The 72,089-nt window shown below is 39.7% G+C and overlaps 1 protein-coding gene across 1 annotated transcript; it reads left to right on the forward strand.

The window, feature by feature from the left end:
- Nucleotides 1–37,138: 37,138 nt before the first annotated feature.
- On the forward strand, nucleotides 37,139–53,110 carry LOC143552009 (uncharacterized). The gene is made up of 2 exons (XM_077042319.1): nucleotides 37,139–37,622; nucleotides 52,977–53,110. The coding sequence occupies exons 1-2, from the start codon at nucleotides 37,139–37,141 to the stop codon at nucleotides 53,108–53,110; spliced, it is 618 nt and encodes a 205-aa protein (XP_076898434.1).
- Nucleotides 53,111–72,089: the final 18,979 nt, after the last annotated feature.

Below are 72,089 nucleotides of genomic sequence, written 5' to 3' on the forward strand. Positions count from 1 at the left end.
GACTTCAGGTGAGTTTCTAGCCCCACTTCCTTGTTATGTTTTCAGGGTTGTGTGCTTACTTGATGTGATAGTTAATACGATTTCCTTAAGTGGTAAGTGTATGCCTTGTATGATTTATGTATGATGATTGCTTGACAGTGCGTGAACGATCTTCGGATATTGCAAGTACCGTTAGATGGTAGTTAAGGATATGATTGATATGTATGATGTAAGATATGATGTATGTATGAATATATATGATGTATGACATGTTGATGGTACATGAACGCTCTTCGGAGATTGCACGTATTGTCAAGGAAAGTATGCAAGAGCAGGTATGGTACGGTTGCATGAAACAAAGGGACCAGGCCCTAATAATATCTGTGATGGTAGGGACCAGACCCTAATAATATCTGTGATGTTAGGGACCAGACCCTAATAATATTTGTGATGTTGGGGACCAGACCCTTATAATATTTGTGAAGTTAGGGACCAGACCCTTATAATATATGTGAGGTTATAGGGCGGAAGGCTCTTTAAATAGGATGGATAGTTATATATGAAGAGTAAGTATGATTAATGTACACCCCTTGGGGCACGGGTGCAAGTATGAGAACAGATTGTATGTTGTATGATTAACTAGAACTCACTCAGCGTAGCTGACTTTTAGTATGCACGCAGGTGAGTAGATTGAGGCAGCTTGCATAAGAGGGAGCACATGGCATGAACTTGAAGAAGCTGGCATCTCAAGAAATGTTATGTTATTCTAAAGACAATGTTTTATGTTTTAAATAATTTGAATGCCCGTTAAGACAACAAAGTATGGTTTTGTAATATGATGGTTTGAATGTTTTAATATTCCGCGAATGTTTTTATTAACTCTGATATTATAAACTGTGTTCATGAGTAAATCCAACATCCAAATGTGAGGCACCGGTAACGGGGTCTTACAAAGTGGGGCATGGATATTGTGGGTAAACTACCTAAGGCACCAGGAGGAAAAGTATACATGCTTGCGATGACTGATTACTTTTCAAAATGGATAGAAGGAGAAGCTTTTGTTCAAGTACGCGAAAAAGAGGTGATATCTTTCATTAAAAGAAATATTATTACTAGATTTGGTATCCCTTCAGAAATTATTTGTGACAATGGTTCCCAGTTTATCGGGAAAAGAACCACCAACTTTTATGACATTTGGGGCATAAAGATGATTACTTCAACTCCAGTGGATCCTCAAGCTTATGGCCAGGCAGAATCAAGCAACAAAATAATCATCAATAACTTGATGAAGAAATCAGGATCCAAGAAAGGAAAGTGGGCCGAAGAGCTACCTTATGTTCTTTGGGTTGATAGAACAACACCCAGGAATGCAACAGGCCAAACATCCTTCTCATTGGTGTTTGGGTCAGAAGCAGTAATCCCTACAGAGATGGTGGTTCCTACAGCCAGAACCAGCATCCGTGATCCTGAGGTCAATAAAGAAATCCCCTTCGGGCATGGGTGCAAGTATAAGAACAGATTGTATTTTGTATGATTAACTAGAACTCACTCAGCGTAGCTGAGTTTTAGTATGCACGCAGGTGACTAGATTGAGGCAGCTTGCATAAGAGGAATCACATGGCATGAACTTGAAGAAGCTAGCATCTCAAGAAATGTTATGTAATTCTAAAGACAATGTTTTATGTTTTAAATAATTTGAATGCCCGTTAAGACAACAAAGTATGGTTTTGTAATATGATGGTTTGAATGCTTTAATATTCCGCGAATGTTTTTATTAACTATGATATTATAAACTGTGTTCATGAGTAAATCCAATATGTGAGGCACCGGTAACAGGGCCTTACAAGTTGGTATCAGAGCAAAGTTCTAGATATTTAAGCATCCTACATGCTTAGACTCGAACAGATAATGGGATTAAAGTAAGAAAAGAAAAAAGATGCCAGTTCAAGAATGTCATGTGTAAATCAAGCAGCATGCTCAGTAAAGGTAAAGTATATGTTAATTGCTAGAGAAAGGATATGTTGGTAATAGAGATAGGGTTTATTGATTGCTTGATTGTTTAACTGCTTAAGATTATATTAGCAAAAATGGAATCATAAGAGGAAGTGTATAGGACACGGAAAGTAACGTGATCAGCTAATTGCAACTGGCCACTGTTATTACCTGTTAGCCTTGCTATCCTTGTACTAAATAGTTCCTTGAGTGATGATGTTTGTGTTTTCCCTTTTAGAATACGATGAGTGGAGCTGGAGAGATTGCAGGAGCTAGAGGCCGCACTGGACGTCGTGCAGGCCACGTCGTGTCCGACAACTTTCGGTTGAAACAGCTTCCAACACCGGAGACGAGAGAAGCACAGCTGGAGGAAACCCGAACAAAAATGAAAGGGTTCAACTGGATCCCGCAATCCAAGCAGCTATTGTTCAAGCTGAGCCACTGCTGTGAAGAATATGACTCTTGGAGGGTCTGTTGGAAGCCGTGAAGGAACTGCTAAAGGGGCAGGAGGTGATGGTAGGAGAGACGAATAAGAAGAGAGGGAGGCCCCGAGTGGGGTTAATTTTGTGAAAGCCGATGGCGGGAAAAGAGGCCGAGGTGGGTGCAACTATAAGTCCTTCAAGGGTTGTGACCCGCCGAAGCTGTCCAGTTTGGGAGACGCAATCGCTACTCTTCAATGGATAACCGCCATGGATAAGATTATCCGAATTAGCGAGTGTTGTCCCAACCAAGCTGTGGGTTATGCCACTCAATCAGTCGGTGATGAGGCTATGTATTGGTGGGAAAGTGTGGAGCAGAGGAAGACTCGAGACGAGGTTAAGGCCAGGAAGTGGGAGGATCTGAAGGAGTTAGTGATGAAGAGATTCTGTGCTGATGCAGAGGTAGAAAAGGTTGAGATGAAGTTCTTAAGTCTGAAGGCGGGTAAGATGACACACCGGGAATACCTCACTAAATTCAACCGTCGGTCAAGGTTGGTGCCGGATATGGTAGACACTGAGGCCAAGCGGATCAAATGTTACCTTAGGGGACTGCCACAGAACATTCGCGTCTTGGTCAAGGCGGGTAGACCAGGTACTTTTGATTCTGCTGTGGGGCTTGCAGAAACGGTTTATGAGGACTTGGCAAATGAGGTGGTTATGGAAGAGAAGAAATAGAAGAAGTGGGTCGCTCCTTCCAAACGAACTGGTACTCAGTTATGGAAGCCCAAGAACAAGCAACCAAGAGTTTGGGAAAGGAAGTCGTGTAAGACCTGCGGAAAGATGCATGGTGGTGAGTGTAAGTGGGGTAAGAGTTCTGATGTGTGTAATAAGTGTGGAAAGGCTCATGGTGGGGAATGCAGGATGGGGTCGAATGCATGTTATAAGGGCGGGAAGGTAGGGCACTATGCTAATGAATGTGATGCAAAACCCGCATGCTACAAATGTGGTAAGATGGGTCATATGGCGAGGGAGTGTACTGATGGTGGAGCTGGAGGTAGTGGAAAGAAAGATGCTGATCAGGCTAGGCCAAGAACTATAGCCTACATGCTGAGCCAAGAACAAGCCAAGCAGATTCCGGATGTCGTCACTGGTACGTTTTTAGTAAACGGTATTACCGCTTCAGTATTATTTGATTCGGGTGCGAATAGAGTTTTGTAGCTACACCATTTAGTAAACTACCTAAAATGAAATGTTGCCGAGTGTCTGAAACTTTTATAGTAGTAACCGCTAGTGACACTTCGGTTAAAATAATGAAAATGGTTAGGGACTGTAAGATAGAGTTGGAGGGACATGAGTTCCCTGTTACCTTGTACGTTATAACCTTAGGAGAGTTCGATGTAGTTTTGGGCATGGATTGGTTATCTGAGTTTGAAGCTCAGATAGTATGTAAGTGTATGATAATAAGGTTAAAGTCTTTGGATGGTAGTGAGGTGACGGTTTATGGTGGTAAGGAAAGTTCGGGGCTTAATGTCATTTCGATGATAAAAGCCGAGGGTTTGTAAAGGCGAGGGTGCGGTGCCTACCTGGCGTATGTTGTCAAAGTTACGGTCGAGACAAAAGAAATGAAAGATGTTCCTATCGTGTGCGACTACCCAGAAGTATTCCCAGAGGATCTTCCGGGGTTGCCACCGGAGTGAGAGATAGAATTCCAGATAGATTTAGTACCAGGAGCCCACCCGTCGCGAAAGCTCCTTACCATTTAGCGCCGTCCGAGATGAAAGAACTGATGTCCCAACTGCAAGAACTCCTCGACAAAAGTTTCATAAGACCAAGTGTTTCCCCGTGGGGCGCACCGATGTTGTTCGTAAAGAAGAAGGATGGAAGCATGAGAATGTGCATAGATTATCGCGAGCTGAATAAGCTGACGATGAAGAATAGGTATCCTTTGCCAAGGATTGATGATCTGTTTGACCAACTGCAAGGTTCAAGTTGGTTCTCACGGATAGATCTCTGATCAGGCTATCATCAGCTGAAAGTGAAAGAGGCAGACATCCCTAAAACAGCGTTTCGGATACGGTATGGACACTACGAGTTCCTCGTGATGTCATTCGGTCTAACGAATGCTCCCACATCATTTATGGACATGATGAATAGGGTATGTCGACCTATGTTGGATAAATCGGTAATCGTCTTTATTGATGGCATATTGATTTATTCAAAGAATGAGACTGATCATGCCGATCATTTAAGGGAGGTATTGGAGACTCTGAAGAAGGAGAAGTTGTATGCTAAATTTTCGAAGTGCGCGTTCTGGTTGCAAGAAGTGCAATTCCTAGGACACGTGATTAATCCGGAAGGGATTATGGTAGACCCCGCAAAGATTGAAGCGATAACAAATCGGAAGACTCCGCAGAATCCGACTGATATACGAAGCTTCTTAGGGTTAGCTGGCTACTATAGGAGATTCATCGAAGGTTTCTCCAAGATAGCCGCACCGTTGACCGGTATGACCCAAAAGTCGGTAGTATTCAGTTGGGGAAAGTTCCAAGAAGAAGCATTTGAAGAGTTAAAAAAGGCTCACACAAGCACCAATCCTTGCTCTGCCCGATGGTGACGAGGATTTAGTTGTTTGTGCTGATGCCTCGCATCAAGGATTAGGTTGCGTGTTGATGCAACGAGGAAAAGTGATAGCCTATGCATCTAGACAGTTGAAAGTCCATGAGAGTACTTATCCGACGCATGATTTGGAACTAGCGGCAGTTGTACATGCTCTCAAGATTTGGAGACACTACTTGTATGGTACTAAGTGTACTATCTACACCGACCATAAGAGCTTGAAGTACTTATTTGAGCAGAAAGAACTGAATATGACGCATAGAAGGTGGTTAGAGCTGATAAAAGATTACGATTGTGATATAAAATATTACCCCGGTAAAGCTAATGTGGTCGCTGATGCGCTAAGTCGTAAGAATGAGGAGGTCATTGCAACAGTGAAGTCCTACCATCTGATTATGAACTCAAGCCTTTTTGAAGAAATCGTCAAGGTGCAGACAGAAGTACTAGCTGATGAAGGGTTAGTGAAAAAGGAAAGAATTTACGGCCAGTAAGATGAGTTGACGGAAAACACTCATGGCGTTAAGACTAGATTTGATTGCATGTGGATCCCATGCCGTGGAGATCTTAGAGGTCTAATCTTAGATGAAGCTCATAAGTCAAGATACTCGATTCATCCAGGATCCAACAATACCAAGACCTGAAAAGAGACTACTGGTGGCCAGGAATGAAGAATGATGTGGTGGATTAAGTTAGTAAGTGCTTAACCTGTTTACAAGTCAAAGCCGAACATCAGAAGCCTTATGGGAAAATACAACCGCTTGAGATACCTGAGTGGAAATGGGAACACATCACCATGGATTTCATAACTAAGCTACCTCGTACAGCTAAGCATCATGATACCATTTGGGTGATAGTGGACCGTTTGACCAAAAGTGCTCACTTTCTGCCCATACGAGAAGCCATCTCGTCCGAAACATTAGCAAGTTTGTTCATCAAAGAGGTTGTAGCTAAGCATGGAGTGCCACTGTCAATCGTGTCCGATAGAGACACTCGATTCACTTCGAGGTTCTGGAAGAAATTCCATGAAGCTATGGGAACAAGATTGAATATCAGTACGGCGTATCATCCTCAAACTGATGGGCAGTCTGAAAGGACGATCCAGACCCTTGAGGATATGCTACGAGCTTGTGTTTTAGACTTTGGAGGAAGTTGGGATGATCATCTTCACCTAGCAGAGTTCTCCTACAAAAATAGCTACCATTCAAGTATTGGTATGCCGCAGTTTGAGATGCTTTACGGTAGATGATGTAGAACCCCGGTATGTTGGGGAGAAATTGGTCAGAAGGAGATGGGAAGTCTAGAGGTTGTGCAAGAAACCTCATCAAAGTTTGATCAGATCCAAGCAAGAATGAAAGCTGCTCAAGACAGATAGAAGTCGTATGCTGATAAGCGGCGATGACCGATTGAGTTTGACGTTGGTGACAATGTGATGCTCAAGGTCTCTCCTTGGAAAGAGATTATCCGTTTTAGGAAAAGAGGGAAGTTGAGTCCGAGGTACATCGGACCGTTTAAAATCTTAGATCGTGTGGGTGAAGTAGCTTATAAGCTGGATTTACCTGATGAGTTAGAGGGAATTCATTCAACCTTTCATGTTTCTCATCTGAGGAAGTGTCTAGCTGATGACACGTCTCACGTGCCATTAATGGACATCGAGGTTGATGAACAGCTTAACTATATCGAGCAATCGATAGAGATTGTTGATCACAAGGAGAAGCAGCTTCGCCACAAGGTTATACCTTTGGTAAAAGTAATATGGAAGCATCGCAAGGGATCATATGCTACTTGGGAAGATGAGGATGAGATGCGCAAGTTCTACCCTAGTCTGTTTAAGTAATAGTTAGGTTTCGGGGACGAAACCTCTTTAAGGAGGGAAGACTTGTAACGTCCTAAATATTATAATATTAAATAAAGAAAGATTTCGTTAAGTTGTCTAGCGTTAAATAATATTAGCTAGTGTTTAATAAAAGATCATGGACTTGGACTAATTATGATGGATTAAAGGGAATGGGCCTTAGGTCCACGGGCTTTAAGGGATACAAATATCCCCTTAAACCATCCTAAAACCCTAACTATCATTTCCATATTTCATAAATCTCTACACACTCAAAACACACACACATCCTACACCAATATATACGGCCGAGAGGGATAGGCGAGATCCGAGCCAAACGAACATCGATTCTTGATAGATCCTCATAGTGCAAGATAGATACAAGACCTAAAGTTCGTAACCAAGCTAAACCTTAACCGTAAAACACGTAAAGGTATGTTCTTGACTTTAAAGTTCACGTTTTTATGAACGGTTAGCCTTGAAATCCGAACCTAGGAGAGATCGGGTATAAAAGAGTATTAAAGTAGCGAACTTGATGCTAGGACGAACCTAATAAACCCATAAACATGTACGGTTCGTTTTAGATAAATCGTAGATCTTGTATTGAACTTTTTTGAAATTAAAGGTCCAAACTTTATATGTTTTCGGGCCAATTCATATCCAAAAAGACCATGGGAATGAGCACGGGTTTGCCTAATACTATATTCAAGAATTTCGATGAAAGAAAGATGATTATGGGGGGTTAAGGTAGACCAGCGGCTGCTGCAGGGCAACTTCGCCTGCAGCTAAGCTCGATGCAGAACTTCGCTACATGCAAGTTCGCTGGTGGCCAACTTCGCTACATGCTAAGTTCGCTGGTGGCTAACTTCGCTTGTAAGTACGCTTACAATTAAGTTCACCTCACATAAGTTCGCTTATATATAACTCCGCTTGTATATAAGTTCACTGATGTTAAGTTCGCTCGAAATAAGTTCGCCACTGACATGTTCGCTTAACAAATCAGATAGCGAATCAGACTTAATTCGTTATGAGGAATGAGTTAACGAATTAGAAAATAAATTAAAATCCTAGTGGATAATGTGTTAAGGCAGCTTAACCCCAGCCAGGGGCTCTACCCCTTGGACCCCGCTAGGGGCTGCCGCCCCTAGAACCCCCCTGCCAGGGGCGCTGCCCCCGGACCCCCGTTCGCTGAGGGTTATGATTAGACTAGAAACGCAAGATGAGTAGTGATAGTTAATTGATGCATGTAATTATTATACAGTTAGCCGTGCCCAACTGAAGAAAGGAATAACTATTAACGGTGAACGTAACCGACTTCAGGTGAGTTTCTAGCCCCACTTCCTTGTTATGTTTTCGGGGCTGTGTGCATACTCGACGTGATAGTTAATACACTTACCTTAAGTGGTAAGTGTACGCCTTGTATGATTTATGTATGATTATTGCTTGACGGTGCGTGAACGATCTTCGGATATTGCATGTACCGTTAGGTGGTAGTTAAGGATATGATTGATATGTATGATGTAAGATATGATGTATGTATGAATATATATGATGTATGCATAATGTATGTATGATATGTTGATGGTACATGAACGCTCTTCGGAGATTGCACGTATTGTCAAGGAAAGTATGCAAGAGCAGGTATGGTACGGTTGCATGAAACAAAGGGACCAGGCCCTAATAATATCTGTGCTGGTATGGACCAGACCCTAATAATATATGTGATGGTAGAGACCAGACCCTAATAATATATGTGATGTTGGGGACCAGACCCTTATAATATCTGTGATGTTAGGGACCAGAACCTTATAATATATGTGAGGTTATAGGGCGGAAGGCTCTTTAAATAGGATGGATAGTTATATATGAAGAGTAAATATGATTAATGTACACCCCTTGGGGCACGGGTGCAAGTATGAGAACAGATTGTATGTTGTATGATTAACTAGAACTCACTCAGCGTAGCTGACTTTTAGTATGCACGCAGGTGAGTAGATTGAGGCAGCTTGCATAAGAGGGAGCACATGGCATGAACTTGAAGAAGCTGGCATCTCAAGAAATGTTATGTTATTCTAAAGACAATGTTTTATGTTTTAAATAATTTGAATGCCCGTTAAGACAAAAAGTATGGTTTTGTAATATGATGGTTTGAATGTTTTAATATTCCGCGAATGTTTTTATTAACTCTGATATTATAAACTGTGTTCATGAGTAAATCCAACATCCAAATGTGAGGCACCGGTAACGGGGCCTTACAAAGTGGGACATGGATATTGTGGGTAAACTACCTAAGGCACCAGGAGGAAAAGTATTCATGCTTGCAATGACTGATTACTTTTCAAAATGGGTAGAAGCAGAAGCTTTTGTTCAAGTACGTGAAAAAGAGGTGATATCTTTCATTAAAAGAAATATTATTACTAGATTTGGTATCCCTTCAGAAATTATTTGTGACAATGGTTCCCAGTTTATCGGGAAAAGAACCACCAACTTTTGTGACAGTTGGGGCATAAAGATGATTACTTCAACTCCAGTGGATCCTCAAGCTAATGGCCAGGCAGAATCAACCAACAAGATAATCATCAACAACTTGATGAAGAAATCAGGATCCAAGAAAGGAAAGTGGGCCGAAGAGCTACCTTATGTTCTTTGGGCTGATAGAACAACACCCAGGAATGCAACAGGCCAAACACCCTTCTCATTGGTGTTTGGGTCAATAGCAGTAATCCCTACAGAGATGGTGGTTCCTACAGCCAGAACGAGCATCCGTGATCCTGAGGTCAATAAAGAAATCCTTCTCGATGACTTGGATACTGTTGAAGAACTCAGGGACCTAGCCAAGATCAGAATGGCGGCATATCAACATAACGTAGCTGGGGCATACAACAAAAGCATAAGGATCAGAAGATTTCAAGAAGGAGATCTGGTCTTGAGGAAAGCCTTCCAAAATACAACCAACCCAGTCGATGGAAAGTCAGTTCCTAATATGGAAGGTCCCTATTTGATTGAATCAGAAGTTGGGAAAGGGGCATATCATTTGCTCACTATGGAAGGCAACAGCTTACCAAGAGCATGGAACGCTATCTGTTAGGACTGATATTTTCTCTGCTGAGGATATATTATGCTTGAACATATGTCTGGATCAGTTATCCTCCCGAAGAGCTCCAGAACCATGTCAAAGATCAAGGATCCTCAGAGGTTAGTATTATTAACAATTGTTTCGTGTGTGTAGGTTAATGTCCAACAGAAGTAACGACTATGTGACTTGGTCCACCTTAAATATCGCAACTTGGAAGCTACCAGCACGTGGTCAATGGACGTTGGAAGACTAGTGGGATAGTGTCGAATAGATAGGACATATTGTTGTATTTATTTTCTATATATCGAGATAAGATCGATTAGATAACTCACTGTATTTCACACACACTCAGAGCTGAACCCACTATTCTCTCTGCACACAATAGCGATTCTTGTAACATCGATCTAATCTCCACAACCTTTGTAACCCATTTTTTGATATTAATAAACCGGTGATCGACGAGTTGTCATCACCCGGGGTTTTTTTCTTTTGATCCGAACAAGGTCAAAAGGTTTTTCCTCGCAACAAATCACTGTGTTTACTCCATTTTTGTTCATATAATTGTTATTGTCATCGTAGCACTAGACCTCACATTAACATATTTGGACACGTTATCCTTAGTTGATTTTTATCCAAAACAATTTGGCGCCCACCGTGGGGCAATTGGTGCTATAATCCATATTATTCATATCATTTTCAAGCTTTTCATACCCATATCCCTATCAATGGCCTCTCAATCAACCTCTGCTTCATCAACCATGCCGTCTACGGTTCCTCTCTCATCAAGGACTTTGCCGCCGATGCCGCTGCTGGAAGCAAGACACAGCTGCCAGTCTTCCAGAGCTCAAGAACCACTGTTGCCACGCCGGTGATTAATACTAACAATGATGTTTCATCTATGTTTTCGCAGGTTAAAGCATACATGGAGCAGCAAAGCAAGAGCAACCAGAGGATCCTTCGTGAGATAGAAGATCTCAAGAAGAATAAGAGGCCAGCGGAGGATCACACTCCCCTGATACCCAGGATGCTGGATTTCACCAGTCCAGGATCCATGGCTCAGTTTACTCAAGGATAATCTATCCTACAACAGGGGTCCATGGGTCCACAGACTCAAGGATCCTCACTATTTCAGCCATGATCATCTATCCTTCAACAAGGATCCACGGGTCAGCAAAATCAAGGATCCTCACTCTTCCAACAAAGATCATCTATCCTTCAACCGGTGTCCATGGGTCAACTAGCTCAAGGATCCTCAACTTTCCCACAAGGATCGTCCATCCTTCAACCAGGATACTTTGGGTTATATCACAAAGGATCCTACAATTCCCAACATCAAGGATCCTTCTATCAGAGTCAAGGATCCTCTGGAGTCCAACAACAACGATCCTCCGAAGTCCATGAAGGAGATATAATCCCCTTGCAGACCATAGCTTCTGGAGGACCAACTCCTATCGCAGACTCCTCTTATACCAACTACTCATCCGGGATGCCAACCTTCACCCAGCAAAGTGGTAACTTGTATGATCCTATATCCTTCAACGCTAACCGTGGTCCCATGCAGGATGTAGGCATCACCCAAATTATGTCCAGGGAGCTACAGAAGCTCAAGGATATGATATCAAGTGTTCCCGGGGTGATACGACCAATCCCCGAGATACCTGAGGCAAGCCACAAGTTATCCAGATTTGCTCTACCTATCTGTGATGCTGAAATCCCGAAGCGATTTCAAACCCCCCAACATGAAGACATACGACGGAACCATTGATCCTGAAGAACATGAGGCACAATACAGAGAAAGGATTGAGATCAACCCTATCCCTGAGAGACTCAAGGAAGCTTGCTTGTGCAAAGGCTTCGGATCCACACTCACAGGATCAGCATTAAAATGGCTGCTAAGTCTTCCTCCCTTTTCAGTTACTTCTTTTTCACATTTAGTTAACTTGTTCAACAGCCAATCCTGTAGTAGGAAATTTGAGAAGTTAACTAGTGGTTTATACCGAGTTATCCAACCTAGTGATGAATCCCTTAGGGATTTTGTTACGAGGTTCGGCAGGGAAGCTTTAGAAATCCCTAATCTTGACATGGCTACTGTGTTGAAGCAATCAAGATGGGACTTCATAGGGGCTCCCACTTTTATGATGATCTTGTGATGACTCCTTGCAGGTCTCTAGATGAAGTAAGAAACAGGGCACTCAGATTCATACGGTTGGAAGATGACAAGAGGATCCAGGATCGTCTGGGGAATCAAAAAAAACAAGAATCCTCTGACAAGAAGCAAGGATTCTCGTTCAAGAACAACAACTCGAAGCCCTACTCCAAATTCAACAATCAAAACGTTCGAGTTGTTGAACAAGAGGATGATGATGAGGACTACCCCAGCATTTCGGAATATTGTTTCTCTATGGATACCCATGGCTTAATTTGTGCCATGAAGGATCTAGGAGAAAAAGCAAGGTGGCCCCGAAAAATGAAAAGACAACCACCTTCAAAGACAAGTCTAAATGGTGTGCTTTCCACGAAGATTTTGGCCATATGAAATACGAATGCATTGGCTTAATGAGGGAAATCTCATACCTCCTGAGCAAGGGCCACTTCAAAGAGCTCTTGGGAAGGAAGAAATCCAAGATCCAGGATCCTGAAGATCTTCCACAGAAAGCAACACCACCACCACCAGATGCTCACGTGATCAACTTCGTCTCCAGAGACTACGACATATTTCAAACTTCTTATCCTAAAGAAGAATTCAAGTTGGATGGTGAAAGAAGACCACTAATCCCTACTACTCGAATAACGGATAAGAAAATCTTCTTCGATTCAAGTATCCGGGATCCTCACCGGGATGACCTAGATGTGCGAATGGTTAATTTCATCTTTGGAGGATTAGACATATGTGGAACTTCCTTCTCCGTAGCAAAAAGGCTCGCCAAAGAGATCAAGCTGGATAACGGAGACCGACCAATAGTATCCACCACCTTGACAACAGACAAAAGGATCATCTTTGATGAGGAAGATAAATCAAGCATCCAGGATCCTCATCATGACGGTTTGATTGTTACTTTATTTATTGCTAACCATTATGTACGCTAGATCCTTGTCGATGGTGGAAGCACGGTCAACATCATCCAACATGATGTCCTTCAGAAGATGAACATCCCAGACTCAGAAATTACCCCGAGGAAGTCGGTGTTAGTCGGCTTCAGTGGGGAAACCAAGAAGACATTGGGGGACATCAAACTCCCAATATACATTGAAGGGTTGAACTCTTACCAAAAGTTTTGTGTTATAGATAACCTTTCTTGTTGCAATGTTATTTTAGGTCGGCCTTGGTTACATTGAATGAAGGCGGTGGCTTCTACTTACCACCAATGCATTAAACTTCCAACTCCTTGGGGAGTAGTGAGGATAGACGGTGACCGGGTGGAGGCCAAGAATTATTACTCTTCATCAATGAAGCCGACAGCCAAGCAAACTATAGCATAGCAACCACAGCAACATCCTAGGGACGTGCTGGAAGCTCGGGAGAAGGACCTAAAGGAAATATCCTTGGACCCCGAGGATCCAGATGTGAAAGTGTTCCTAGGATCCAGTATCCCCAGCGGAATTGAGGAGGATATGATATCCATCCTAAAACGAAGAAAATCCACGTTTTCCTTCAAACATTCAGACATGACAGGTATTTCAAAGGAGGTAATCACTCATAAGCTCGGCCTTGATTTATCTATTAAACCCGTCCATCAGAAGTGAAGGAAATTCGCTCCTGAGAGGAACAAGATCATACAAGAAGAAGTTGAAAAACTTCTTAAGGCCAGTATGATCAGAGAGGTTAAGTATCCTTGATGGTTGGCTAATGTGGTTGTTGTTTCTAAAAAGAATGGAAAGTGGAGGGTGTGTGTCGATTTTACCGATTTAAACAAGGCAAGCCCCAAGGATCCTTTCCCGTTACCACATATAGATTCCATGGTGGATGCGACGACAGGACATGAAATGCTTACCTTCATGGATGCTTCCTCTGGATTTCAACAAATTCAGATGGAACCATCTGATCAAGAGGAATACCGCATTCATGACTCCTACCGGCATATATTGTTATATTGCTATGCCATTTGGACTAAGAAATGCAGGGGCAACATATCAAAGACTGGTCAACATGATGTTCAAGGATCGGTTGGGCAAAACCATGGAAGTCTATATAGACGACATGGTGGTGAAATCAAAAAAGGCTGAGGATTATCTCAGGGATCTTGAAGAAGCTTTCAATATCCTTGACCAGTATAACATGAAACTGAACCCGTAAAAATGCCACTTTGGTGTTAAGGCTGGAAAGTTTCTAGGATACATGGTGACTAAAAGAGGAATTGAAGCAAGCCCAGAGCAGATTGAATCCATCATCAACCTGAAGTCGCCTGCAAATGCCAAAGATGTCCAAAGGCTCACGGGAAGAATAGCCGCTCTCAACAGGTTCATCTCAAGGTCCTCCGAGAAGTGCAAAGATTTCTACGAAATTCTTAGAAAGAATAAGAAGTTTGACTAGATGGAAAAGCATGAGGCTACGCTCAAAGACTTGATGGATTACTTGTCCTCAGCTCCAGCTCTGATGAAGCCTGTGGATGGAGAATCCTTATATCTCTACCTAGCTGTTTCAGGTAATGCAGTAAGTGCCGTCCTCGCTAAGGATCATGAAGGTGAACAAAATCCAGTTTATTATGTAAGTAAGAGTCTTTTAGATGCGAAAGCTAGGTATTCTCATTTAGAAAAATTAATTTTTGCACTTATTATGGCTTCTACTAAATTAAGACATTACTTTGAGACTCATACTATTATCTTGAGAACTAATTATCATGTTAAAAATGTTCTTAGAAAGCCAGAATTATCAGGTAGAATGGCCAAGTGGGCTGTGAAACTAAGTGCATATGACATTCAGTATGAGCCTAGAACAGCTATCAAATCGCAGGCACAAGCAGACTTTGTGGCTGATTTCATCAGTGACATGCAAAAGGAAGCTGATTTAGAAGTACAGCAACTAGAAGAAACCAAGGATCCTTGGATCCTCTTCACAATTGGAGCATCCAAATTAAGAGGAACATGATTGGGCATACTACTGAAATCGACACAGGGGGACATAATACCCCAGTCCATTGCATGTGCATTTCAAGCCACCAACAATGAGGCAGAGTATGAAGCACTCATCGCATGTTTACTTTTAGCCAAAAGCATGAGGATCAGTTATCTTCAAGTTTATATGGATTCTTTACTTACAACTAACCACTTTAACGGCTCTTATACCGTAAAAGGTGAGAATATGATCAAATATTTAGAAATAGTGAAGGAATTAGCAAAATCTTTCGAATTGTTTAGTATGGTACATGTACCAAGGGAAGAAAATGTTGGGGCAGATGCCTTAGCAAATTTAGCCTCATCCTTGAGAATTCTAGAAGATATGAAGATCCCAATCATCCATATACTCTCGCCAGCATTAGGAGAACAAGAAGTTGGGGAGATAACAACTGACAAACAAATCGTACTTTGGGATCCATTATCTTCAGCTAGCCAAGGATCCTAGATCCTCCCAATTAAGAAGTACATTCAAACAGGGGAAATCCCAGCTCTGGAGAATACCAAATTCTTCAAACTCAAGGTATCACAATATATTTTGTTGATGATATGCTATACAGAAAATCTCTTGCAGGTCCATACTTGAGATGCATCTAGGATCCTGAAATCCAAGAGGTGCTCAAAGACTTTCACGAAGGTGATTGTGGTAATCACACTGGAGGTAGAGCTTTGTTTTCAAGAATTCTGAGAACAGGATATTTCTGGCCAACAATGAAGAGAGACGCCATAGAGTATTCAAAGAAATGTGATGCTTGTCAAAGGCATGCAAACATCCTACATCAACCAGCAGAACCTATGTATCCTATATCCTCATCATGGCCATTTATGAAGTGGGGCATGGATATTGTGGGTAAACTACCTAAGGCACCAGGAGGAAAAGTATTCATGCTTGCAATGACTGATTACTTTTCAAAATGGATAGAAGCGGAAGATTTTGTTCAAGTACGCGAAAAAGAGGTGATATCTTTCATTAAAAGAAATATTATTACTAGATTTGGTATCCCTTCAGAAATTATTTATGACAATGGTTCCCAGCTTATCGGGAAAAGAACCACCAACTTTTGTGACAGTTGGGGCATCAAGATGATTACTTCAAATCCAGTGGATCCTTAAGTTAATGGCCAGGAAGAATCAAGCAACAAGATAATCATCAACAACTTGAAGAAGAAACTAGGATCCAAGAAAGGAAAGTGGGCCGAAGAGCTACCTTACTTTCTTTGGGCTGATAGGACAACACCCAAGAATGCAACAGGCCAAACATCCTTCTCATTGGTGTTTGGATCAGAAGCAGTAATCCCTATAGAGATGGTGGTTCCTACAGCCAGAACGAGCATCCATGATCCTGAGGTCAATAAATAAATCCTTCTCGATGACTTGGATATTGTTGAAGAACTCAGAGACCTGGAAAAGATCAGAACGACAGCTTATCAACAAAGGATAGTTGGAGCATACATAAGAACATCAGAATTAGAAGTTTTCAAGAGGGAGATTTAGTTTTGAGGAAAGCCTTTCAAAACACCACCAATCTAGCTGATGGGAAGTTAGCACCCAAATGGGAAGGTCCTTATATGATCGAGTCGGAGGCCGGAAAGGGGGGCATATCATTTTCTCACTATGGAAGGCAACATGTTACCAAGAGCATGGAATGCTATCCACCTCAAGAAGTACTTTCTCTGATCAGGATCAAGTATCCTTTGAGGATTGAGTATCCTTAAAGGATCAAGGATCCCCAAAATTGGTAATATCTATCTAATCATTTATCCTTTTAAATTTCTTATTACTCATCTGAGGATAACATATTCTTAACACTTGTGTTTTCCAAGTTTTAAGTAACAATGCAGGATGATTAATAAGATATTCAATAGCTAAGAGGTTGGCCACCTCTCCTTTATATTTGAGATACTTTACTATTTTCCTTGGCCTAGCCCACGATTGGATATGACCCCCGATGGTCATATCCCTTAAGGTTTAAAGGTTTTCACCTTTCTTATAAATTAGAGTTTCTACACTCTCGCCTGGAGCGCACGCTATCCAATGTATAGTCTGGGGCAGCGGGACCAGTACACGCTTAGTGGCTGACAATTTCGTTGTCTTCGGCTATATGGAGGATCCTATGATTTATGGTAGACGTACCATACCACCGATTTAACGTTTTCATGTTATCTTACGTTTGGGCTAAATCCCGGTTTGGTCAAGTCCCCAGTTAACATCCGTATTTGGGCTTGTCCCCAGTTTTGGGCTTGTCCCCAGTTTCACGGTCTTGTCCCCAGTTCACGGGCTTGTCCCCAGTTGCACGGGCTTGTCCCCAGTTTCATGGGCTTGTCCCTAGTTTATTATTTGGGCATGTCCCCAGCTTAACGGGTTTAATCCCATTTGACATTATGAGTTGTTGGCAACATATTTTTTAAGTTCTTTGTGAAGATCAAAACTTATGGACTCAAAATCCTTAAATTTCTTCTACAAGGCTCGCCGAAGGTTCAATAGTTACGGTAACTTAGGTCTATTTAGACCTTGTGGTATGATTTCTAGTTTTAAATTCATTTTGGTTTGGCTAGGATCCTTATATATCGTTTTGTTTAAAGAATTAACATCTTTGAATTATTTCTATTAGGATATTCTATCCTAAAAATTTTAATTATTTTTCTAAGGATATTATATCCAGAATTTCTATAATCACTTTTTCTTAAGGATATTCTATCCTAAAATTTTACTTAGAATTATTCTTTAAAATTCCTAATAAGTATAAGATTATATCAAGTAAATTTTCAAAATAACAAGTAACAAAGCAAACAGTCAAAAGATTTAGATTATCATTAATATAAGTCACGTGGACTTATCCAAAATCCTTAACCCGGTTTTCACCATACTAAAGATGGACCATCCACCCGGGTTAAGTAAAGGTTACTAATTGTTATTAAGATGCAGGAAAATAAAAGTCAGAGGCACTAAAGGTTTCATCCCCACAAACAGAGGATCCATCCACCTTCAGTACCCTTAAAAACTGTCTTGAGGATCACAGATCCTTAAACCCTACTTACTATTGTTTATTACAAACCAGATTATCCTTAAAACATCAACATAAAAAACAAAAACTGGGCTCGGGCCTTGTCTTCTTTATTTTTTCATCGCCCACTTATGTTGCGTCTTCATCCTCTGCAGCACCTTCTCCTTCACCAGCTTCAGCCACCTCCTTGACACCACTAGTCCCAGCCTCATTTTCCTCAGCCATCTCCCCATCATCTTCGCCACCAAGAGCCTCTAGGGCAGACTTCCACTTGTTCACGTCCCTGGTCGCCTTATCGAAAGCAGGTTCACTGGTCTCCTTTGCTGTCTTGATCCGTGCTTGGAACACCGACCTAGCGGCCCACATCTTGGCCTCATCTGTAGCCTGCTTCACCGCTTCTTGGTGCTGGGTCTCCGCTAAGGATAGTTGATCCTCCAACTGTTTTTTTTCTTTGGAAAGTTGGATCATGGCTTTGTCCTTGGCAACCACGGCTTTTCGTAGTCCTGACAGCTTCTCACTCATCTGACTGACAACCTTTTCGAAATGCTCTTTGAAAGCATTCATAGCCTACAACCGACGAGAAGAATAAGTTACGAGGATATTGGATCCTTAAAATCGATGTTACAGGATACATGATACTTATATTAAGGACCATGTCATAGTGAGTTTCGGGATCAGAGGACCTCTTCCTCTTGGATGCGGCAGACTTGGCTCTGGTCGTTGCAGTTTTAGGTTCGGAACTGGTTGCTGCCTTCAAGGCTTCTTTCTTGATGTCTGGAGAGGTGACCATACAATCGATGTCTTCTAAGGAAAACTTGCTAGCTGACTTCTGAGACTTCTTAGCGCCTACAAAGGTTAAGTAAACAAATAAATATTTCTTCTAATTCTATTTACCTTAAAATTATTATAATAAACTTAATTGACATGATGGAACCCGAGGAGATATCACAGAAAGCTTCAACAAAGCGGGCTTGAAAGGTTCTAACCTTGGTATCTAGTGCAAGGAACCGTTTTGTTTTTTCTTCTGTACCAGGTAACTTACCCAAAGAAGCAAAGTTGTACACTGCAAATAAAAAGAAGATTCATAATTAAAATTAAAGCATCAAGGATCCTGCTATTTTCTAAGGATCCAGGATCCTACCCTTTCTAACCCACTTTAAAGGAAGGTCAATTCCCCCAGGTATGGAGTCACGTCTTACAAATAAAAATTGGTTCCTCCAGAAGAGATCGTTTAAAGTCACTTTCTAGATCGGATGGGGTTGGCGAGGCATGGATTTCAAGATGAAGCGGGCATGACCGTGGGTAGTAAGGGTGTACAGATGTGAAAGTTCTGGGAGACCGAAGTCGATCTTTTGTTCCTCGATGATTCTTTCTGTAGTACTGAGAAATCGCCACACCATAGGCATCACCTGAATATAGGATATGCCCGTGGAATCGAAAAAGCTTTGGGTAAAGGCAGGGAATGGATAGAGATAACCAATCAATAAAGGACAAGCGGGCATACAAACCCAGGTCTGAGAGTAAATATCGCATCGGATTCCGGCATCATATGGACGGAACACTGTTCTCGAATGAAACAATGTTCGGAGTTCATTTATTTCGGGATCTGTTAGCTTGCAGATTTCGATAGAAGGGTTTGCTATCAAGTATTGTGGTTGCATCTCAGATAACCCAGATTCATCGGACGCTTGGTCGGAGTAACGCGAAGGGGAAGAAGTAGAAGAAACAGTAGACATTATTCAAAGACAAAGAAAATAAGAAAAGAAAGAGATGGATACCTGATGCGTCGCTTGGATATGTGATTATAAGCAAGATATAGGGCGGCATATATAGGCGTTTATGATTATCTCAGGGGCTTAATGGTAAATATGTCTGGCAAACCGTCCTATCATCCAGTTTTCGCAGAAGTTTGAAATTCAAAATGACAGCTGTGTTCCACTATCACCCGCCATTTTGGGGGCAATTGTTAGGACTGATATTTTCTCTAATGAGGATATATTATCCTTGAAGATATGTCTAGATCAGTTATCCTCCCGAAGATCTCCAGAACCATGTCGAAGATCAAGAATCCTCAGAGGTTAGTATTATTAACAATTGTTTCATGGGTGTTGGTTAATGTCCTACAAAAGTAACGGCTATGTGACTTGGTCCACCTTAAATATCGGGACTTGGAAGCTACCAGCACGTGGTCAATGTACGTTGGAAGACTAGTGGGATAGTGGCGAATAGATAGGACATATTGTTGTATTTATTTACTATATATCGAGATAAGATCGATTAGATAACTCACTGTATTTCACACACACTCAGAGCTGAACTCACTATTCTCTCTAAACACATTAGCGATTCTTGTAACATCGATCTAATCTCCACAACCTTTGTTACCCATTTTTTTATATTAATAAACCGGTGATCGACGAGTTGTCATCACACGGGGTTTTTTTCTTTTGATCCGAACAAGGTCAGAAGGTTTTTACTCGCAACAAATCACTGTGTTTACTCCATTTTTGTTCATATAATTGTTATTGTCATCGTAGCACTAGACCTCACATTAACATATTTTGATACATTATCCTTAGTTGATTTTTATCCAAAACACTATCCACCTCAAGAAATACTTTTTCTGATAAGGATCAAGTATCCTCTGAGGATCAAGTATCCTTAAAAGATCAAGGATCCTAAAATCGGTAATATATATCTAATCACTTATTCATTTTAGATTTTTACTTATTTAAGGATTCCAAGTTTTAAGTCATAATGCAGGATATTAATAAGGTATTCATTAATCAAGAGGTTGGCTACCTCTCCTTTACTTTTAAGGTACTAAACTATTTCCTTTGGCCTAGCTCACGATTAGGTATGACCCTTGATGGTCATATCCTCCAATGTTTAAAGGTTTTCACCTTTCTTACGAACTAGAATTTCTACACTCTCGCTTGTAGCGCACGCTATCCAACGTATAGTCTGGGGCAGTGGGACCAGTACATGCTTAGTGGCTAAGAATTTCGTTGTGTTCGGCTATAAGGATGATCCTACGATTTATGGTAGACGTACCATACCACCGGTTTATAACATTTTCATGTTATCTTATGTTTGGGCTATATCTGCGTTTGGGCGAGTCCCCAGTTAACATCCATATATTGGGCCAGTCCACAGTTTGGGCTTGTCTCTAGTTTTTGGGCTTGTCCCCAGGTTTTGGGCTTGTCCCAAGTTTGGGCTTGTCACCAGTTTGGGCTTGTCCCCAGTTCACGGGCTTGTCCCCAGTTGCACGGGCTTGTCCCCAGTTCATGGGCTTGTCCCCAGTTTATTATTTGGGCTTGTCCCCAGCTTAACGGGTTTAACCACAATTAATAATATAAGTTCTTTGCAACAGATGTTTCAAGTCCGTTAACAAGAATCAAGACTTATGGATTTAAGATCCTTAGCTTATTTCTACAAGGATCACCAAAGGTTCAATAACTATTGTAACTTAGGTCTACTTAGACCTCATGGTATGATTTCTATTTTCCCATTTACATTTGTTTAACTAAGACCCTTATAAATATTTATGGTTTGAAGATTTCAGATCTTTGAATTTTTTCTAAGGATATTCTATCCTAAAATTTTTTTCTTTTAATTACTTTTCTTAAGGATATTCTATCCTGAAATGTTTGCTCAAGATTGTTTCTTAAACTTTCAATAAAACTAAGATTATATAAAATAAGCTTTCAAAAGAATAAATAACAAAGCAAATAGTCAAAAGATTTAGATTATTATTAATATAAGTCACCTGGACTTATCCAATATTCTTAACCCGGATTTCACCATACAAAAGATGGACCATCCATCCGGGTTAAGGCAAGTTGTTACTAACTATTAAACTAAGTGCAGGAAAATAAAAGTCAGAGGCACCAAAGGCTTCATCCCCACAAACAGAGGATCAATCCACCTTCGGTACCCCTCAAGATTTTCTTGAGGATCATTGATCCTTAAACCCTAATTACTATTGTTTGTTACAACCAATTATCCATAAAAACATCAACATAAAAAAAAATGGGCTCCGACCTTGTCTTTAATATCCTTCATTGCCCATTCAAGCCGCATTCTCGCCTTCTGCTGCATCAACTTCTTCCTCAGTCTCCACAGCATCCTTAGCCCCGCTAGTTCCAGCCTCGTTTCCCACTGTCATCTCCACATCTTCATCACCACCAAGAGCCGCCAGAGCAGTCTTCCACTTCTTCACGTCCCAGGTCACCTTATCAAAAGCAGGATCACCGGCTTCCATCTCCATCTTGATCCTTGCCTGCAGCACTGACCTGGCCGCCCACATCTTTGCCTCTTCTGTGGCCTGCTTCACCTCTTCTTGGTGTTGGGCTCTACTAAGGATAGTTGATCCTCCAACTGCTTTTTGTCCTTTGAAAACTGGATTAAGGTTTTATCCTTGGTAACCACAGCACTCCCCATCCCGGACAGCTTCTCACTCATTTGGTTCACAATCCTTTCATAGTGGTCTTTGCAAGCGTTCACAGCCTGCAACCAACAGTTAAGTGAGGATTAGAAGGATGTTGGATCCTTAAATTCAAAACAACAGGATATAGGATGCTTACAGTGTGGATCACATCAAAGTGGGTTTCGGGCTCGGAAGGTCTCTTTCTCTTGGAAGCAGCTGACTTGGCTCTGGTAGATGCGGTTTTTGGCTCGGAAGTAGTTGCTGCCTTCAGTACCTCCTTCTTGATATCTTGAGGAGTAATCACGCTGTCGATATCCTCCAAGGAGAATTTGCTGGAAGATTTCTGAGATTTTTTAGCACCTGCAGGGATAAATTGACAAATAAGTACTCTATCTAATGCCATTTATTTCAAATTATTATATTAATCTTACTTGACATGTTGGAGTCTAAGGAGATCTCGCAAAAAGCTTCAAAAATCGGGCTTGAAAAGTCCTAACCTCGGAATCCAAGGCAAGGAATCGTTTTGTTTTTTCTTCTGTTCCAGGTAGCTTGGCCAGGGAAGCAAAATTCTCAACTGCAAATCAAAAAAAAAGAAAAAGGATTTAGAGTTAGATCGGTCATCACGGATCATGTCTTGTTAAGGATCCAGGATCCTACCCTTTCTGATCCATTTCAAAGGTAAATCAGCCCCACCAGGCATGGAGTTGCGATTTATAAAGAAAAACTTATTCCTCCAAAAGGAATCGTTTAAAGTCACTTTTGAAATTGGATGGGGTTTTCGAGGCTTGGACTTCAGTATGAACCGGCTTGGACCGTGAGTGGTTAGGGTATACAAGTGAGACAATTCCAGGATGCCAAAGTCAACCTCCTCTTCTTTAATAATTCTCTCAATGGTACCTAGAACCCTCCAAATCATGGGCATAGCTTGGATATAAGATATGCCCTTGGTTTCGAAGAAACTCTGTGTGAAAGGGGGAAAAGGATAAGTGTAGCCAATGAGAAAGGGACAAGCTGGAAAACACACCCACGTTCAAGAATAAATGTCACATTGAACGCCAGAGTAATACGGTCGGAAAATGGTTTCCGGCGGAAACAATGGTCGAAACTCATCTATCTCGGGGTCAGTGAACTTGCATCTCTATAAAAGGATTGGCTATGAGGTTTTGGGATTGCATCTCCGTCAAACCGGAGTCGTTGAAGGACTGGTCGGAAGGCTTAGAGGGAGGAGATGAAGAAGAAGCGACAGACATGTTATCGGAAAAATTAAAAGAATAAAGAGAGAAGGAAGGATACCTGATAAGCTGCTTGGATATGTGGTTATAAAAGGATTATATGGATCACATATATAGGCGGTTATGATTAATATCTCGGGTTAGATAATAAATATCTCTGGCGACTGTCATATCATCTACTTTTTGCAGGATTCAAATTTCAAAATGCCAGGTGTAAAGCATAAACACCCGCCATTTTGGGGGAAATTATTAGAGAAGATAATTTTGATATTGAGGATATGTTATTCTTGACGACAGATCTGGATCAGTTATCCTTCTGAAGGGTTTCGGGGCTGTCATAGGATCAAGGATCCTCAGAACTTAGTATTATTAACAATTGTCTCTTGTGTGTAGGTTGTTACTTAATAATACAACGGCTCTAAGACTCAGTCCACCGCCTAATTTGCTACTTGGAATTCTCGAGCACGTGGTCAAATGCATAAAGGAAGAGAGTGGAGAAGATGGCGATTAATAGGGAATATTTTTAGTTAGTATTTTCTTTATAATATCGAGAGAATGATCAATTTTATATCACTTGTATTCTCACACACTAGAGAAGAACTCATAATTCTCTCTACACACTAGCATTCATTGTAACATTGATCGTAATCTCCAAAACACTTGTAACCTTTTTGTGATTAATAAATTGGTGATTGACGAGTTTCATTACTCGGGGTTTTTTCCTTTGATCTAAACAAGATCAAGGGGTTTTTCCTCACAATAAATCACGGTGTTCATCTCAATTTCGTGCATGCAATCGTTATGTCATCATAGGACTAGACCTCACAATTAAAGATTTGGATACATTATCCTTAGCAGATTTTTTTCCAAAACAGGAAATATGCAAGTTCACGGACCCTGATATCGATAACCTCCACTCGTCGTTTCCTTCTAGCGCGGTTTTCCGGCCGTTCGATTCCTCTGTCCAGAGTGATTCTTGTTCCAAATCCTAGGTTTGTTTCCCGGCACAACCTTTCTTGATCGGTTATTCATACCCTTTTCCGTCATTCACCTAGAGCTTTTTTACCTTAACTGGCATTAGCTATTTCCAAGCGATGTCGATGCTTTTCCAAGCGATGTCGATGCTTTGGAGAGTGTTGCACACCATAGAGAGAATCATTGTAGTGGAGGACATCGAGTTTGGTTTATCGGACCTAGCATACCTCTATACTTTAGTTACCCATGGATCTACCGTTTCATATTGAAATCAAAGCCACATCAGCAAACTCCCATCCATAAAGCAACCCAAAATGGTTCTTTTTGGAAAAATCAGTTCTTTTGTGTAAAAAGGGACTTCATTTCTGGTGGGTTTAATCTACCCATAAAATGGATTAGGCAGGGTAGGATCACAGATCCTCTGATAAGCCGGAAAGTATAACTTATCATTCTTCAACTGACTTTATTTTTGCTTTTCAGTTGATATATTTGCTTTGCTGGCTGATCTTCTTGGAGTAGAGGAAAGAGTGAAGAAATTCCTTGCATTGGATCCTGAAATTAGGACATTTCAAGACAAAGCTACTACAGCCATTCAAGAATCGATTTCAAAGTCATTAAGCAATCTGTCAAGTAAAAGTTAATAATAATTTATATTTATGAAAAATAAGAGAAAACTTATCTTTTATATTGTATTTCGTTGGTTCTCATAAGTCTAGCAAATCAGCTTCCCATTTCTCTTTGGAAGACATCGGCTGCCTATTGTTAAGAAGGAAGTTCCAAAGAACACTCTAGTCCATGAGCCACGTCCGGTAACAACCCGTGCCAAGTCCGAAGCTTCAAAGAGAAACAAGACTGCTGAGCTGGAAGATCCTTTTGAAGCTGGAAAGTATCTCATCACCACTGTAAGGATTCTTTATCCTCTTTGTTTGCAACTGTGGATCCCATATCTTATTGAACTTATTTTTTTGTAATATGTTGGCTATGGATTCTGCCAAAAGCTATCATGACAAGATCGTCAAAGGTTATGTATCCTGTCAATGAGAGTCATGGCCGCTGACAATGACAAAACCATCTCCAAGCTGACCAAGGAGAAGAAGCAGTCAGAGGATCATGTATCCTCGTTTGAAACTCAGTGCAAGAGGAGGTGACCCGTGCTACCAACGAATTAAAATTTTGGGTCGCCAAGTCTGTTCTTCGAGCTAGAATCAAGATCATGACTGAGGCCAATGATCCTTCCTTTGACAAGTCAGCATGGGATTTGGAGAAATGTAAACAGGCTCTGGCAGCAATGGGCAGTGGTAAGGATGAAGCTGGTGAGAGCATGGAGACTGCAGCTGGTGGACATGAAGCTGAGATGGCTGAAGCAGGGAAGAATGCATAGGGAGAAGCTGTTAATGTGGGCAATGAAGGATAAAGAAGACAAGGCCTGAGCCCACTTTTTTATTTGTTTATGTTTTGATGGATATTTGATGGTTTGTACTAAGACAATAGCTAATTAGGGTAAAGGATATGTGATCCTTAAAACAATTATGGGGGGTAGCAAAGGAGGATGGATCCACTTTTTTCGGGGATGAAGCCTTTGATGCCCCTTCCTTTATCTTTCCTGCACTTTATGAACTGTTAGTAACACTTGCTTAACCTCGGTGGATGGTCCATCTTTTGTATGGTGAAATATGGGTTAAGATTTTTGGTAAGTCCAGGTGACCTTTAACAAATTATATCTTTTGAGTATTTGTTTATTGTTTATCATTATGAAAAAAATAGTTGTTATAGTTTAGATTCATAAAAAGTTTTAAGAAATGTTTCAAGGGTAAGTTATCATTGTAAATACATATTAAGGATCCTAGATCCTTTTAAGAACTTATAAAGATTTAATCTGAATAAATGTAACTTGATGAGTAAAGTTCATACCGTGAGGTCTGATAAGACCTAAGTTACAATAAGTGTGAATGATTACATAATCCTTATAGTTAGACTTAGGATAACTGATGCAAAAAGCTTATCATATTAACTGAGATTAAACCAAGAAACTGGGGACAAGCCCAAATAAACTAGGGACAAGCCCAAGAAACCGGGGACGAGTGCAAATAAACAGGGGATAAGCCCAACAAACTGGGGACAAGCCCAAATAAACTGGGGACAAGCCCAATAAACTGGGGACAAGCCCAAATAAACTGCGGAAAAGACCAGATTTATGGATGTTAAACCTGGGACTCGCCCGAACCGGGATTTAGCCCAAACGTGAGTGCCGTGAAAACGCCAAAACCTTAGCTAACATGAAAATGTTAAAAACCATGTGTATGGCACGACTACCATTAATTCGTAGGATCCCCCATATAGCCTAAAGCAATGAAATTTGTCAGCTACTAAGTGTGCACTGGTCCCATTGCCCCGAATTAAACTTTGATAGCGTGCGCTACAGGTGAGAGTGTAGAAAATCTAATTCATAAGAAAGGTGAAAACCTTTAAACCTTAGAAGGTGTGATCATCACAGGGTTACACCTTAAACGTGGGATTAGACCAGAGAGATGTTGATGTACCTTAAACGTGAGGGAGAGGTGGCTAACCTCTTAATCATTGAATCTCTTACTGACATCTGCATTGTCACTTAAAGCTTGGAAAAGATAAATGTTAAGAATATAGTTTCCTTTGGTTAGTAATATAAATCTGAAATGAATAAATGATAAGATGAGATTTTACCAACGTTAGGATCCTTGATCCAGATTATATGAAGTATTTCTTAAGATGGATGGCATTCCAGGCTCTTGGTAGTCGGTCTCCTTCCATAGTAAGTAGATGGTATGCCCCCTTTCCTGCTTCTGATTCAATCAAGTAGGGCCCTTCCCATATAGGTGCAATCTTTCCATCTTCGGGATTAGTTGTATTTTGGAAAGCTTTCCTTAAGACCAAATCTCCTTCTTGAAATCTTCGAATCCTGATGTTGTTGTATGCCCCAGGTATCCAATGTTGGTATGCAGCCATTCTGATCTTTGCTTGGTCTTTGAGCTCGTCAACAGTATCTAGATCATGGATAAGACTTTCATCGTTGGCCTAAGGATCACGGATGCTTGTTCTAGCAGTAGGAACCACCATCTCTGTATGAATCACTGCTTCTGCTCCCAACACCAATGAAAAGGGTGTTTGACATGTTGTATTTTGGGTGTTAATCTATCACCCCAATTAAGAACATAAGGAAGTTCCTCAGCCCACTTGCCTTTCTTGGATCCTAGCTTCTTGTTCAAGTTGTTGATGATAATTGTTTTGCTTGACTCTGCTTGACCATTGGCTTGAGGATGAACTGGTGTAGAAGTAATCAACTTGATGCCCATCGATCCATTATTGCAAACAATTGCAGATGGGATACTAAATCTAGTTATAATATTTCTTTTAATGAAGGATATAACTTCCTTTTCACGAGCATGAACGAATGCTTCTGCTTCAATCCATTTTGAGAAGTAGTCTGTCATAGCAAGCATGAAGACCTTTCCACCGGGTGCTTTTGGTAGCTTGCCTACAATATCCTTTCCTCATTTCATGAAAGGTCATGTAGAGGATATATGATACATAGGTTCTGCTAGCTGATGAAGAATGTTGCCATGTATTTGACAAGCATCACACTTCCTTGAGTACTCCATAGCATCCTTCTTAATTGTTGGCCAGAAGTAACGTGTCTTGAGTATCCTGGAGAATAGAGCTCTGCCCCCTGTATGGTTGCCGCAATCACTTTCGTGGAAGTCCTGAAGTACCTCTTGTATTTCTAGATCCTCAATGCATCTCAAGTAGGGACATGCAAGAGATTTTTGATATACAGTATCTTATAATATAATGAACTGTGATACCTTTGTTTTGATTGCTTTAGGATTTTCCCCTATAGGGATTTCTCTCTCATGGAGGAATTTCTTGATTGGAAGGATCTAAGATCATACATTTGGGAAGGATAAAGGATCCTTAAGTTCTTCTGCGCAATCCAATGTCACCTCCATAGCTTCATGTTCCCCAATTGCCGGAGACAATATGTGAATGATAGGTATCTTTATATCGTCCGGGATCTTCAAGGATGATGCTAAGTTTGCTTAGTCATCCGCCCCAGCATTTTCTTCTCTCGGTGCTTGCATAATGCTAAACAACTCGAAGGATTTCGCTGATTCCTTCACAATTTCTAAATACTTGATCATATTCTCACCTTTCATGGTATAAGAACTGCTAAAGTGGTTAGTTATAAGTTAAGAATCTATATAAACTTAAAGATACATGATCCTCATTTGTTTGGCTAAAAATAAACCTACAATAAGTGCTTCGTAATCTGCCTCATTGTTGGTAGCTTGGAATTCACATGTTATGGACTGGGGTATTATGTCCCCCAGTGGCGATTTCAGTAGTATACCCAATCTTGTTCCTCTTATATTGGATGTTCCATATGTGAAGAGGACCCAAGGATCCTTGGTTTCTTCTAGTTGCTAAACCTCTAGATCAGCTTCCTTTTGCTTGTAACTACTGAAATCAGCCACAAAGTCTGCAAGCGCTTGTGACTTAATGGATGTTCTAGGCTCATACTGAATATCATATGCGCTCAATTTCACAGCCCACTTGGCCATCCTATTTGACAATTTTGCTTTGCTAAGCACATTCTTAACAGGATAGTTAGTCCTTAAAATAATAGTATGTGTTTCAAAATAATGTCTCAAGTAAGTTAAGGCCATAATTAAAGCAAGAATTAATTTTTTAAAGGTGAGAATACCTGACCTCAGCGTCTAAGAGGCTTTTACTTACATAATATACCGGATGATGTTGACCTTCATGGTCCTTGGCTAAGACAGCACTGACCGCATTACCTGAAACGGCTAATTATAAGGACAACGGTTCACCATCTATCGGTTTCATCAAGGCTGGTGCTGAGGATAGATAATCCCTAAGAGCATTCAGTGCATCTTCATGCTTTTGAGTTCATTCAAACTTCTTTTTCTTCCTCAAGATATCATAAAAGTCTTTGCACTTCTCTGAAGATATGGAAATGAATCTGTTCAGGGGAACTATCATTCCTGTCAGTCTTTGGACGTCTTTGGCATTCACAGGAGACTTTAAATTGACGATGGCTTCAATTTGCTCAGGACTTGATTTTATTCCCCTCTTAGTCACCATATATCCTTGGAATTCCCCAGCCTTGATACCAAAATGACACTTTGATGGGTTTAGCTTCATATTATACTGATCCAGGATGTTGAATGCTTTTTCAAGATCTTTAAGATGATCCTCAACTTTCTTTAACTTCACTACCATGTCATCTATGTAGACTTCCATGGTCTTTCCTAGAGGATCCTTGAACATCATGTTGACCAATATTTGGTATGTTGCCCCTTCATTTCTTACTCTGAACGGCATAGCAATATAACAATATATGTTGGTAGGAGTCATGAATGTTGTATCCTCTTGATCAGATGGTTCCATATGAATTTTTTGAAATCCAGAAGAATCATCCATAAAAGTGAGCATTTCATGTCCTTCCATAGCATCCACCATGGAGTCAATGAGAGGTAAGGGGAAAGGATCCTTGGGACATGCCTTGTTTGAGTCAGTAAAATCGGCACATACCCTCCACTTTTCATTTTTCTTAGAAACTACCACGACGTTGGCTAACCATCTTGGATACTTTACCTCTCTTATCATACCTGCTTTGAGAAGTTTTTTGACTTCTTCTTGGATAATGATATTTCTTCCAGGCGCAAATTTCCTACGTTTATGGTGGTCAGGCCTAATAGAATTATCTATCCATAATTTATGTCTAATAATATATTTAGATATACCTATCATATTAGAGTGTTTGAAGGCAAAGGTGGACTTCCTTTATTTGAGGAAGGATACCAAATCCTATTCAATGTTGCTGAGGATATTGGATCCTATATACCCCTTTACATCTGTATCCTCGAGGTCCAAGGATACTTCTTTTAAATCTTTTTCCCGGGCCTCCAGCACCTGTCTTGAATTATGCTTTGATTGCTATGTGATGTTCTGTTTCGTAGCTGGCTTCATAGAGGAAGTATAGTAGTTCCTTGCCTTTGCTTGGTCACTGTTAATCTTCACTACTCCCCATGGGGTTGGAAGCTTGATACATTGATGGTAGGTGGAGGCTACTGCTTTCATCTCATGTATCTAGGGCCTTCCAAGAATCACATTACAACACGAAAAGTTACCTGTAACACAAAACTTTTGGAAAGAATTCACACCCTCAATGTAAATAGGAAGATTAATGTCCCTCAATGTGTTTTTGGTTTCTCCACTAAAACTAACGAGAACAGACGATCTTGGTGTGATTTCTGTTTCAGGGATGTTCATTTTCTTGAGTACATTGGTCTGAATAATGTTCACTGAACTCCCACCATCTACGAGGATCCTACGAACGTAGTGGTTAGCAACAAATAGAGTTATGATCAAACCGTCATGATGAGGATCTTGAAGGTGCATGTGATCCTCTTCGCCAAAGGTTATGATCCTTTGATTGGTTAAAGTTGTTGTCCTGATGGTTCTTTCACCATTCTCCAATTTCGTTTCATTGGCATGTCGTTCTTCCGAGGAGAATGAGGTTCCACAGATGTACGAACCCCCGGAGATAAAATTGAAAATCTGTGCATCGGGTGGTGGTGGAGCTACACTCTGTGGTATTTCTTCAGGATCTTGGATCTTTGATTTCTTTCTTCCCGTCAGCTTCTTGAAGTGACCCTTGCCTAGAAGATACCCAATTTCTCTTTTTAGACTAATACAATCATCGGTCATGTGGCCGAAGTCTTGGTGGAATGCACACCATTTGGACTTATCCGTAAGGATATTGACTTCTCATTCTTCCGAGGCCACCTTGATTTTTCTCCAAGATCTCTCATGGAACATATTAAGCCATGAGTATCAACGGAAAAGAAATACTCGGATATTCTTCATCAACGTCATCTTCTTCGACCACATGGAAGTTTTGGTTGTTAAACTTTGAATATGGCTTGGAATTGTTATTCATGTAGGAGGATCCTTGTTTCTTATCGGGTGACTCTTGTTTTGTTGAATTACCCAACCTTTCCTGGATCCTTTTATCATCCTCTAGTCTGATGAATCTCAACGCTCTATTCCTGACTTCATCTAATGTCCTGCATGGGGTCATTACAAGATCGTCATAAAATGGGGAGCCCTTTTGTAATCCCATCTTGAATGCCTCAACAGTCATAGCCATGTCATGATTTAGAATCTCCAAGGCCTCCCTTCCAAACTTGGTGACAAAATCCCTTGATTATTCACCACGAAGTTGGACAACATGATATAAACCACTAGTTAATTTCTCAAATATTCTACTACAAGAAAATTGGCTATTAAACAAATTAACTATGTGTGAAAATGAAGTAGCAGAGTATGAAGGAAGACTTAGCAGCCATTTGAGAGTGGATCCAGTTAATGTGGATCCAAAACCTTTGCACAAGCATGCTTCTTTAAGTCTTTCCGGAATAGGATTGACTTTCATTCTTTCCCTGTATTGAGCCACATGCTCCTTTGGATCGGTTGAGCCATCGTAAACCTTCATGCTGGGGGTTTGAAAGTGCTTCGGGATTTCAGCATCATATATCGATGGAGCAAACTTTGATAGCTTATGACTTCCTTCCGGAATTTCTGGAATGGGTCAAACCACCCCTGGACACTGGATATCATATCCTTCAGTATCTGTAGTTCCTTGGCCATGGCTTGATTGATACCTGTATCCTTCGTAGAACCAAGGTTAGTGTCTAAAGATATATGATTATAAAGGTTACCTCTTTGTTGATTAAATGTTGGTATCCTAGAAGAGTATCCAGGATAAGAAGCATCAGCTATGATAGTTGGTCCACCCGAAGCAATGGTTTTCGTAGGGATGAAGTTTCCCTCATGAACTACCGACGACCTTTGATGTTGAAATCCCGAGGATCCTTGATTCTGCACGAAGGATCCTTCAGGCTGAGAATTGAAGGATCCTTGATGAAACAACCCATAGGATCCTAGTTAAAGGATGTATGATCCTTGCATGAAGATCAAGGATCCTTGAGTGTGCTGACCGATGGATCCCGGTTGAAGGATGGATGATCCTTGATGAAAGATTGAGTATCCTTGAGTGTGCTGACCCATGGATCCTGGTTGAAGGATGGATGATCCTTGATGAAAGATCGAGGATCCTTGAGTGTGCTGACTCATGGATCCTAGTTGAAGGATGGATGATCTTTGCTGAAGGATCGAGGATCCTTGAGTGTGCTGACCCATGGATCCTAGTTGAAGGATAGAGGATCCTGGTTGGAAGAAAGATGATCCTTGTTGAAGCATGGAGTATCCCTGAGCAATTTGAATCATGGATCCTGGAGTGGTGAAATCCAGTACCCTAGGCATCAAGGGAGTCTGATCCTCCACTGGCCTTTTCGTCTTCTTGAGATCTTCAATTTCACGTAGGATCCTCTAGTTGGTTTTGTTCTGCTGCTCCATGTATGCCTTGACCTGTGAAAACATAGCAGACACATCATTGTTAGAAGTTACCACATAAGTGGTAGCAGAGGACTTAGAGCCTTGGAAGACTGGGGTTTGCATCTTGCTCCCAGCAACGTTGGTCCTATGTACTCCCGCGGGTGGAGGAGGCATCGGCAATGAGGCTTTTGATGAGAGAGAGAAAATGATGAAGTCGTGGTAGTTGAAGCAGAATTTTGTTGATAAGCCATTGGTAACGGTATATGTTAAAAAGGGTTGAAAATTGATGAGAAATTTTCTGGATTAAAGCACCACTTGCCCCACAGTGGGCGCCAAATTGTTTTAGTCAAAAATCGTTTTAAGGGTTATGTAAACAAATCGGTTTAGTGAGGTAGAGTGCTTGTATAATAACAAGGATTATGTAGAAAAAATAGATATGGACATACAGATTTGTTATGAGGAAAAGCCCTTGAGTGACTAAGGATCGCCGGCATAAAAACCCCGGGTGATGACAAATGTCTATCGCCACTATATTAACCAAGAAATAGTGTTACAATGGTGGAGCTTAAGATCGGCGAATACAATAAAGCTAAGTGTAAGTGATAGCAGCTGGAATAATCTCTGTGAATTGTGGTGTATAAGTTGTGTGTGACCTAGGCCGATCATATCTCAGTTAATATACAAAATATAACAAACTACTTTTCCTAGAAATCCGCCATTATCTCCATGATACGTTGCACCTCTTTGACCACGTGCTAAACTCCATGGACTTGCGAATAAATAGGTAGACTTAGTCCCTTAGCCGTTATACCTGTTAAATACAACACCATTCAAAAAGATACAAGTGTTAGTGAATGATTAGTACTAAGGATCCTTGATCCTGCATAACCTGGAACATATCTTAAGGATAACTGATCCAAAAGTCACATAAGAATAACGTGTCCTCAGCACAAAATCTGTGCCCAAATAGTGTCATAACTGCGTCGTGACCACGTCGCGTAGGGCGAAAGATTACTTAAACATTCGTCGCGTAGCGCGAAGAACACCAAAATTTTCTGGATAATTATAGGTCACCACGTAGTACGGCGTTTCTTATCTCCACCCATCACGTAGTGCGATGGTTTAAAATTTTTGTTTTTCATCAAATGTACTAAGGCGGCTTGCGGCAATTCGAGCAAAGTGAAAAGTGCGTCATCAAAGTTCCACATTGCGTGCATCGCAGTTCGCCTGGGTCCATCTGCGTCAGGGGCTTTGTACCCTTGCTAAGACCATCGAGTGTGTCTTGTCATACAAGAATATTATCATGTGAGCTATTTTCCTTATAATAAGCTCAAAAGTTTTGTAATCTAACGATGTGGGACAAAAACCTACTTTATTATTTCTATCAAGATGGAATGATTCATTTTCTTCCTCCACCAATGTAGGATTAAAACTCTCGTGTGCTACTCTTTTTGACTAGTTTATTTATTTATCTGTAAGTTGTTATAGTGGTGCTAAGCGGTGGCGGGAAAACATGTTTGACCTAGGGCATCGAGGACACAAAAGGAGGATATATAGAAGTCTTTTGTAATTTTAATAATGATAATATAATAAAATAAATAAATAGACTAAAAGACTAAAATACCCCCAATTTTACAATGAAAATTAACGGAGTTAACGATTTGGATGTAACTGGCAAGAAGTAGGAGACCTCGATGCTCCAGTTGCGAAAAGAAACTTTTCGAAGAAAATTCGAATATTTGACAAAACCTCGAGGACGATTTTGACACTTTACTCTTTTTTAAAATGTGGAACTAATTTATCTTTTTACAAACGTTTATAAGAGCATTCTTATCATTTCCTCTATCTCCACATCCAAAATTACGTTAGAAATTATTACATTTTCTCTCTTATTATTAATAAAATAATATTTTTATACATTTATTATTACCTTTCATCTTTTCTTTACTCACCACTTTCAAAATATATTAAAAATTTTATAAGATGCTAGATTAACTTTTCAAATATACGAAAAAATCATTACACTTTCTTTATATTCCATTCATAATACAATAAACCACTTCCTATATTATAAAAACCTTAATCACAAAATAAATAAATAAAAGGTGCATGCTCTAAAACTGATTATTATACATAAAGTTTAGTGTAGTTATAACTTCTGTCACAAACTCATATAAAACTGAGTGGTGAATTTTTTTTTTTAACTATTTTTTTTATGAAGTAAAGGATTATAAAAATCAAATACCTTGCGATCATTTATTTTAAAATTATGCCATTTATTTACGGTCCTTTTTTCTATCGGGTATTTTAAAACTCTTCGCGACAAGTAATTAATAAGTCGCAAGTGGATAACAGCATAGTTTTTGTTACGGTTTGACCGTCCATTATGGGCACCCTTGAGACGGCCTTGGGGGCGTGAAGGTGCAACACACCGTCGAGGGGCGCGGAAAGGGGGCGGCTTAACAACGATGGGTGTTGTTCTCTCTTTATCTCTCACAAACACATACATATATTAATGTGTGTGTGTAATGGGGCGCTAAAGGGCTTTAAACCACAGCAGGGTATTGTGGAGAAGTGCCTCGAAGTCCCAGTTCTTACCTGGCGATAACGTGGCACTATAGAAGGGCTTCGATGCCCCCCCCCCCCCCCCCCCATAAAGAACAGCCTTAAGATCATCCTTTGTGGTCCCTAGTGGAGCCGCGAACGGCCTAATGCGAGCTACGTAAGCCATGCACGCCGCAACAACCCGGCGCGACCGCCTCCACAAGCAAGCGAGCGTCTGCGAGCCGACTTGTTTGGGCTGAATTGGAACGTTGGGTGGGAATTTTTAGGGACGTGCATTTGACCGCTAAAAAAAACTTTCTATATTAACCAATGTTGTAAAAGTATATTTACAAGACCGAGTACTCGCTACAAGGTATATCGTCGAGACAAGTTTCTTTACTTCGCCTAGTAACTAAGACTCAATCAAATGTGGTTAACCTTAGCCAGAATCACATCTAGTCGGTGAACTTTGGCCGATTTAGACTTAAAAAAATAAAATATAATTCGTATTTATATAATATTAAACAAAAAATATCATTATCATTAATGATTTGGAATTTTTAGAATAATTTATTATTTAAAATAGTATTTCTCTTATTTATACTGATATTCACCTATAATTTGAAATAAATATTAGCAAACTTATAATATTTGATATATATAATTTATAAATTTAATTTTCATTATGGATATTAACCAATAACCATACATACTTTCACAAACCAAAAAACTACCAAAAACAAATAAAAAAACAACTCACCAATTCTACTCACAATACATGCAATTGTAAACTAAAAATGCAATGGAATTTATTTTATTTGCATGACTCTTCGAAGAAAGACGATCTTATTTTTTAAATCGGGAGGATAATAGTTAATTTGTTGGTTGAACGGTTTCAAGGGCAACAAGGACTAACAAGACAATCAGTTCTTCTTCTTGATCGAAGGGGCGCTAACGAAACTTCTGGTACGTCATTATTTTAGTACCGATCCCATTTATGACGAACATCATTTTAGGTATGGGTTTCGAATGAGTAGACAATTATTCATGCGTTTAACAAATGATTTGTTTGATCGGTATCCTTTTTTTCAACAAAGACAAGATGCAAGAGGTAGACCCGGTTTCACGACTATGCAAAAATGTACAACTGTTATTCATCAACTACCGTATGGAATTTCGTCAGACGCAATGGATGAATACTTAGAATTGTTTGAAAAAGTTGTGAGAGACTCACATCATTTTTTCTTGTCAAGGTATACATATAAACATATATGTTTTGCGTAGTTATATTTTTATATTGTTCAAGGGTTTACTTGGCAATGTTTATACATAAGGATCATATCAATTTACTCACGGAGATATGTGCGCAAACCAACTTTGTATGATATCCAACTCATATACGAGGTGCAAAGTGAAAAAAATGGTTTTCCCAAAATGCTTGGTAACATCAACTATACGCATGTTGGACGAAAATGTGTCCTACGGCCGGGCAAGCTCAATTCCACCAGGGTGATCATCCCAGCCCCAGTTTTATAGTTGAGGTGGTGGCCTCCCCAGATCTTTGTTTCTTGCATGCCATTGTTGGTGTTGTCAGGTCAAATAACGAAATAAATGTTGTCGAACATTCATCGATATTCGATGACATTATTGACGGGGTTGAGCCAGCTCAATCATTTTATGCGAACGGGGTTCAATTCAATCATGACTACTACCTGATTTATGAAATTTATAACGAATGGTCGATGCTTGTTCAAGCTTATGCATCTCCAGTTGAAGACAAACGAAATTACTTTAAGAAGCAAGAATCGTCACTAAAAGATATTGAAAAGGCGTTTGGAGTTCTAAAGAAAAATTGTCATTTGATTTTGAGGCCACTATGGATTTTGTCAGGGGAGAAAATAAGGGATGTCGTCTACACTTGTATAATTCTTCACAACATGGTTCTCGAGAACCAAGGTATGGTTATTTGTAAAAACTACCAGACGTCCCATGACCCGAATCGACAATCATCGATGATGAAAAACTCCAAAACGTCATATATATCAAGAACCGGGAGGTTCACGGAAACTTCGTCATGAGTTGGTCGAGCATTTGTGGACTAGACGTCTCGATGATCTTGTACTAAACTAGTATTACTTGTTACTTTTAATATTTTTATTTTAATGTAATATTAGTTAGTTTACAAAATCAGAAGAAAAAATTAAATAAATAAATCAAAAAACTCGTTGAAGGAACCGTTCGCCTGAACCACAACAGGCTCTAGCGGCTTCAACGAGTATTCAGTGAGTATTTCATGACACAATATTACTTCATGAATTCAGGGTCCGGCTTTACCAACAACACATAGTCTAAAACTGAACATCCATAATAAAACCATTTTTACATGGTGTTTTTGTATGCCATGTTGTCACTTGTCTAGCCAATCATCATATTTCTCTCTCATGCCTTACTCATAATTGTTTACAAAATAAAAACATAATTTCTATCACATGTCTATTCATTCAAATCATACTCACAAGGTTGGTTTTACATACTATTGTAGAAAAACTTAAACCCACCACCTCTCCTTCACATCACACCCTCTCACGTCCACATCATACTATCTAGTCTCTCCCTTTAAAAACATTCTTAAAACTCCTGTTGTGAATGCTTTAAGAGCATTCTTTCTCAACTCGTTCTTTATAAATATGTGAAGGGGATTTGAAAATTATATGATAGGTATGCGTGGTTGTGAGTAAATGAGAGAAAAAATGTTATATGAGTGTTAATTTTGGGTTTTATTGTTTATATACGTATAACTTTTTAATATTTTCTAAATATGGTTGTGAGTGGAGAAGAGAGAAAATATAACGATAAAGGTAAAAAGTATTAGTTATTTGAACATAAGAAAGAAAATACACTTATTTTAGTGTAATTATATTATATATATGAATATATTGTAGGAAATGGGTTGGGAATACTCTAAAAGCATCCCCAATAAGGAGTCACAAAAACACCAAAAAACACGTCTAGTCAGTTATCACGTCATTAAAATGTCATTATTTAATCCAAAACTCACGCAATAAAAAATCTTAAAAACATCCAAAAACATTGCCACATCATAACCATCTTTTACATTCTACACCATTCTTTTAACAAAAATTTTCTTTCTAAATTAAACACTCAACCTAGAGGTGCACAAAAAACCCAAACCCAAAATCATACCCGAAAAAAAAATCTGGAACTGGTTTTTTATACCCGGGTTTTTAATACCCGAACCTACCTGTAGGGTACGGATAGGGTATGCATTTCAGTACCAAAACTCGTACCCGAACCGGAGCCGATTTGTACCCGATAATACCCGAAAACCGAAACCAGGTTTTTTCAAATACCCGAAATATGCCACTAAAAAGTGCAACCCCTTAAAAAAACCTATCTATACCCGAAAAATATCCGGAGAAAACCCAAAAGGGTTTTTTCAATACATAGAAATAGGATAAACAAATACCCGGTTTTAGAATACTCAGTTTTATGCCCGACCCGAACCCGAACCCGATACATAGAGTATGATTTTTAGAGGCAATACCCGGACGCAAACCCGACCCAAGTATTGCCGATACCCGATTTTTCAATACCCGGTCATACCCGAACTTTATTTCATACCTGAAACCGGATATTTGAAATACCTGATTTGTACACCTCGTCTCAACCCCCTAGGTCCCACCATCTCCAAAAATCATTGTTGTTTCATGTTTTTGTGAAAGAACTAATTTGAAAACGAGTTATAAAAATGCTAACACACAATAAAAAAAATAGATGAGGTGGACAAAAACCTAAAAAATCTCATAGAAATGCATTGTTGTGAATGGTCTAAGAGCATTTTAAATAGGATAGACCAAAAACGCTTTAAAGTTGTCGTGATACTTAAGTATTAAAACTACATCCAACTTGTTAAAACATCTATTTACTTTCCGATCCTCTATAAAAGGCGCGGACCTACGATTTAGCTATGGGATCATCTACACCTCAAGGTAATAATAAAAAAATTAGTGAGATGTACAATAAAATCCTGATTGACCCACGAAATTTCAACATTGACCCTTACATGTCACCCTATTTTAATAAAGTAAAATAATTGTGAACACTTTTCATTTTTTGGCTATTCTCATAATTTTTTTTCCTTTAAAACTAAGATCTTAATTATGTAATAGTTCAATAATTATTAACTTTTATTTTACACTTTTTTTATATTATATTTACACATTTTTGTAAAAATAAATATTGACATATTATTTTACTTTATATTTTAAAATACTTGATGAAATAAACAAATCAACAACAAAATCATGTTCGTCAAATATTGAAATGAAGAGTTTAGTGTCATTTTTAATACATGTGGTTTGTGTAATTACACAACTTTAGTACCGATTTAGAATTTATTGCAAATGGCTACCTCACTTTTATAATACTTATAATTTTAGTACTTTTTTCTAACTCTGTCTATTAATGTTCGTTAAGTCAAGGGTAATTTCATTATTTTATTCCTTTTCTCTTATTGAAGAGGTATGCACCCGCCTTAACATCGAGCGGGGCGGGTCAACCCACAAGATATAGACAAGAGGCTTGAAATCAGGATGTCATGAAGACACAAAGCCAAAACCTATGCGCGTGGCGCATATCACATATGCTCACGCATATCACATATGTTCACGCATCACATATGCTCACGCGTATCACATATGCTCACGCATCATATATGCTCACGCATATCACATCTGCGCGTGGCGCATATCACATATGCTCACGCATATTACATATGCTTGCGCATATCACATATGCGCATGAAACATCTGCGCGTGAGAATAAAGAGAAGACCTCGCGCATCCCCAGGATAGGCGCATATCACACATGCACATAATCAACCACGTCCTTATCCAAATCAGGATAAGGACAACCATGATTGTGCTCATCAGACAACCTTCCAGAAGGTATCCTTTAAGGAATAAAGAATATGCTGATGTTGACAGCTGCCAATGAAGGGTGGACAACTCAGCAAAACCCATGTGTTACCACGTGATTGCACATGGGTCAGGTGAAATACCTTGGTCAGAGAATAATCAATGAAAAAGCACCAGGTGTCCTAAGGACACGCGGCGCGAAGCAATTGGATGAGGCCAAAAAGGCCCTAATTGGGTCTGAGCCCAATCATTGGAAACCCTAATACTATAAATACCACACCACCTCCACAAGGGGAGGTAAGCAAGAAAATACATTCTAAGTCCTTACTCACTTTCAGATTATTATTATCTTCTCCTACAATATCTTATTCTCACACCGGAGGGTTACCCCAAAGAGGACCCTTCTGTCCCTTTCTGAGGGGTAAGTTCACGGTGCTGCTCGTTTTGTAGGTGGAAGAATTCATATTCCGGAAAACCATCGGTGATATAGCACACTCATACCCGAGGAAAGTTGATCGTACACTAGTAAGTCGATCCACGTTTCTTCATTGGCGCCATCACCTGTTACAACGGCAACAAAACAACTATCTCATCAGTTCTCTCTGAAAATCTTCACCATGGTTTCCGGTGTTCGAAACAGCGATCAAGTTCTGGAGGATAATGAGCTTGAGGATGTTAATGAGGGACATCAGTTTCTGAGGGCGCCGCGTGATACTGCGCGCACCACCAGTAACCATCCCTTCATCACAACACCTCATAGCCAGACTGAAACTCCTCCAGACGATCTCACGTTCCAAAATCTGACTGGTGCAAAACAAAAAGGACCAATGTGTCCGGAAGTTGAAACCAATGACCCTAAAGAATGGCTCATAAACGAACAACGGCGTTTAATGGACAAATACAATGAGCTGGTCAAACACAAAAAGTTAGCCGACTTAACACAAAGGCTCGCATTTGATAAACAAACCATTCAGGGAACAACAAAAAGGGCGCACGCGCCGGAAGATGGTCACTCTGTTCACACCGAACACGCTGATGTTAGTGATGAGGAAGAGGTGCACAACATGAGGAAGACGCGAGATACTCATGCAGGAGGTTCACAGCTTCGCGCGCACATGAACATAGCGCCTGGAGCCAAAGTTGATATAGATCTATACACACCGTACAACCCACAAGCGAAAGGGCAAGTGGACGTAACCACACCATATAGGCCAGCCATCTTGGTGAAGCATTCAAAATTCACTGAGCGCATTGCGAAGGCTCCCATTCAACACAAAACCAAGATGCCAAGTGGTCCAGGCAAGTACGATGGTACAACAGATCCAGATGATTTCTTACAAGGTTTTTACAACACTGGAAACCTAGAAAGCTGGACGATGCCAACATGGTGTCATATGTTTGCTCGCTGCCTCATGGGCGCAGCGCGTGTCTGGTTCGAAAGCTTGCCGACAGGACAAATCGATGGGTTCGAAGAGCTATTGGAGAAGTTCCAGGCTCACTTTGTACAGCAGCGCAGACACACGCGCGACCCCGATGACATCATGCACTGCGTGCGCAGGAATGATGAAACCATTGAAGACTACATAACTCGTTTCAATCAGGAATCTCTTGCAATTGGAGGTATCACTGAACAACTCTTGCGCGTGGCCTTTATACAAGGTGCGTGCAGTGATCAACTCCGCAGAGCTCTCGTGAGCAGAGATGGCATGCCAACCACTTGGGCTAAGCTTATGGAAGCATCGCGAGTCTTCGCGCGAAAAACAAATTGCCCAAGACAAAGCAAGAGATAGAGGGCATCAAACAGAAGCACCACGCAACAATGAAAGGAGGGGCAAACAAAACTCCGTATGGTCCAGGTTGCAACAAACCAGTTATTCTCCCGCAGAAAAGCAAGCGCAACAAAGTTCACCCCAGCCCTAAAAAGACATTCGTAATCGCGGAGAAGGTGACAAGAGGGAAGGCGGCAGAGAGCCTAACAGACCTCTACCAAGAATATGGACTCCCCTCACCAAAACGCCTTCGCAAGTGTTAAGCACAGAGAATGTCCAGTTTAAAAGCCCCAAGCCATTACTCCATAAGGGACCACCAAACAGTGGCAAGTATTGTGAGTTTCACAAGTCCACAGGGCACAACACCGATGCATGCCACCATTTGAAGGATGCGATTGAAAGAGATGTGAAATCAGGCAAGTTGGCTCACCTGGTGAAAAACCCAAGACCAGAGAATGTACAACCAGACGGAGCCTCAGCCAGTAAAAAATTCAAAAGAATCTGTGTAGCTGAAGGAGGAAGGCAAGGGCAAAGATCAAGGAAGAGAAGCGCGCAAGTCCATGGGGATTGGCGCGAGCAACAAGTAATCTTCCCAAGAATCAGAGGAGGCCCGTCTATCAGCAGTCCTCTAGTCATCACTGCACACATCGCTCATTATGAGGTGTCAAAAGTCCTGGTGGACACCGGCAGTGAATCAGACATCATGTATGAGCAATGTTTCAGGAAGTTGGATCCAGCAGACCAAGCAAGGCTCGAAATTGTGAATGTACCAATCTCGGGTGTCTCAAACGAAATTATTCACCCCCTAGGTCAGATACAATTCGAACTAACTATGGGGGATGAGAAACACAAGCGAGCTGAAATTGTCAACTTCTTGGTCTTGCCCACCACTTCATGCCATAATATGATTTTGGGTAGAGGAACGATTGCCCAATTCAACGCCATACCGTCACCAGCGCACGGCGCGTTGGGGTTCCCAACACCAACAGGAGTAACATTTGTATACCGAGATCATTTGTGCGCAGTAACAAGTATACCGCGAGAAGGGAAAATGAAGCTTCCAATGGCAAACAACGCGCCAGAGGAATGGATTCTCAACCCAAAATTCCCAGAACAAACAATCACAATTGGAGCTACGATATCAGATGACACAAGGGTGAGAATGAAAAGATTGCTCACAACGTATATATCGGTCTTCGCGTGGCAACATTCTGATATGACTGGGGTTCCGCGAGACCTGGCGCAGCATTCTCTCAACACATTCAAGTCTGTTGAGCCAATTGCTCAAAAGAAAAGAGTCATGGGGGATGAGAAGGCAAGGGCCATGAATGAGCAAGTAGAAGATCTACTGCGTGCAAATATCATCCGCCCAATACGATACCAAACATGGGTAGGCAATCCTGTGATGGTAAAGAAGAGCAATGGGTCATGGAGAATGTGCATTGATTTCAAGGACCTCAACAAAGCGTGTCCAAAAGATTGTTACCCCCTCCCAAACATTGACGCGAAGGTGGACTCTGTGGCGCCATTTAAGCTCAAATGTTTCCTGGATGCCTATAAGGGCTATCACCAAATTCAAATGGCACCACAAGATGAGGACAAGACTGCCTTCAGAACTGACAAGGATGTTTTCAGTTACACAAAAATGCCCTTTGGTTTGAAGAATGCAGGAGCCACTTACCAAAGACTCATGGATGCGGTTTTCAACGAGCAAATTGGAAGAAACTTAGAAGTCTACGTGGATGATCTGGTGATTAAAAGCAGGGAGGAAAAACAAATGCTCAAAGACATCGAAGAAACCCTTTGGCGCCTAAAGGAAGTAAACATGAAGCTCAACCCGAGCAAATGCACATTCGGCGTAGAAGAAGGGAAATTTCTCGGTGTAATGGTCACCAAGGATGGTTTCAAGGTGAACCCAGAGAAGGTGGAGGCTATCCTTGACATGCCCTCACCATCCACCATGAAGGAAGTTCAAAAGTTGAATGGCAGATTGGTATCAATTAACAGGTTCCTAGCAAACCATGCAAGCAAATCTACCCCATTCGTTAACACATTGAGAAATTGCTTAAAGAAAAGCTAATTCAAGTGGACGCCTGAGGCCGAGCAAGCTTTCAATGAGATAAAAGAATGTCTGATAAATCTGCCTGCGCTCACAGCTCCACTTCCTGGTGAAACTTTAACGTTGTACCTGTCAGCAGGAGAGCGCGCCATTGGCGCAGTATTACTGGTGGATCGCAAAGGGATCCAAACACCAATTTATTATGTAAGTCGGGTGCTGACAGATCCTGAGACGCGCTACACCATCATAGAAAAGTTAGTTTTATCACTAACGCATGCGTCGCGCAAGCTTCACAGATATTTCAATGGTCATCCTATTGAAGTCCTGACTGGTTACAACATCCAGCAAGTCTTGCGGCGTCCCGCGCTCTCAGGAAGGCTGACAAAATGGGCGCTGGAATTAGGAGAGAACACGATCGCCTATAAGCCTCGTCCAACAATCAAGGGACAAGTCTTAGCTGATTTCATCGCAGAAATCCCTGAAGGAAAAGTTGAAGAGGCTCAGCGCGAATTAGACCCTCCGCAAGCCAATAATGAAGAAAACTTTTGGAGATTATTCACTGACGGAGCTTCAAACAACGAAGGGTCCGGCGCAGGCCTCAAGCTGGTGGATCCAGAAAATCATGAGTATACTTACGCAATCAGGTTGGATTTCAAGAGCACCAACAATGAAGCTGAGTATGAAGCCCTGCTGGCTGGTTTGCGCATTGCGCACAAGTTCGAAGTCAAAAAGCTAGAGGCTCATGTAGATTCATACCTGGTAGCAGAGCAAGTCAATGGCCTTTATGATGCCAAGGAGAACACCATGCCTCTGTATCTAGAGCAGGCGAAAAAACTCATCGAACAATTTGAATCTTTCAGAATCATACACATTCCGCGCAGTGAAAATAAGTCTGCCGACGCGCTGAGCAAGATGGCATCAACCAGCTTCGATCACTTTGGCAAAGATGTCAGGGTGGAAGTAATGAGCAACCCGTCGGTGGGAGCGAAGTCTGTCCTTGTAATTCATACAACACCTTCATCATGGATAACTCCAATAATGGAATTCTTGAAGGAGGGAAAGGTACCGAACGATCGCGCACAGGCGAGGAAGATAAGACACAAGTCGCAGAACTACGAACTGCTTGATGGTACGTTATATCGACGCTCTTATCTTGGACCGCTCATGAAATGCCTGGATGCTGAGGAAGCAAGCTATGTGATCAGAGAGATACACGAAGGAATCTGTGGAATACATGCTGGCCCGCGCATGGTGGTTGCCAAGGCAATGAACGCAGGTTACTATTGGCCAGGCATGTACTTGGACGGGTTAAAAGAGATCCAAAAATGCAAAGCGTGTCAGAGCTATGCGCCAAACACCATGCGGCCAAAGAACAACTTGATTCCGGTGACCTCTGCATGGCCTTTCCACAAATGGGCAATCGATATTGTGGGTCCCTTACCACAAGCGCAAGGGCGGTTAAAATTTTTGGTAGTGGCAGTAGATTATTTCACAAAATGGGTTGAAGCCAAGCCACTGGCAAAAATCACAGCCGAGGCAATGAAGCAATTTATTTGGGGCCACATCATATGCCGTTTTGGCCTGCCCATGGAAATTGTGAGTGACAATGGCAAACAATTCATTGACAAGAAGATATCCAGTTGGCTCAAAGAATTGCGCATCAACCAGGTCTTCACTTCAGTATACCACCCTCAAGGGAATGGCCAAGTGGAACGCGCGAACCAAAGCTTGCTGAATGGGCTGAAGAAAAGGTTGGAGGGAGAATCCCATTCATGGGTCGAGGAGCTACCTAATGTCCTGTGGGCGCACAGGACATTAAGCAAAACCAGCAATGGCGAATCCCCGTTCAGCCTAACCTATGGAACGGAGGCTATGATTCCAGCAGAGATTGGATGCCCATCCTATAGAGTACTCATGATGAGTAAAAAAGACAACGAGCAAGAAAGGAGGTTGGATCTCAACTTACTTGAAGGGCGCAGAGAGGCGGCTATCATCAGTGAATCCAAATACAAGAAAAAACTAGAAAAATATTACAATCAGCGCGTGAAAGAATGCCACTTCAAGAAGAATGATTTTGTCTTTCGGAACAATGAAGCTAGTCGCGCAATACCCCCGGGAAAGATGTCTCCCAACTGGGAGGGACCTTATCAAGTCTCGGAAGAATTGGGAAAAGGCGCATACGCTTTAAAAGATTTGAATGGAAAGAAGATCCTGCGCACATGGAAAGCAGCACAGCTTAGAAAATGTTTCATGTAAAAGTTGTCAAGTTTGTAATCAAGGCCCTTTAAGCCATTATGAATAATGATGCGCGCTATTTTCTCTTAATGTGTGTTCTATTACCTTTTGCATACATGTTTCACACTTCCCTTTATTAATTTTGAGCAATATGACAACATTGTATTGACATCAAACTAAAAATAAAACGAAGTAAAACATACATACGCGAGCTTCAAGCTCAAACGCGTTAACGAGTTTTAACTCTAAAACGTCGGGGCCTTAGCCCAATAATATGAGCCTTAGCTCAAATCACTCACAACATCCATCCTACATGCTGTGCAGCTAGACCATAAAAGTACCTAAGCACAACTAAGGCAAAGCGCATGCCAAAACATAGTTGTTAAGGTCTCAGGTCGAGGTCGCGCATGGGATTATAATGGATATCAGAGTAACACATACTGACACGTTAAGGCTAAAAAACTCATTCATAATTCCCTATAATAAATGCGCGATAACGTCGCGCAAAAGAGGAATAATGAAGTGCCAAGGCACGTGTCAGCATATTCAGAATATTGCAAAATAACTTGAAATGTGACAACTGTTAAGGATTAAATAAAATAATTTCCTTACAGCCTTGTCCAAGTTTCAATGTGTAAGCATACCTTATATTCAACGAGCATAAACTTGCAATATAAAGAGATGAATTGGGAATGCGCAAGATGCGAATAAGGGAAAAACAAAATTTCATTCCAAAACATAGAAGTTTACAAATTTACAAAATGATGAGATAAAAACTACAAACAAAAAAAAAACATGAAGGGCTTTTCAAGTCTCTATATCAACATCAGCCTCTTCATCGCCCTCATCATTACCTCCTCCCTCAGCATCTGGCGCAGCTCGCTCCTCGTCATCTCCAAACTTACCATAATCAAGTTGTTCGTCTTGAATGGAGTCGTCTTTTATCACGATAGTGTCAGGAGTAGGTCCTTTGGCCACGCCAGAGCCGCTAGCAGAGGCAGCATTGCCCGCGCCATCATCGCTGCCACCAGTCCCTTCACATTCGTCAAGTAATTTCTTAAGCGCGCCAAGATCGGGCTGGTCAGCAAGCGCGGCTATCTGCAAGTCACAAGGAAAAGTATGAGTACAAAAGATTAGGAAAATAAGTCAAGGTAAACTCATTAAGGTTAAAATACCTGCTCAAGGATGGGAATTGGAGTATTCAAGTACTTCTCCCCCACCTCGGCCATGTCAGCGCAGACAACGTCGAGCTGATAAGGGTAGTCGGATGGATTCTTCTTCAGCATGCCATATTCATTGCCATCCTTAAACCCTTCAGCTCGACCCACAAAGCGCGACGCAGCATTGCAATCCATCACAAGGGTCTGAAACTCGTCTGAATATTTCATCGCATAAGCGCAACGAGTCACACCCTGTGAAACTAGGCATTGACGATCCTGCGCGAGGGAAGAAACAGACGTCTCAAGAGCAGGAATCTGAGAGTTTAACAACTCAACAGTTTCCTTGGTTTGTTTTAGCTCTTCTCTGTCAGACGCTGCTGCCGCCAAGGCTTCATTCTTTTCTGCTCGCGCAGCATCGAGCTCTTCTCTGTCAGACGCTGCCGCAGCCAAGGCTTCATTCTTTTCTGCTCGCGCAGCATCGAGCTCTTTCTTCAGGCGCGCAACCTCACTCTCTAATAAAGATTTGTCAGTGTTAGCCTGCGCAAGAGTTTGATCACGCGCCTCTGCCTCCAACTCCAAGTCACGCGCTCGACGCGCGTACCTAGCCGCATCCGCTTCTGCCGCTTGCAGCTTCTCCCGCGCAGCCTGCAGCTCATGCCCGCGCTTCACAAATGCAGCTTTGGCACTTACTCGGTTCTCGCTAAGTTCTGCTTGGAGTTTCTCAGCTCTCTCTCGAGCGTCAGAAAGATTCCAAGCAGAAATCTTAGCCTCTTGCTTGGCCTCCACAAAGGCATCACGCACTTTTATATAATCATTGCGAAGCTCTTGGGAGGCAGCAAAGAACGCAGACCCAGCAAAAAGGTGGTCGTTGAGCAAGTCCACGCGAGCGCGGTCCTCCTGAAACCTCCTTTCAGCCGGAGGAACAGAGTGAGCCCAGAAGTCTTCACACACGCCCATGGATTGAAATGAGCTATCTTCAGTAATATTCCAGCTCGGGCGGTATATGTGATCGGCTTCCTGTAAACACAAAGCAACGCAAAAGAAACGTTTTAGTCATCTAAACACTAATCTGGAAGTCCGCACAGCGGAGCAAAACAAACTTATACCTGCGGAGAGCCGGCAGAAAAGTCAGCGCCAGCCCCACGAGAAGAAGGCTGCGCCACGAAATCTCGTGGCGCTATAGGGCTTGCGCGGCCACCATCGGAATCTTCAAAATTGACCTCCTCATCATCCTCTGTAACAGGTCTTTTCTCCTGCGACTTGGAAAAATCAAAAACAGTCTCACGAGGAGGGCTGCGCGTAGGAGGAGGTGAGGGAGGTCTTGACGCCGTTAGATCAGCACGTAAAATAGTCTCCTGCTCCTTAGTAATCCCAATGAAAGGAGATTCAGTGCTTGTTGGAGCAGGAGCAGAACTAACGGCGCCGGCGCCAGCAGTGCCGCTAGCAGCTTGTGTGCCAGCTATAATTCCTATGAAAAAACCAACATGGAGAAATGATTCATGACTTGATCTAAAGGAAAAAATCAGAAAATCAAAGCGCAATAAATACCTTGGCGCACCGCAGTCCGCGAATTGAGCATCGCCATGAAGTTCATTTTCCCCCTTTTCGAGAGTAAAACAGGGGACTTCAAAGCAACCTTCGGCGCAGCCTCGGTACCTTGCTGCGCCTGAGGTTGAGCCACCAAAGTCGCCGGCTCTACAAACATTTGAGTGAGCAAAGATTCATTAATAACTCTATCGGAATCACGCTCATAAAACCACAAAATATAAACAAAGTATACCTGTTGGAGAAGATGAAACAGCAGGCGCAGCGCCGCTTCCCTGGTCCGCCGCGTGAAGAGATGAGGTGGCAGCACCATACCTCGTGTGGACGGGAGGATTGCCCACACCTCGAGGCAAAGAAGACGAGGAAAACTTGGAGGTAAATCCCTTGGTTTTCTCAAGTCCCTTCGCTTGGGTAGGAGGAGGATTCTGGGCAACAGGGGCATCATTTTTCTTCTGTTTTTTACTGGCCCCTGCGCCAGTTTTGCCCTTAGCTTTGCGCTTGAGTTGTGGCGCCTCAGCTGCTTCCTCCTCCACCTCCTCTTCCGCAAGCTCCAACTCATAGTTCTCGAGCGCATCTACAATACGTGCAACAGAAATGTTAACCAAATTTGGTATTCTAAAGGCATAAGCATAAGTACAAAGGCTTACCAGGCGCATCGCTGTCAAAGCAAAACTCTAAATCGACAGGGATTAACATATCATCGAAGCGATCGGGGAAAGCAACTTCCCCAGCGCTCAGCGCGACAGAGCCACCCTCCATATGCTCGTCATAGGCGGCGTGGACGTATTCCTTGCTTACTGCATAATACAAGACAAATGATATCAGCAAAACGAATTATATTCGCGCAGAAATAATGCAATGAGCTAATAACTCACCTAAGCCATCAACTTGGACGACAGGCTCAGTCGCGCTGTCGGTCCACCTCTTGCTCATACCAACCCCCACCAGCGCCTCCTCGCAAATATTCTTGGCGGGGGATGGTTCAGCAGATAACTTGTTAACCCATGCGCCCGTTGGGTTCTTAAGAACATTCTCATCCGCGGGCGCAGAAGTGATCGAGCGCATGGTCATGCGGATAGGAATCACACCAGCCTTAATATAAAAAAAATTTTCAGCCCAGTCATGAAGGCTTTTGAAGGAAACAGTGCAGCACTTAACCTTCTGACTGCGCGGTATGAATGAGAACCAAGAATCTTGGATTTTTGGCTTGTAAAAATATTGAAAGCGCCGAGGGGTGGGCTCCTCGCGCTGAGCTTTGCACATGAACTCAAAATGAGTCATGCGCACTAGTCCACAATGATGGACTTGGGATATGTGAATCCCATAAAACTGAAGGAGCGCACCCATAAACCTTGTCATCGGAAGACGAATGTTACAGTGAGTGAAAAAGTGAGAGTATAAAGAGATATAGCCGGTGGGCGGATCTGCCGCCGTTTGCCTGGTCGCCGGGAGCAGACAGCTGTACTCAGGGAGAAAACCCTGAGAGGCGACGAGATTGTCGAAGTCAGACTGTTTCAATTTGCAGGGAATCTCATCCCATCTCTTCACTGTTTTGTTCTTCCCCGCCTCCTCCAACGAGGCCTCGGCAGCCCGTTTACCCTTGCCGGTCTTCTTCAAAGTGGACATAACTAACGATTTTACACGGCGTTTGCTGGGGGAAATTGTGGTGTCTGGGTTATCAGACATACAATTGTGAATCAAACAGCGGTTACTTTAAGCATGGAAATCTGGAAGCAAAAGATAAAGGCTCTTAATCGGAATGAAAATTGAAGGAGAAAGAGCTCTGAAAATAACAATGAAGATGAAGAAAAAACCACTCAAAAGGCTTGCTTTTATAGGCCCAGGAGAGAGAAAGAAACAGGTACTGATCAGAGTTACGCTCACGCGCCCCCACTCGCAGGTGCAGGCCAACATGAGCGCGACACGTGTTCCTGACACTGTATGAGGAGACATGAAAGGCCACTGTAGCACCTCGAGCACATGAAAAGTCTGACACATAACGTCTCCATCTCTGACGCATATCAGCACCAACCAACCACGTACATGGACGATTCATTTCAACCAAAAGGATAGAATTTCGCGCAACGCACATATGAGAAATAAAAAAGAAAAGACAAACCCTATCAAAAGAGCAAACTATTAAGTCTAATATCTATCTTACCTCGCTCGCGCGAGACAAGACACACATTAGACTGGGGGGGCTTGAAGAGGTATGCACCCGCCTTAACATCGAGCGGGGCGGGTCAACCCACAAGATATAGACAAGAGGCTTGAAATCAGGATGTCATGAAGACACAAAGCCAAAACCTATGCGCGTGGCGCATATCACATATGCTCACGCATCACATATGCTCACGCATCATATATGCTCACGCATATCACATCTGCGCGTGGCGCATCTGCGCGTGGCGCATATCACATATGCTCACGCATATTACATATGCTTGCGCATATCACATCTGCGCTTGAAACATCAGCGCGTGAGAATAAAGAGAAGACCTGGCGCATCCCCAGGATAGGCGCATATCACACATGCACATAATCAACAACGTCCTTATCCAAATCAGGATAAGGACAACCATGATTGTGCTCATCAGACAACCTTCCAGAAGGCATCCTTTAAGGAATAAAGAATATGCTGATGTTGACAGCTGCCAATGAAGGGTGGACAACTCAGCAAAACCCATGTGCTACCACGTGATTGCACATGGGTCAGGTGAAATACCTTGGTCAGAGAATAATCAATGAAAAAGCACCAGGTGTCCTAAGGACACGTGGCGCGAAGCAATTGGAGGAGGCCAAAAAGGCCCTAATTGGGTCTGAGCCCAATCATTGGAAACCCTAATACTATAAATACCACACCACCTCCACAAGGGGATGTAAGCAAGAAAATACATTCTAAGTCCTTACTCACTTTCAGATTATTATTATCTTCTCCTACAATATCTTATTCTCACACCGGAGGGTTACCCCAAAGAGGACCCCTCTGTCCCTTTCTGAGGGGTAAGTTCACGGTGCTGCTCGTTTTGTAGTTGGAAGAATTCATATTCCGGAAAACCATCGGTGATATAGCACACTCATACCCGAGGAAAGTTGATCGTACACTAGTAAGTCGATCCACGTTTCTTCACTTATAAACCATTTTCCCCTTAATAATAATAACATTCCAGGGGACGTTCCCCATAAACCCTTTTATAAAACACTCTTTCATGTGTTCAACCTTCACCATCAATCCCCTGCTGCTGCTGCTTATTCTTCTTCTTCATTCCTACACTTAGGATTTCATCTTCATCTTCATTTTCATCTCATCTGTTAGGTTTACTTTAATCCTCCACCATCACTCCCAATACAATCCACACGCCTAGGGTTATACACAAACCGGGATTCCTTCATCCGAACAATCTCCATGCGCCGTTGGGATACCAACTTCATTGATTAGCAATTCGTGCTTATTACTCCTTAAATCGCCGTTAAATCATTCTTATTTTCCCAAATTTTAATGGCATTGGGTGATTTGATGGAATCTGGGTTTTCATAGTCGGCAATAACGAATCACCTGGACTAGTATTCGAATTATATGAATTTGAGTTCAAGTGTTATTGTAGTAGATGATAAAATCAGGGATAGGGATTCGTCTTCGGATTTGGTAGATGGAATGCAGAGGATGGAGAAAGATAGTAATATGGATAGGGAGGATTTAGAGACGGTTATTAGTAATGCTCTTACTGGGATTGAATAAGAGTTTGATTGAATTAATCGTATACAACAGCCAGTTCAGAGTTAGACGATTCATGTCGAACAAGCCAAATTCAGCCATATTTGGGGATTCGATGATCATATTTCTCGATTACTTGAAGATTATATGATCAATCGATGCGAAATGCTTATAAATTTTAAGAATCTATGTGGAGTGAGATTAGGTTATAAGGAATTAAAAAGGGGAGCATGTTTTAAAAAGGATAAGGATAAGACGTTTAAAAGAAAAAATGAATAAAATAACAAAATTACCCTTGACTTAATGAACATAAATAGTCGGAGTTAGAAAAAAATACTAAAATTGCAAGGTTTAATAAAGTGAGGTACCCATTTGCAATAAATTCAAAATCGACAAACAATTGGTACTAAAATGACATTTAACTCTTAAAAAGAATACAATTTTATAAGTCGTCGTTACTATGTGTATAGTAGAAGATTAATATGTTTTCATTTTATAAAGTAATTTTGTAATCATTATATTGTAAGTATATGCTTAAAGGTTGATCCATTTGTTAAAATCAATCCATTTATGTATATTGTTGTTGTAAATTTTCATATAAATTTATAAATTATAAATATATGCTTTAAATTTATCCATTAATTTTTTAGGTTAATTTAGTAAATTATTATATATGTTAAAATGTAATGATAGTATATATCAATCACTTTCAGACATAGCAAAGTCTATCATTTTAATTTCTTATTTTTTTTATCAAGAATTATTTCGGGTTTTTTCCGAAACTTAAATTTGATTTTATGAGTCAAAAGTTGATAAACGGATTGTTTGGTACAAGTTAACTACATTTATGTCAAAATTTGTTATGGCTAAAAAAATGGATAATCTGAGTATTCTTAAAGTTTGAGAATGAAATAGGTTTATCGTCAAATTTGTTACGGGTTCAAAGTGTTGACTTGAAAATGTCAAACGGATGAAAGTTAGAATTTCAACATGATCCGGGTTTCAATTTTTTTTTATCAAAGGCATTTTAGGAAATAATCAAAAGGTTCGAGATTTAACAAATCGAATATTTTTCCCTCGACTATTAAAATTTAAGAAAAGATTGAGAACACATCAACATGCCACCCCAGGCCTATCAATACTTCAAACATTTATCAAATTTGAAATATTTGTGTCAGCGTTAACTTTTCTTTCAATTGTGATTAGAACGTTATATAAGAAACATGTCATGCAAAACTATACTCAAATGAAGCAAAATATTCACATAATTGAAAAGGTTAGCATGTTATTTTTTATGTTGTCATTATGACAAAGTCGAGAATTCCCCTAAAACTTATCAAAATCTTTTTCATAGTATAGTTTATAAAAACATAGTTCTTGAAGAACATCAGTCGTTACAATATAATGTTCTTTGTTCCTTCGATGGGTGGTAAATTGATAAATATATCAATAAAGGTAACACTTCTTTTGTATTTAGGCTGAGTGGTCAGAACAATTATCGTATGAGAAGTCTTTTTTCCAAAGTTGGTTTATAAACAAAATTCTTTCAATTATACATATATGACACCGAGAATGTGATAAGAATCATTTTGTGATAAAAATAAAAATCAATTTATGTACACATTATATAGATACAAACATATATGTAATACATTTTTTCATATGCGTTATGTATTATTTGTTTTACTTGTAATTTTATATTTGGATAATTGCGTATGTTACATAGGCTATTTAGCTAGTTATTAATAGAGAAGGAATAAAGATTGATAAAAAAAATCGCCGGGATTTTTTTCCAGCAAGGGTCTTAGTTGCAGGCTTCAACGCATAATAGAAGTGGAGATGATAGAACGGATGGTCATTTAAGTCTATTCTAAAATACTGCAATTTTCCTTTGCCTTGCCATTTCAAACTTAACTATTGAAAAATATGAAAAGTATAAAATATTTATTAGTAACAACAGAAAAAGAAAAAACATCTTTAGTTTACTGGATTTTTTTACTTACTAGTTAAAGAAAGTCTCTTTAAATTAGTCTGATTCTTATTTCATTTATTCTTTACTTTATTATTTTACTAGGTTAGTGACCCGTGTAATATACGTGTAGCAGAAATTAAATTTAATAATGGTAAAAAAATTGATAAAATGATTAAAATATTACATAAATAATATAAATTTAAAAATTGGTGATACTTTGTTTCATGCACGTGCTCACATATTGAGCCTTTTTGTTTCATTCTTATAGTAAGATTTTTTTGAAGTTATGTAAGTGTTATATTAAGAGTTTTTACATAACATATTCTATGATTTAATTATTTGGATAATGTGGTTGATGCATTGTTTTGGTCTAAACATTCATTGCAACTTTTAGTAACACCTAAGGACTGTTGTATTTGTTTGGTTTGAACATCCATGGCCATTTGTAGCCTATTTTGAAAAGTTGGCAAACAAAACAAAGATTTAGACTGCAGTTTGGGGCTGTTACATATTATCTGAAATGGGACTGGTTTTTTTTTAAACTGTAAAAGATCAGCTACGAATTGGATTGTTGCATAATGTTGCATACGTTAAAAAAACACTTTCAACCTAAACAATTCGAAAAAATTCCAAACTGTTTCAACCATAAGAAAACAATTTCAACCTAAAAATTCCCCAAAAATTCCAAACGGTCTCAATTTAAACAAAACAATTCCAACCAAAATATTCCGAAAAATTCTAAACATTTCAACCTAAACATTCCAAACTCCAAATATACACCAAAAAGAACATGAAAAATTATAATGGAGCTAAAGCATATCAGTTTGTGTACGCAGCAACAACTGGTAAATAAGCTTCCCTTTAGCCTTTTCATTAGCTTTCCCCTACCATGGACCTTTGCATGATCTATTATTGTATTTACTATAGTTTTAATATATAAACCAACTTGGTATCCTGAGCCTTCTACCCCCAAAATGAGTCTCTTGCTTCTGCAGTTTTCTCAATGCACTTTCTTAAGTGTTGTTTGTTTTCCAGAGGTAAAATGTTTGCAGTCTGCGGACCACATCTGCAGGAATTTGTAGCAGAAGAGGTAGACCAAACCTCTGCAGTCTGCAAAAAGAATACTATTTGTTTTTTAACGTCTGCAGACTGCTAAAATCAAACATAAATTTTTAAAGAAGCTGAAATTTAAATAAAAATGTCCTTCAACATAAAAATTTAAATAATAGTCAAACAACATTGAAATAATATTTATAAAACCACATAAACATTTATTTAAATAACTTGTTTCGTACTTTGCATAAATAATGTTATTTGATAGATTTTGTGCTTAAAACAATGTTGAAGGTGAATTGTGAAAGTTGAGAACAATTCCTCTTCTGTATCTATTCTATCTTTTGCTAACATATAAAAATATACAACAAAAATGAAAATACAAAGAAACTTGCTTTAGGTAAAATATTTTGTTCAAAAAGATTATTAGATAACAAACTCAAGCCAAAATCATCCTATTTTAAAGCCTATATGTCAAATCCTATTAATCCTAGGTCAATTATCGTCAAAACTCATAATATTATTTCTTTAACAGAAACACACATGACTATTTTTATGGCGCAAAAAAAGAGGTTGCGCATATCTTTTTTAGCAAAACAAACACCACCTTTTATATTTATCGTATCAATATAAGATAAAACAAATTTTGTAAATCAAGAAGAAAAACCTGGGTTTGTATGGTTTCAAGTCAAACATGTAGTTATTGGGGGAGGGTCTAAACTCTAAACATAGTAGTCTACATACTAAGTTATATATGTTATTTTAATATTTGGCTTATTTTTTAAGTAAACATAGATTTTTTATGCCCTGAAAATAAAGAGGGTGTTTTTAACCGTACCCGATCAGGGAACATGACCTTAAGCTAGCCAAGATCCGATTAAAAATAATTGAACTTTACGAACCCGATTACACATTGGACATGAACTAAAACGAAAGGTTTTGTGGGGCAAAAGCAAAAGTCCAAGATAAAATGCAACCATTTATCTTATATAAGGCAACATACTAAAAAAAAGCCTCTACTAACCGTAGCTAGTTCTAGCAAACAACCAAACAATCTCTTGCCAAGTAAAAAATAACTAAACACAAGACACTTGGGAGGATCCATGTCAAAAGAAAGCCTATAGGAGCACTTTCAAAACATTTTTCTATGTAATTTGTGATGATTTGAGACACCTCTGCAAAGTCCCAACTAATCACACTAAGTTGAATTTAAATATTTAATCCATCTTATCCTCTTGCAAAATAATCTTGCACCAAAATACTTATTTTAACAAGTTATGAGTTGTGACCATTAATTGTATAAAAATACTTAAGGAAAGTAACTGAAGGTGATAAACTAATATATATATATATATATATAGCTTTTAGCCCGCGTTTACGTGGGTTACTTTTAGTTTTTTTAATAATTGTTTTTTAATTATTGTTTATGTATATTTTTCATGTAGGATGTGTTTAGGTATTAAACTTAAAGGTTACATGAACTTATAAAATATGTTTTATTTGTAGTTAAAGTATAGTTTGTTTTGTGTTTTGTTTATATCTCAAATGGGTCTCATTGGTCTAGTAGTTAACGTGACCCAGCATTTTGTTATTTAAGATGCGAATTTTCGTCTTAATTTACATGAATGCAAAAAAGAAATTTATATGGTTTGTGTTATTTTCGTTTGTATTGAGTTGTTACGGTTCGTTGGTGATGTAGAACGTATATGATGTTTAATGGTTCACCAAAAATTAGCTCTCATGTGTACGTCAATTAAAGTAGCCCAACATTTTGTTTTTTGTTGTTTAAAATACGTATTCTATGCTTGATAGTGAACTGAGCTTTTAATAAATTGATGTATTTGAATTTCTATAGGCCAATTCTAGTTCCACGTCTATCTGAAATGGGTACGTCATGTGTTATCAATTCATTTTTGGGTGAATTATTAATTTATTATATTTTTTCCAGTATGATGTTTAGTTTGTGATTATCTTATTATTTTGTATGTATTTGTTGTATTTATAGATTTTGTAGTTTAGTTATCGTTGTGTATTAAAAGAACATTTAATTTGTTACTTAGTTTGTATTCTCATCAAAATGGAAGTTATATTAGTTTTTGAATTATATAAATGAAATTTTATGATCATATGTAAAAACTAAGTTTTTAAAAATTTATTTTTTATTAATAATGTATAAGTTTTTAATATTTTATACATAAATTTTTGTATTATGAAGTTTTGTAGATTTATTTCTTTTTTATATTTTATTATAGGTAATAATTGGAAGCCGTCATTTGAAAGTGACGTTATAATGATAATAAACCGTCTTGAGAAACTCTTATTTCACCTTCTTTATTTCTTTATCAAATTATTCGTTTCATCTAACAATTAGAAACCCTGAGTTAATATTCCCCTTAATTAGGACGAATTTAGTTGTTAAGTGGAAATTTTGTAGGTTGTTGAAGGGATTTGTGTTTTTTCTTAGTTTATTTAATCAAACATTGTGTCAATAACAATTTACAACCCCTTTAAAAATAATATATTGGTTTTAAATTATCTCAACTATCACCTTTTGACCACTGCCGATCATAACTAACGAAATGACTAATGACAATTCCACCTTTTATCATTTTTTGTTTATACCAATGAACCCTGACTAACGAAATCCTAACATTGTTAGCTTTCATGATGTGACATTCTTATTTTGGTATATATTTGACATGCTTGTGTGACATATTACACTGCCAACACCACCAGCACCATGGCAGTTACCACCACCACCAGTTTCCTAAAAATATTAAAATATTTTATATTTGTTTTATTGGGTGAATTTTGATTTTTGAAGTCAAGCCAACAAGTTTAAAAAGAAGATAAACTATTAATATCAAACATGTCACTTAACTTCTAAAGTTGACATGATACTTCAATGAAGCAAATGATAATACAAGTTTTAACCTTGATGGCTTATCCTGCCACATATGAAGTTGATATTATGACTCATTTATAAACAGTCCATTACAAAGCATTATCACAAAGAAATTGTGTATACCTGTTGTATCTTCTTTATCATAAGAATTATATTTTGAGGATATAATTGAGCTAAAATAGCATTCATCTTCAGCCAAGGTATTCATAAAATTCTGTCAAGGTTAGGTCGGACTGCGTGAACCCGTTAGCATGATTACAGAAATACAATGCAATAAATTTTAGACGACTTTTAATCCGTGTGACCCATATGACCCTTTTAAGATTATGTTTTATTCTTTCTTCTAGTATTGTTAATTTGAGCTTGTAAATGTAGAAAGTTAACTAAAAGTGTTTATATAAATATATCTAAAGTTACTACTCTAAAAATATACGATATTTGTTATAACTTCTAGATGTATTTCCAATCAGGTTATTGTAACATCCCGTTTTCTCGTTTCGATTAATAAAATAAAATATGAGTTGTTATGAGATGGGCTTGTGTTTGGTAAGTAATATAGGTAATGGACTTCGGTTAGAAAGGAAGGAAGAAAATACCATGGGCTTAAGCCCATGACCCATAATATATAATCAATTATTACCCATTAATCCATCCATTCCACTCATTCTATACACCATTAAAAACACATACTTAAGCTCTCTCTTTCATATCTCTCATTCTCTAACCGAAACCAAGAAGAAGAATTGATTCCCGACCCGAGGTAATGATAGTACGATATTGTATGGATCCAAACCCGCAAGATCTAGTCGTGAAACGACGAGCTGACACCATAAACCGTTAAAGTTATGAGATCCGGATGGAATCGGGTATAAACCGATCAAAAGATGAGCTTAGAAGTCACCCTAGCTCAGATCTGGATCGGGCGGAACAAAAATGGTGAAAATGGTGGAAAACAACTGAGATCTCACTTTTCCGGCAAGATCCCCGTTTTCCGGCGATGACGACACCCTAGTTCGTTAGCAGAGATATAACGAATTAACAAACAATTCGTTATGCTCATTCGTTAAGAAGAGATAACGAATTAGAAGTAGTTCTTTAAGTATTTCGTTAACGGGGAACTGACGAACGAACCCCCAGTTCGTTATAAAAGCCAGTTCGTTATAGAAGCCAGTTCATTAAAGAAACCAGTTCGTTATAAATGTCCATTCGTTATGAGAGAACACATCTGTTAAGAAATAACGAAGGAATCCATTCGTTAAAGGGATGAATGACGAACTGGATAACGAATTAGAGTTTGAAAGAATGACAGAAAGGTCCTTGGACTTAGAATAAAATGGATTATTTACAAAGAAGCCCTCGAACTTTATGATTTAGCAAATATAGTAATAAATTAAAATTCTAATGAAAAATGTGTTAAGACAATTAATAGAAATAAATTTTTTTCAAGCTGACCTGGCAGCTCGACCCCAGCCAGGGGCTATGCCCCTTGGACCCTGCTAGGGGCTGCCGCCCCTAAAACCTCAATGCCAGGGGCACTGCCCCCAGACCCCTGTTCGTCGAGGGTTATAATAAACTAGAAATACGACATGGGTAGTGATAGTTAATTGATACGTGTAATTGTTATACAGTTAGTCGCGCACAGCTAAAGAAGAGAATAACCGTAAACGGTGAACGTAACCGCATTCAGGTGAGTTTCTTGCCCCATTCCTTGTTATGTTTTTGGGGTTATGTGAATTCTCGATGTGATTAGTTAATACACTTACCTTAAGTGGTAAGTGTATGTCTTATATGATTTATGTATGAATGAATGCTTGACGATGCGTGAACGATCTCCGGATATTGCATGTACCGTCAGGGGATACTTTAATGTATGATATATATATATATATATAATGTATAAATGATGTATGAACGTATGGAAGTTATAATTATGAATGTATAGAATGGTACGGAATGTATGGTTAGAAAGGGAAATGACCCTAATAATATCCGCGAATGTAGGGAACGGTCCCTAATAATATCCGCGGATGTAGGGAACAGACCCTAATAATATCTGCGAAGGTTATAGAACGAGGTATATGTATGTATATATATATATATATAAAGGAAAGAATGAAAGTATGACTGTATAAATGCATGAAGAAAGGTAAAGAACTATGTATGTATATGTACCTTATGGTGCGTATATAAGTAAGTGTATGGATGTATTGTATGTTATATGATTAACTAGAACTCACTCAGCATAGCTGACTTTTAGTATGCACGCAGGTGAGTATGATGAGGCAGCTCGCTTGATGTGGACACATGGCATGGAATTGAAGATACTAGCATCTCAAGGAAATGTTATGATGTTTTAAAGACGATGTTTTATTTTTAAATAACTATGAATGTTTGTTAAGGCGAGATTTGAAGGTTATGTAATACATTATGGTTGAAGTTTTATATTCCGCGTAAAGTTTTAATTAACTCTGATATTTAGAACTGTGTTTATGAGTAAATTCAACGTCCAAAGTGAGGCACCGGTATCGGGGCCTTACACTTACATGCTAATTTAAGCCTGTAAAAGAACCGAACATTAACGAACTATTTTTCTGGAAGTTCATTTTCGTTTATTTAAAAAATGAACAAACATGAACATGCATTTTGTTGGTTCATTTATGTTCGTGAGCATCCACTTATGTTCGTTTATTTATGTTGATGTATTTTCGTTTGTTTATGTTTTATAAACATCTAAGTAGTTATATATATATATATATATATATATATGAAAATAAAAAGGGGCTCGTTAAAATGAATTAGGTAAGTTTAAGCCACTAATTTAGATGCATTTTCTTGATGTATTAGACTTGTTCATTTCCATTGCAAACTGTTCATTTATATTTTAATTTAAATGAACAAACATGAATGCACACGGACATGCCCTTATTTTTTTATGAACGAACATGAACAAAGTAATGATAAGGTACCTTGGAATACCAAGGATTCCATTATGCCAATGGCCTAGTGTTTCCCATTTTCTGAAACATGAAGCTAAATATTTTAGTCTAAATGTAAACAAAATATGTAACCTCCATTATGACCGAATCTCAATCAAATACGCTTCTTGTTAACACTGGACCGTTTATGATTTATGACCCGCATCAATTGAGAAAGAAGCCAACACCTTAAACTTTAACTTTCTGAACTTCTTGTATTGATGCATGAAGATATTTATTCCAGAATTGACCTTGTTTTAAACATGCTTGATATCTGATGATTAAATATCAGTAAGTTGCTACTCGTTACTCAAAACAACATCAGCAATGTTCTTGAAATAAGATTTTATAATCATGTCAAATGCTTCAACATTGGGATTCTTTTGCATTAGAAAGTTGGTATTACCTACAAGTGATTATTTTCATTTTATTTTTTTAATAAACAGATTATGGTAGTGATTATACTATTATTGTAACAAAAATAATTATTAAAGGTAAAACAAAGTTGCATACCTTTTTTTAACAAATTATAGAGACTTCATTCCCGTCTCATAAAACATGTCTTGTCTCACAAAAATGTATTCTTTGCTCATTTTTTATGAACTTCGCCAAAGATAAAACACAGGTTTGACACTAAAATTATTAAAAGATTAATGTAAAAAAAAGGTTTTAAATTACATATTACCAACATACAAAGGCACACACATACCCAGTAGCACATCATAAAAACATATTACATATAGAGTATAAACAACTGACATTGAGTGCAGTACCAAGAAACTCTCATAAGATTGCTACTTCAAAGAAATAACACGCAACTCAAGTTGCAAGAACAATGCACCGTTTGTATTATGCGAAATTATATTATTTCTTATTTTATTTTCAAAACTGCAGATAACACCTTCGTTCAATTTAGATACTTAAACTTACAAATAAGTAAAACATGTAGTATTATAGAGTTAAAAGTGAAGTTTCAAACACCAACTATATCGTTATATAAAAAATATATTATTAAACAAAACCATATAAATCCAAAAGTCAAACAAGAAGATGTGAAAAAAAACGTTGCAAATTAAATAAGCATCTAATTTAAAGTGGGTTCTGATATGCAAATAAATCAGGAGATAAAATAATTTACAAATCCTTAAAATAAGTTATATAGTTTATCAGTAAAGCATCTAACATAAATTCAAGACCAATCTGGATGTGGTCTGACGTGAGGTCGAAGACTCACTAAAAAATAAACCGATTATAACTAATTAGATAGCGATAAGCGGGTGTCGAACACAAGGAGTTTGTGGAAAATGTGTTAATAAGTAGCTTTATAATTAAAGTATATTAAACTAAGTGCAAAAGTAAATTCAAAGATTTGGTTTTTTGGTTTTGATTAACAAAAAGAACTAAAGCAATAAACGAGTTTTAAAAAATATAATAAACAACGCTCTCTCCTGATTTTAGGTTTTCAATATTGATAATGTAATGTTTACTTTTGGGATGAACTACATAGACATAATTCATGAAAGCGAGTTTGAAAGTGATCAAAGAGGACTAAGTACTTAGATTATAAAAAACGCAAGGTTATCACTCAATAATCAACATGATATAGTTAACCCTAATTCTCTTCTACTAAATCTCGATTGCCTATGGCACCAAGAACAGATAGTCAAGAACACGAATTTATACTATACTAACAATTACAAGGCAAACTCACAATCACCATAGCAATACAATCAATTGATTAAATTACTATCCCACAAATAACATAAACATTTCACAAATAGTCAATTGAAACCTTACAATTCGGGAGAGAACATAAAGAGTACTAGCCACTCATCATTCGATTCATCATCGCATCAATTAAAGTATGTAGATGAATCTAAAATACCAATTCAACTATTACAATCACCAAAATAAAGTACTTGCACTCCCAAAATCGTCCTAGAGGTGTTTTTAATGAAAGATAGATGAAAAGATATGAAAAAAACGACTAAAAATAAGAAGAAATTCGGCAGTTACGAATTTCAGACCGTGGCCCACGGTGGCTTCATGGCAATAATTGACTGTGGCCCACGGTCTCCACCGTGGGCCACGGTGGGCTTCACTGTGGGATAGAGGCCACGGTATGGTGGCCTCTGTCCATTTTCTTACATTGGACCATGGCCCACAGTCAGAACCGTGGGTCACGGTGGACTTCACCCTCGCCTTCCCGTTTTCACTTCTTTTGACCTCTCTCGCGTACCCGGTTCCTTAGGTTTCTTCATTATACATCATAATAGCCCCGGAACCTCCTTTGAACCTACAATTTACCAAAGACACCGTAGTTATCTAATTCCACAAAATAAACCAATTCAATACATAATTATTACGGTTTTAAATCACTTAAGGGTTGTCCAATAGAGCACCCGTCACATTCCCACACTTCACCGTTGCTTGCCCCCAAGCAACATCTCAACACAAACGTTTTATTAATTTCAACTTGTAGCCACCAATCTTACCACAATTCCGGTTTAGTTAAGGTCCCAAGTCATACCTTATTTCCTTATTTCTATCGATTGCACTAGTTCACTTGATATTACATTTAAACCATAGATTTCTAACCAAACCTAACATGCTTTCGGTTTTTATCTATACATAACACACATTTACACATTAACCTTTTCTTGGTGATCATCCATACATTTCATATTTAATCAATTCTCCTCGCATACGCTTGTGCAATCATCAAATCTCCACCTATGTAAATGCTTTTGACATGAATGCAAATCAAGAGGGCTTAAAACAGGTTATAATGGGGCCAAGTGTAAGTGTATGGAAGGGAATATTGAAAGTAGCTCAAGCGATCCGATCCGACTTATTACAAACAAGCTAAGTAAACAATGAAATAAACAACTATATACATCACTTCAATCATCATCATTTTATTTTTTGAACTAATATAATACTTGAACATTGCATACTTAAACTTTGCAACTCTAATACAATCATTTTTTTAAGCATGATAAACATAATGCTTAAACATATCTAATTGATAAATACTAAAAAAATTACATAGAAACCTATTAAGTCGGATCGTTTCGCAATATAACACCGGGGTTGATTGAATAAATGAATATGCCCAATAAGGTTTTCTAAAGGAACCAACCCCCCGCCACTCTCATATCCACTCTCATATATGTAATGTATGAGGCCCAACCCCCCCCCCCCAAAAAAAAAAACCCACACTCTCACTCATCCAGACGAGGCTTAACCTAAGTGCCTCTATCACTTTTGCACTTATGTCACGCTAAGATCTCGAAATGCACTAATTGTACAAGTTCTATCGGAGAATATCAACCATTTCACCAATCCTTGCTTTCTCAATTTTCAAGTATAAACGAACGTGTTATGCAAGTTATTACACCGAAAGCATGCTAACTTTGATTAGAAAACTACATAATCTCTTTCTAAAAAAAACAATTAGGCACATGTTATTTAGGGAATTGTGACCATGAAAAGGGACCAAAACTTTACCACGCCATCTTACCACTTTCCGGTTTCTTTAAACACACATTTTTTTATAAAAATTTTTTTATTTTTTATTTAGTTTTTTCTTTAATTTTTTTCAAAACGAAATTTTTTCAAAACAAACGAAAATTTCCTCATGCCCACACTTGGGATACATTGTCCCCAATGTACGATTTTGAGAAAAATGAAACAAACTACTTCATAAACACAACCTTCTTTTCAACACAACCCATAATACTTAATCATAAGTATTCCATCCTCCACCCATCCACCCAAAATAAATAAAAACAAAAATAATAACAACTACACAAAAATATACAGAACACTGTTCACCTGGAATCACAAAGCTCAATCAGTTGTAAGGCGGGTGGGCCGGCCCAAAGATAGATGTCATGAAATCTGAGAACTGGCCAAAGTTAAACACCCCATCGCCATAGTTGCTTCCTTCTTCTTGTGGTGGTGGTGATGCCATTGATTGCATCGGGTTGATCCACATGGAGTGATGAAGAGGTGGTTCAGGATAGCGTACCGAACCGTCATACGGAGGTAAAATCGTGTAATCTACAATTTGTGGATCCGGTACAACCGGTTCACCTGCATGTCGTTGATCATGAATCCTCTGATTCCTATCATCCAAGTATCTCATATTCATCTCATGTTCTTGCCCATAAGCATTGCACGGTTCCACATCTCTAACCTGTCGTGCCTCTCTTTTTCAGCCATTCAGCATAGGCCCCCATGAAGGTCTGATGGTCAAATATTGAACGCGACTCATCCAACCAATTCTCATACGTGGAAGGCCTATGCCTTTCCATCACCTCATTCATTGACCCCACATGGGCCCAGTTGTTACCATACGAGTCATACCCAGCCGAATAATCCCAACCCCCGTGTTGGGAACTGCTGCTACCACCCACATCCATGTAATCGGGTTCACCTACCTCTTCCACCTGTTCTATCTCCTCATCCTCATCTGTTTCCACACATTCTCGAATCAATCTCCATCTTATGTTATCACACAAAAGTATATGGTGTCTATCGGTTAGTGTGTAAACCCACCCCGGTAAATCTGACAACTTGAACTCTTTGAACCCCTTGGTCATTCCCACCGAGTCTTCATTTATCACACCATGGTTCTTTAGTAATGCTGTGATCAGTTGACAATGTGGAATTAACTTCCGCTTATTGCTTTCCCGGCTGATCCAAATGTTATGCATGACTAGATATTGGTAAGAACTAAGGGGCGTCCCGCATATTAATGCGTACAATACGGGAATATCGCAGTTCCGCACTATCGAAATATCTCCCCTTTGGGGAATCACATTGTATAAGCAAATAGACATCAATAACTTTGCCTCAATCTTCAGATCCTTTATTTTAATCTGATCACCCAAACCTTCACCTCTTTTAAGAACCTTCTCAAGCATGTTGTGCCATTGAGGATGCTTGTCGGGACATTCAAATAAATCTTTGGCAGAAGGATACAAATATGAGTTACTTGGTTTAGTGTCAAAAAGTGTGATCTGATTAAATGTGTCAAATGACATTACCACTTCATGTCCTCCCACCAATCCAATTAATTTCATGTCATGCCCCTTCTTATAGGTGGGACATCTTAATGTGGACACCCACTCCTCAATCTCTCTATTGTACAAAGTGTTAGTCTCTTCATCATAACACTTCAGAGCTGCTTCACATCCAAAATCCTTATATCTGTCAATTATCCCAAAAGCCTCAAACCCCGGATCAGTTACCACTTTCTCACACATGTACCCCTCGATTCTATTTCTCAATGTGTCCATCTTATCAATGAACAATTCGGCTTGCCATTCTGGTACATATTTTGACAACACCCCACCTCTCCACGTGGGTTTTACCGTTTGTACAGGCACTCGCGCTTGTTCTTCATGCAATATTTTCCTTGTTGCTTGGGTTGCTCGCCCACTGGAAGATGACGCCTTTCTCTTTCCCTTATCCGAGGTTCTACCCATCTACACACAACAAACAACCCAAAAAAACCAAGTTAAGTCAGCATAAAATTCCCCACACTTGCTTGTTATTATGGTTGTGGATAATCACTCGTTAATCAATTGACCAAAAATTTCAACATTTGCTTCAACACATAATTTCCAACTAATCAATGTAACAACCATATGTGTGTAACATTTATTCACTATCCACAACCATAATGAATAACCAGTCTACTAATACTCAAACAAGCAAGTGGGTATATTATTCAAAGCAATTCTACCTTAACAATTTTTTTCAATATGTAGAAGAAAATTGATAAAAACATACCTTGAGAGTTGACTAAGATGAACACTAATTCTTTCTTCACACACTAACAAAAACCCCCAAAATTTCTGAAGAAATTCGTCACCCCTTTTCTCAATAATTGGATTAATACTTAACAATGAGTGGGATTAGGTATGTTATTGTTAATCCTTACGAAAATCCAATGAAAATAGGGTTAAAAATCTTTAGAATTGGTGGTGATATGAAGAAGTTAGGATTGTGAGAGTTAGGGTTTGTAGAGGTGAATTGGGAAGAAGAAGATGATAATAGGTGAAAATAACGAAGGTAGATGCATTTTGTGGTGTGAGATTGGTTTAAAATTGGATTTTTATTGTTTATAAAACCCAAAAACCGGGCTCCCCTTTTCAATCGTCGCCGGACCATGGCCCACGGTCTAAACCATTGGTCACGGTTGTCTCAGGTCTGCTCATTAATTTTCGGCCACGGTCCACACCGTGGGTCACGTTCAAGTTGTGACATTTTAAACAGAGTGCACCGTACCGTGGCTCACCCCATCACCGTGCCTCACGTTAGCCACCGTGGGCCACGGTCTAAACCGTGGTCCACGGTTCACCCCTATATATATATATATATATATATATATATATATTATTTTTTAAAGAAACCAAAAATAACCAAAATAATTAAAAACTTATTTACCAAATTAAAAATAAAATAAAATAAATATTACCCTTAAAAAAATAAAATTAAAATTACCCTAAAAAATTACCCTACCCCATGAAAAACTCGAGTTGCCCTCAACACGGTATAAAAATCATAAAGACTTCCCCACACTTGATTTGGACAACTCCAAAGCGAGGAAGGTAATTTTTTTTAAAACCAAAGTTGACAAGAAAAACAAAATAACCTATACTAATATATACAACATACCTTGGCCTCTTAATTCGTTTCCTCATCCGGTGGACGTAACAAGTAACTCACCCTATCCACATCGAGCATATTGATGTCCTTTCCTTCCAAGTAAGGTTTAAGTCTTTGACCATTCACCACTTGTTTCGTTTGCTCTTGAACATCTTCTATCTCCACATCACCAAACTGACCCACTCTTGTGATGATATAAGGACTGTAGGTTCCCTGGACGGATCGCAGGAGATATCTCGGTCTACTCAGGTGCGGAATCCCTGCGTAGATCGTTACGAGTATAGAACACGAATCACACGAACACACGAAACGAACACACGTTATATATTATAACTCAAACACGTGATGTAATACCACTGTTACAGACTCTCGTCCTCACGTTACAATGAACTTGAACAACTGACACGAACTTAAACAACGATTACAAACCAAGCCGTAACCTAGGACTATTTATACACGACAACTTCGCCTGGCATGTTCAGGCGAAGTTGTCCATAACTTCGCTTGACTAACAAGTTCGCCTGTTAAGTGAACTTGTCAGTAACTTCGCTTAAACATACAAAACATAATTAAACATTACAGACTCGATTACAGACACTAGACTATGAACTACTGACATTATGCACCAACAGACTCCCCCTTGGCAGTAGCTTCATATCTTGATCTTTAAGCACTTGTCTTGTAATCTTCAATCTTGTATCTTCACGCATGCACTCCTTCTCTAACACAAACTGACACAACTCTTTGATACTTCCTCGCTTCGTCCTTCCAAGCAGGAACATAAAAGATTTTCTTCTCATTAAGCACCTTCAGATCAGCTTGCGATAAGTTTACCAAATGCATCGGATCGTAAACTCTTAGGAGCTCTTGTTCATCCTCGTCTTCCATCACCGCCTCTGCTGTCTCACAATCCACATACCACCACTTTAGGTCTTTAAGCACATCCTTGGGCATTAGCTTCATCGGTACTTCTTTAAGGCACCGGATCGGTTTATACTTCATGACCATCCAAGGTTTTCCATCAGCTCTCAAACCTCTATCCTTGTCTTCAACAAGTTTTCCCTTCTGCGGTTTCAACAGCTCAAACTTCTTCTCTTTTATACTCTCTCTCCATACAATTTTCTCAATGACTCTAGCTATATTATCGTCACTTCGATTGATTAACCCCAATCTGGCTAAGTCTTTCACTTCACATTCCGGCAGTGTATTCAACGACCTTAACATTCTTTTAAAATACTGAGCGCCGTCATACCGTTTGATCACAAAGAGCTTCAACTGCTCATCATAGATCCAGCAAATAATCCCTTTCTTCGCTTCAGCATAGCCTTTAATATTGTAACTCTTCTTAAACATTGTAGGGACCGCTGGTTTCTTCGTTTTGACGAACCACTGAGCATAACCTTCCTTCCACCTAGGCTGCTCTTCCCATTCAGTCTCATCGATTACTGTCTCATTACCCATATCTGCTTTCTCCACACCTGGAATGTCATGCTCTACATTCTCTTCTACTATTTCACCTTCTTCAACATCTTCTTCAATCACAATCTGAGCTCCAATCTTCTCAATCTCCTCAATTGGCAGCACATCATCATCAAACAACACATCATCACTAAACATATCATCATCTAATTCTTTCAAAGCATCAATCACATCATCTCCCATTCCTTCATCATCAACCATCACCACCTCATCACCACCAGAACTGCCAGCCGCACCTGCAGACTCCCCCTGAGCTGTGGAAGGCCCAAGAGCTTGAGTAGTTCTTGGCAACTCACCACCTGCATCTTTCGATGCATTGGGATCATCGTCTCTGTCATTCCTCTTCTTTGTCCTTAACTCGTCGCCTTTACAGCCTGTCTCCCCCTGAGATGCCAAGAACTCCTTCATAGCATCTATAATTCTCCCATGTTCAACCAGGAGGGACGACTGTAGTTGATTCTCTGTTACTAGGCGCTGAATAGCCTGGGTCTGGATAAAGTTTATCCTCGATTGCTCTGCCACGACCCATTCAAGTGCAGCTATTCTCTCCGAGTCTGAGAGGGTTGCATCGAAATCAAACCTCATGTGAGATGTGTCTTGAGAATACTGAGGTGGGATTTCACATGTAACCGGGACATCAGAAGTAGTTGTGGACGTAACCGCAGGTGGTATCGTGACCGACAACCCTGCAGTTGCAACGACTGTGGACTCTACAAATTGTGCAACCACCTCTGAAGGAGTAAGCGTTGGAGGTGGTAAAGACACAATCTCCGGAGTCGTCAGCTGGATAGTAGTGATTGGGATGCCAAAAGCTGATGATGTAGCCACCACGGGAACATCCGCGGCGCTTAAACCTGTGACCAGTAGTGATGTAGGAACAATCGACATACCTGACAGTGCGGGCGGAGCGAAACGTACAACTCTTGAAGTCTCTCCAGCTCCCATACCTGCACCTGTCATTTCCCGTCTTGAACGTCTAATCAACTTGTGAATATCCTCTTCTTCTTCTGATTCGCTATCATCAACTGTCCTCTTTCTCTTCCCAAATGTTCTCTCTTGAGTCACCAACATCCTTCTCGCCTCATCCATAACATCATCAAGATCTGAGTCAGCCACCGTCGTAGCTGCTCTAGTAATACGCACAGTTGAGACACGTTCAACTGGGATCCGAACGTTCTCCTCTGGATCCACCCGATCCATATCGAAGAATCCTTGACCTCCGAATTCTGCATCAAGGTCCACTTCCTCCTCCGGTGACACAACAGGAGCAGCAGGTATAGCTTGAGATGCTCCTGCCGGTTGTGGTGCCGGGTCTCTGAACTCATCCCCACGAGCTGGCACATACCCCGGGTTTATTAAGTACCCAAAGAGTGGAGTATGCCTTGGACGCAGTTCAGGCTTGCTCCTCGCACTGGATGTTCGGCATTGAGCGAAGATACGTTTGCTCACACTCTCCACATATCGTATTGGACGTCGTTGAGGCAACGTGGGAGCAACATGATTCAAGATCATCTGAATGAATCTTGGATACATGATGAACCTCTCACGGGCCATCACTCTTCTCTGTCTATCGATCTCGTAAAAGACCATCTGACTAAAGCTATAACGTTTGTTATAAGTCAGAGCAGTCATTGCTGACTGCATGGTCGCACCCATACCATCAGTGCCCGCCTTCCTCCCAGACATGCAGACAATCATTACGTGCATGAGGAAGCGCCACTGATCAAGTAGGAAACCCTTCCTCCGTTGTGTATCGCCCAATGGACCAGAATAGCCCATTCGTAGAAATGCTCCATCGCGGAACGGAGCAACAAACTCTGTAGGGTCATCCCTAGTCTCCTCTCCAAAACGTAAAGCCACCCGTATTTGTTCAGAAGAGAACTGAACTTCTTGATTGTTGACGGTTGCTCGCATAACCGGGGGCTCAACGCGGCAATC

This window comes from Bidens hawaiensis, unplaced genomic scaffold, assembly GCF_021521415.1.
Source record: "Bidens hawaiensis isolate Kalapana, Puna unplaced genomic scaffold, B.hawaiensis_p1.1 tig00016747_1, whole genome shotgun sequence".
In the NCBI taxonomy this organism is placed as follows: Eukaryota; Viridiplantae; Streptophyta; class Magnoliopsida; order Asterales; family Asteraceae; genus Bidens; species Bidens hawaiensis.

What these genes read in the sequence shown, in the direction of transcription:
- LOC143552009 (XM_077042319.1), top strand. Translation starts at nt 37,139, where the DNA reads ATGTGTCCTACGGCCGGGCAAGCTCAATTCCACCAGGGTGATCATCCC. An exon ending in CATGGTTCTCGAGAACCAAG is followed by an intron (nt 37,623 to 52,976) that starts GTATGGTTATTT and finishes GTGTTATTGTAG; the next exon opens with TAGATGATAAAATCAGGGAT.